This window comes from Sander lucioperca, chromosome 13 (assembly GCF_008315115.2).
Source record: "Sander lucioperca isolate FBNREF2018 chromosome 13, SLUC_FBN_1.2, whole genome shotgun sequence".
Taxonomy (NCBI): domain Eukaryota; kingdom Metazoa; phylum Chordata; class Actinopteri; order Perciformes; family Percidae; genus Sander; species Sander lucioperca.
This window is the reverse complement of record NC_050185.1, coordinates 9,063,931-9,136,019: the sequence shown is the minus strand read 5'-3', so window position 1 is coordinate 9,136,019 and position 72,089 is coordinate 9,063,931. Positions and strand designations below refer to the sequence as shown.

General features: G+C 38.7%; 2 protein-coding genes across 5 annotated transcripts; both read left to right on the top strand.

Annotated features, from left to right (window-relative positions):
• Positions 1-52,468: 52,468 nt before the first annotated feature.
• On the top strand, positions 52,469-57,972 carry LOC116064991 (protocadherin beta-15-like). Its single transcript, XM_031320425.2, has 4 exons — positions 52,469-55,003; positions 55,929-55,990; positions 56,108-56,220; positions 56,578-57,972. The coding sequence occupies exons 1-4, from the start codon at positions 52,469-52,471 to the stop codon at positions 56,850-56,852; spliced, it is 2,985 nt and encodes a 994-aa protein (XP_031176285.1). The 3' UTR covers positions 56,853-57,972.
• A 4,095-nt stretch (positions 57,973-62,067) lies between these two features.
• On the top strand, positions 62,068-70,869 carry LOC116064900 (protocadherin alpha-C2-like). Of its 4 annotated transcripts, none has more exons than XM_031320274.2 (3): positions 62,068-64,690; positions 67,149-67,185; positions 68,133-70,869. In XM_031320274.2, exons 1-2 carry the CDS (start codon positions 62,255-62,257, stop codon positions 67,158-67,160), a joined length of 2,448 nt encoding a protein of 815 aa, XP_031176134.1. In that variant the 5' UTR covers positions 62,068-62,254; the 3' UTR covers positions 67,161-67,185; positions 68,133-70,869. The 4 variants fall into 4 exon arrangements, with proteins under 4 accessions (XP_031176134.1, XP_031176131.1, XP_031176130.1 ...); XM_031320271.2 differs by having other exon boundaries at positions 68,130-70,869; XM_031320270.2 differs by lacking the exon at positions 67,149-67,185.
• The last annotated feature ends 1,220 nt before the right edge of the window (positions 70,870-72,089 follow it).

Sequence of the window (72,089 nt, the reverse complement as noted above, 5' to 3'; positions counted from 1 at the left end):
TATTTCAGTGTGAAATGCACTATAACCAGCATGCACAACATTTGCTTCATTCCTTCCTTAAATATGGGCCATTATTGACACCTGTTTCTTCACAGAATCAATCAACTCACTAATTGAATGCAACACTGCTATTATTTTGAACATGCCCCTTTCAATTACAGATTCAATAGAATCAGCAGCATGCATGTCATGACTGTTGGGTCTGTTGGTTTTCTATGACTCTACAACACTTACTAGTAAATTATTTGCCATGTAGAAATATCACTTCTACCAAAAAAATTGATTTATGAGGTTAGTGATGTTGGACTATTATTTTGAACACAACTGTATCTTTAGACCACCTCATTTTGTTAATTAAAATATCGATATTTGGTCCCAGCGTATCGATTCTCGTCTCTACTAAGGACAACCATGAATTGTTGTATCAATATTTTGTCCCTACCCCTAGTAATATAAATATATTATTAAGAAGAAACAGCTACTTTTGTATTTTCCAGAGAGGATAGAGAAAATTCTCACTTGTGTGAAGCTCAAAAGTAGTGCAAAGTTAGTAACTACTGTTCATTGCTTAAAATGTATTGCAGAGGAGTAAAGTACAGGTTTTGTACACAGTACCAGAGGGCTAGGGCTGTGTTCGGTGCTGCAAGACCCCTGTTCATTTTACAGTGCACAACAGGTCTGAACTGTGACCTGAGTTAGCTTCACTGCACAACTGTTCCTCTTACCAAGTCACTTTCTCACCCCTTTTAACCTCTCTAAAAGTAGCATTATACCACTAAACATGCTGTGATGTTGCAAGCATTGAATTACTGGGTCTATACTTGGCATATTGCCATCCTTTTTAAATGTGCTTTTACTCTCCAGTCCCCTTCTCATTAAAAGCAGAAAACACAACGGGCAAGCACAAGACACTTGACAAGTGCAAGTGGCAGGCCTTGGGCACACAGACTGTGTGGGCGTCTCCAATTGCACCTGTTATTTTGGTTAATGTAGATGCAGTATCGCAAAATGCAAAAGTGTTGGCTGAAAGGGGAGGGTGTGGTGATTAATAAATACACTCTCAGTCACATCACTGGTCTCGAAAGCTGTGCCAATCAGTGATGCATTGGCACAGATTAACAAATGGAAAGACACTTACTCAGGAAGTCATACTGTTGTCGGGATGGTGCAGAGTGGCACAATTTAAGCACACAACACCTCAAATTTGCAGCTAACAGCAGATAGTGTGTTTTTTTATTTGTACAATGATGATAAAATTAACTAATAAAAAAAAGGTTGATGAAGGTGATAACCACGTCATTTCAATGCTATGTTCAGATTTATTAACATGTCTGTTGCCTTTAGTTGGCTGTAGATATTTAATGAAGTGAAAGAAAAGCTTTTCATACAGTATAAAGCAGCTGTGGGCAACAGATACGTATAGATCAATGCAGACTGATTTACCAACATTTCTCCTTTAACCCCATTTGAAAAAAATGTATGCTGATTTAAAGACATCTACTGGTTGGAATGATTAATTAAAATAGTGTATGTACATTTTAAACATTATTCCGTTAATGCTGCATTTGCTTAAAGTATTTCATTTGCTGTTGTTGATAAAACCATCAGATTGCGCCAGACACGGATACGGTTCTGAAACTACTATTCTTACGGCAAGGTCTTAGATCCATTTTCCACCAACACACCAACAACTCGCTTTGTGCTGCCTGATTTGAATGAACCTCCCACCTGTTGAGCTGTTGTCCCTCACCTCTTACCTGTGCACACACACCAAAAATACCACACTGGCCACGAAAATAGGGCTCAATGTCTTTGTCATTCAAAACTTCCCGGAGAATTATTGAATGATAACATTTTCTGCAATAATCATGCAATAATAACTGTTGTGGGTTGGGTTTTGGAGAGATGATGAATTGTTTTCTCAGAGTAATGTTTTTCTTGATCTAGAGATTGCGTTGAGTTTAGACAGTAGTAGTAGTAGTCAGTGAAATGCCAGCTCTGCAAAATTAATGATTGCATGAAATTAGCTGTAATGCGAATATCTATGTCAAACATCTATGGAAATGATAAGGATAAAGATAAGGATAACACATTTTCCACTGTGAATAATGTGAAATCTTGTTTTCCTTTTTTTGGATATTTGCAGCCTGTAAAGAAATGAAAGAAATGTCTCAGGAAATGATGTCTTTTCCACCACTTAATCTCCCTGCTAGTACATGATGGCACAGAATGGATGACTCATGCAGATGACTAAATAGCTTAGGTACTGCGAAGGCAATATTGTACTTTATATTGAGACGCAGCCAATTCTATTCAAAATATCTAACTTCAGTCTTCCCAGCATATATTTTGTTCTGTAGTAACTAGGATTGTATCAAATAGTTTGAAACCTTTGTCATAACATTGACATTCACATTCTAAATTAACATTTGAATGCTGCACAGCTTTTGTCTTAATTTTGCATGTCTATTCATTCTGTTTAACCCAGCATTTCTGCACAGTTGCACATAAAGATTAGGCTACACTAATATTATTAGTATTATACTATTTGTAGAATTAGATTCCAGTGGCTGCGTATGATCTTTTCCGACTTGTGTGACCCAAACAGTGGTGGCATGGTGTGACTTTTCCACTAGGTGAGGCTACGGCCCTATAGGTAACTCTGAGAATTTTGGCCGTTTTTGTTTAGTATTTTTTAAAGTATTCCTCATGTCACAGAAACCACAGAATGAATCTTGTGTTTTGGATGTTATTTGCATACTGTCGGTAATGTCTGTTCTGCAGAGATCGGACGCCTGCCCTGCCATCCGCCTGCTCTCGTCCCTGGTCCTCTAAAGTTTTGTGAGGTGTCAGAGGCACTATATTTTACCAAAAGTCCTAACATATAAAACATACCACCATTGGGAGGAGAAATATATGGCCTTTGGCATACAGACAAAGATTGTAGGCAGCGCTTTTTCATTTGTCATTGCACTTTTCTGTAATAATGTATGATTTATTTGAGAGTTTCAAAAACAACATTTTCACTGCGGTCATAAAACTGTTTGCTCTCCGGCTTACCACACACTAAGGGAGGCACGCCCCTGTATTAAAGGGGCGGTCTAGGAGCAATTTAACAGCACCATATATTACATTTATATAACCACAATAACAAAAAAATCTATTTTTGGCTCTAACACTATTAGACATATAGTAAATTACTTAAGTCGTTACAAAAAAAGATCATACTATGTAGGCCTATCTGCATTCGCTTGTCGCTCATCCGATTTTTGTTTTAGGGTAATGACATCTTAAAGGCATACTATGTAACTTTTCCCTCTTCGGTCCCCCCTACAGGTTGTCTCATTGGAACTACAGCTCGCGCGTCTGTACTTCCAATGAGACAACCTTAAGGGGACTAAAGAGGGAAAAGTTACATTGTATGCCTTTAAAATATGATGACAGACATTCAAAGCTTCATTCAAAAACCTCAATAGAAGCTTTGAATGTAAGAAAAAATGACATCTGGTACAGCCTTATTAGTAACCCATATAGATGAAGTATGTCACACTGTGCATTACACATCATGCCAGATATAACAGTATACGATTAATAGCTTTACAATGTCGCAGCAGTCAATTTGGCATCTTACTAAATTGAAAGATTACCATGAGGCATTGAAACAGTGTTTTATGTGTGGTGTATTTTAAAAGCTTTAGGTTCATATGATGCTTATTTTATTAGAATTACCTATTCAGCTATATGTAAGAATGCGAAAAATAAAGAATTTTCCTGTTTAGAATCTGGCAATGAATATTCATAAGCTGGTACAGTAGTTAGTATACAAAAAGATACTTGCTTTAGAAGCTCAAAGTGCCATGATATACACATCCCCTAGCAACTGGGATCCCCTTGGCAGGCACTGAGGTGTCAACAAGCAGCTACTGATTGCTAGTTTGGTGCAAATATTGAAATAATCAGCCCAAAGCAAGACCACCATGTGCAATAAGTTCAGGCTCGGTCACACCAGACAGCTGTGACAAAGAAATTACTTTGTCAGGCAAAGTATGAATTGAAACATTATCTCAAATAACCACAATTGAAAACTGTTATTTATATACTGTGTTTCCTATCTTTCGTTGGCCCCATAGTAAGTCAAGGCAGCTTTATTTGTATAGCACATTTCAGCAACAGGGCAATTCAAAGTGCTTTACATAAAAATGATTAAAAAAAAATGTAAAGATAAAATAATAAAATACGAGAATAAGAGTTACAGAGCAGTATAAGAAAGTAAGAGCAGTTAAAAACAGTTAAACATTTTTAAACATTAAAACATTTTTTGTCATCATATCCACTATTGGTCCCCCTGGGACGTGTGTCTTACTCTGTTTGCCACCCATTCTGGCGTGGAAAAAGTACTTTTATTTAAAAAAAATAGTCATCACTATAAGTCTTTGTTTCTATATTTGGAAAGGAAAAACTTCGCAAAACCCTTTTGGTTGAATTCATACTTTTTGTAATTAGATTTTAATTAGTGATCTCATGTCAGCCAGCTGAAATTCACACTTTGTTGTAATTAGTGATCTTATTTCATTTCAACCTTAAACCCTTTACTATTCGTAAAAGGCTGGTTTCTTAGTAAAACCCACACAATGAAATCTGGAATAATGATGATAAAAAATTTAGTCGGACAGTAACCATAAAAGTAAAATAATACACAACCCCACATGAACAAAAACACTTCATTTCCTGTCTTCGTCTGCACAACAATTTGTTGACTTTTGAATTTTGGTCAGGAAAAAAAAAACAAAAAAAACTGCAACTTCAGTATAACATTTTAAGAAAGGCAACATCAAAAAGAAAGGTCTTCAGCCTTGATTTAAAAGAACTGAGAGTTGCGGCGGACCTGCAATTTTCTGGGAGTTTGTTCCAGATATGTGGAGCATAAAAACTGAACGCTGCTTCCCCCTGTTTAGTTCTGACTCTGGGGACAACAAGCAGACCTGTCCCAGACGATCTAAGAGGTCTGGGTGATTCATAATGTATTAGCAGATCAGAAATGTATTTTGGCCCTAAACCGTTTAGTGATTTATAAACCAGAAAAAGTATTTTGAAATCAATTCTTTGAGGCACTGGAAGCCAGCATAAAGACTTCAGAACTGGAGTGATGTGGTAGTACCACTATGGCCCTGAGGGAGAGGACCCACTATACGGAGGGATGCAAATGAAGATAGGTGAATGATCGATGAGGCTACCACAAAATGTTGACTTAGCATCTGATGCCACCCAAAGGTTGCTGGTGGGATGTTTTAAAGCCTAGATTTAGTACAGTCATCTTGGACCCAGAGATGAAAAAGAGAAGGCAGGAAATGGCTGAGGTAGAACCATAGACTGTATATAGAATGGACCAACAGATCCCGTTGCTCTGGACGGAGACCAGTGAAGGATATTAGAAGCACTTTTCCGGTGATGGCTGAGCGTTACTGAGCAGCCTCCAACTGAGAGAGACAACATAAATGTGCCGTGAGCAACGTGTCTGAAATTTGTAAGTCTTCTGGTAGCTGTGCCAAGAGAAATCTCAATCATTCCCAATATTGCAGAGACGGAGAGCGTAGGTATATGTAAGGAGATAACATGGGCACAGGCTAATTATTGCTAACTAAAATGCTAGTTAACATTAGTAATTACACTTAAACAGCTAATGTGAGGCGAAACTGTCTGCGAGCTTCTCCTGTACTATACGGTAATTCCTCTACTATGCGACAGTAAGTCGCGTGGTTATGACACAATCGTTAGCCTATTTTTACAAAAACGTCTGCTACGGAGCCATAACGTGAGGTACAAGGTAATGGAGCCTTTCATACATTGTCATGTTTCTTTAGAAATAAACAATGGACAAATAGAGTCTTTAAACGCTTCAGATAAAGTTATTCGCTGTCAAAGTGGCGCCAAAATGAATGGCAGTCAATGGAATGCTAACGGGAGGTGAAGGCTTATTAGCATCAAAATGGCGCCATAGGAGGTTTGCGGTCCAAGTAGAAGCTTACCCCCTTGGGTAGAACAAGAAAACTGCCATATGTCAATCAAGCAAACTTCCCACAACATACTTCTCTTTGTGCCTTGTTACCAAACAAACTCAAAATTGCCACAAAGACACGCATTAGTAGTATATCAAACAATTAAAGCTGAAACATGGATTGATAGGACCTGTGTGTTGGTGTGGGTGCAGTGCTTGGGACAACTGCGAAGTGGGCTAGGTTTAAAAACATGAGTTCACTTGGGAGGTATGGGGAAGCAGGACATGGTTAAAATGCTCAAACGGGATTTAATGACCCAAAATGTGTCCAGCTGCCAGTGGGGAGGAATGGTTGGCAGTAGTCTGAAAGAGGTATGAGAGTTAGGAGCCGCAGAAGTCATTTGGCTCAGAGGGATAGACTAAAGAGGAGAAGCTATGGATTTGGAAGAAATATTGCATGTGCTCAGTAAATGGTGCAACTTGCTAAAAATAAGGACAAAAACAAAATGGTATGAGATTTAGAGAGATTGGGAACAAATATGATTTTGATACAACGTGGCTTACGTAAAAGGTTGAGGAGCTGAAATAATGGCTAGTAAAAATGCAGTATCATTAGGGGAGAGCAAAGATTTAGCAAAGTTAAGAGGGTTGAGAACAAACCAGTGTTCATATGACAATAAATGCTACCCATGTAGTAATTAAAATTGTGGGATCAGAAAAACGGTGTCTGCTCTTTAGAATGTTATTCTTATTCAAGAAAGTCAATAGAGAATGTTCTCTACAACTGACAAAGCAAAGCATCTGACAAGAAGGCCCGGTTCATTTTTTAGGTCCCTATGGATTTATTTTTTAATCCCTTTTGGATTTTTCAGATTTGCTTGTTTTCTTTTCACTTCTAAGCAGTATTGACCTTTAAAAACTCAGTGACACAAACTCACAATTCAGCTTTTTTATTTAAACTGTTAATATATTTAACAAAGCACATTCAAAATTACCTAAATAAAAGCTTTGGATGCTCACCTGTAACAATGTTGAGGACACTGCGATCTCGGTTGTCAGAGGTTTCGTCGACAACAACGAAGATTTTCTTTCCACGGATCTCTTGCAGCACTTTTTGCATGTGCTGGTCAAAGACCCGCGGCAGGTGGGGCTGCTGGCGTTTTCTGGGAGTGCGCCTCCCTGCTTGCAATGTTTAACAAGAAACGGACGTATCCTCTTCATTTTCTCAAGCGGTGTGTCAGCTTCAGCACACTGCAACAAAATCTTCCACAAACTCACGCCTTGCATCTATTGAATTTGTCGTTGCCTCAATGGTAACCTGGAGGGATTTGTCCGCTGTGGATTTAGCTTTGTTCTTGAGATGAACTTTTGATTTCAAATGGTCGTTACATGTGTCTTTGCGGTTCCAGTCAACAGTATGTTGACAAAACTTGCAAAACAGTTGTCGACAAAACTTGCAAAACAGTTGTCCAGACTCATAGTAGTCGTTGGGGTATTGTTCAGCCCGGTATTTAGCAGTCAATTGAGAGTTTCTTAAATTTTTCGCCACCGTTGGCTTATCAGGAGCCACTCGCTTTGACAATACGCAACAAACTCACAACGTGAACGTGAGGACGTATGGCTACTAGGCAACATGTTTAACAGTGCCATTTGGCCACGGTTTAGGTAGAGACCTTTCTACGCTTGTTTGTTTAAACAGAAAAATGAGAAGGAAGTTAAAAAAAAAATTGTTTATTTAATATCAACAAAATATATGCAAATTCCGTGCGATTCCGCGTGTATAAGAGAATTCCGTTTAAATGTGTAGACTCCGTGATTCCATCCTCATTTTCCGCATCACAGAAATCATAGGGCCCTAATTTTTGTGGCACAGTAATTATAGATTTATAGCTCTGCTTTCTCCTATGCCGAGTAGCTCCAATGTGTTGCCTCGACTGTTGAGCAGAACACTTGCTTTCTGCTACCCTCGATCAACGAACAGGAAGAAATGATGCCAGAGTGAGAAAAGGGTCAGGAAGAGCTGTCACCATTCCTGTCTACCCTAGATAATATCTGTACTGAAAACTTCCCTCTGGGACTGAGGTCACACGTCACCTCAACAGTTTGTTCCCATGAGATGTCACACTTCCTAAAAATCACCCGTAAACCACCTTAGTCCCTTGCTTCCCTGAGTTCCATCCAACTCTGTCTAACTCTTCCATTATGTTTTTAGCTTTACTGTTTTACAGATTGTTGCCATACTATCTGCAATATAAATTCTTACCTGCACAAACTGTGAATATCAGTACCTTTACTCTATGACGTGACACCTAAAAAAAGATGGATTCAACACTGATGTTAATTTATGCCAGTCACCTCTGTCTATTCAGCATTAACTTTGTTGCACCACATTTAAATATCACTTCAAGTCAATATACTACTTGGCATCACAATACCCTTAGCTGCAACCTCATGTTAATTATTTATATTTTATTATATTCTAATATTTTGCATTGGGTAATTCATAATGTGTTTTCAGTGCTGGAGGTAATGCTACACACACTACACTTGTTAAGATTGTCTGAATTTAGTAAGTGAATAATTACATTTGTCATACCACACAATGTCTTCATATTTGTACCTAGCATAATGTAGGCAGACATGAATTGGATCCATCTACATCTCCCAGCACACTTTACTGTATACTTAAAACAACTTAAAGTTGTTGTCCGTAAGATTTGACTTAGGTTGTTTTGAGTGGCAGCTTTGGCATTAAGATGTAATTGCAGGCAGGCGTGGACTGTGTGTCGTCGGTAGATTGGCACACATGCCCCAGTCAACACTGATAACAGTTAAGTCTATGAGCTCGCTAAGAGCTACTACATCTATAAAAATACAGTTCGTGTGGGGACATGCGCAGCCGTGGAGATGACAGAGCCGGAGAGGCAGTTAACGTGGCTAACTGTGCTAACACGGTCAACAGTGCTAACGCCGCTAGTGGGATTACTCACCGAGGCTATCGGGGAGGTGCAATGTTTTCCACAGTGAAGCCAACGGTTAGCCACGTAGCGATAGCATTCAATCTAACCAATGTGACACAAACACCCTACTAGCCACTGAGGCAGAATGTGATATGAACCTTAGTTGATACAGTGGAGGCTGAGGCCCAAATCACAGAACCTGTATGCCCTAATTGCACGTCAAAAAAGAGTGGCGTCAAAAGGGATGGCGTTAACTCCTTATTATGGTGTTAATTTTGATAGCCTTTACCTATATCAAATTAAAGGTAGGGTTGTAGGGCTGTCAAAACTGGCCTACTAAGACTAAGACTTTTTTTTGGGGGCGGCCTCTAGCTCACCCAGTAAGAGCATGTTGGCTGAGTCCTGCAGCAGCGCGGGTTCGAATCCGACCTGCTGCCCTTTGCTGCGTGTCATCCCCCATCTCTCTCCCCCTTCCGTTTCTATCGACTGTTATTACCTAATAAAGGAAAAAGCCCCAAAAAAATAATATTAAAAAAAAAAAAAAAAACACTAACACAGAACGTTTAGGGAACGTTTAGGGAACATTTAGGGAACGTTTAGGGAACGTTGGGGAATGTTAGTTTCTGGTTCCCTAAAGGTTAGTTCGAACCAACCAACTGAAACGTTCTCCTGTGGTTGCACTGTACCTCCACACAACATTCCCGTTTGGTTGTTTTTGGTTGTTCTGAGTGCGGTTTTGAAAAGTTTATTTAAACCAGCTCCATTTATGTTTTTGAAGTAGCATATAAAAGGTTTGCAGTCACTTGATTTAGATTCACTCAAAAATGATTGGTCTTATAAAATCTAAGTAAGATAAACAGCATAGCAAGAGAATATATTTATTTTTAGGCTGATATCAATTTTGCTAAAAACAATACTTGTGTACTTGATTTTGTTTTTTAACTGTATTAAGTGAAAATACTTAAAACAAGAATCTATCAATAGAAATTTTATCACAACTAAGAAAATTCACTTCTTTCATTTCACTTCTAACAAGTGGCTCAGTTCAGTGTACAAATCCAACTGTTACACCCCCACGCCAGTAGGGGGAAAACAGTGCCTCTGCTCTCAGGTGACCGATTCAAGTCCTGTCCTGACTTCCGTGTTGGATACATGACCTACTTTCTTTAATTTTCTATGGAACTATACGCGGCTTCGTGATCTCACGAAAAAGTAAGTGAAATACGTTACAGTTTCATGATGTTGTGGTTGTAATGCAAGGGTTTGGGGTTTAACCTTAAGCCCTTTCCCTCGTAGGGGTTTGTTATATTCCGGTTTTGATCAGGTTGATCAAAAACAAAGGTTTTGAACAACTCACTTTAGCATTGTTTTCTCCCTCGTCGCCATCTTGCCAGTCAAGCAGTGAGTTGTTCAAAACCTTTCTTTTTAGTAAACTCTGTGTACACAAACAATGTTCTCAATGCTGAGTTCATGTGTAGAGCCCCTGGTGAGACTTCGAGCAAAGTTTCATGTTGTGCCGAGCCTTCTTAGTGTTTAAAAATGTATATATATTGTGCTTTGCATATATATTGTGCTTTGTTTAAGTCTTTGTTTGCTGTGCTGCTGTGCACGACGTGTGCTCGGCGGCCATCTTGCAACGCACTTTGGGCAGTTATCGGCAAGCTATTTTCCTATTTAAGTGAATGGGGAAGCATACAGGAAGGGACGGAATATGTGTAGGCTACACAGCTGCCTACTGGCTTTATAAACTAACCCCATGCATTTCTATGGTTGCTGTGTCTCCCCATTATAAAGTCTCTGGGCTACAATGAAAAAATCCTGAGAAATCCTGTCACATACAATGTTTACATACATTCAAATATTCTTTTTGCAATCAGTACAAATTGTATGGTCTATGCGAGTGGCAACCAATGACGTTCTAGAACCGTATAGCCTGCGGGGTAGAAAGGCAAAGAAGGCCTTCCAGGACCTGACAATCTGCAGGGTTATAACAGGCAGGTGTTATTTTATTGTTTACATCAGTATTATGCTTAGCTTGGCTGATAAGAGGTTTTAAATTTGACTTGTAACTTTGCTTCATTTTGACTTCTACTCCTCCCAGAAAAACTTCCCCGCGCTGACTGCAGCAGACATGGAGGACCCACAGTGCTCCCCCCATCACAATATCCAACAGCCCAGTGTCAAAGGTGGACTCATTCAAGTTTATGGGCTCCATTATTTCCCAGGACCTGAAGTGGGAGTCCAACATCAACGCCATCCTTAAAAAGGCTCAGCAGAGGATGTACTTCCTACGGCAACTGCAGAAGCATGGCCTACCACAAGAGCTATTGGCCATCTTCTACACTGCTGCCATCCTCCTGCCTCGTCCCCTCTGGCAGGCGCTACAGATCCCTGCACACAAAAACAACTAGACACAAGAACAGCTTCTTTCCCACTGCCATCACTATCCTGAACTGCTGATAAGTGGGGTCAGCCCCTCTTTGGCCATTCCACCTACACATTACATACTTTATCATTCCAGTATGCATCTTGCACACTACATTTGCACTATTACTTTGCACTCTACTCCATGTGTACTTGTATTGATATTATGTCTTATTTTTGTAGTTGTATTGTATTTTTTGTATATTGTGTTATGTGCCTATATGTATATTCTTGTCTCTATTGTACAGTATGTGTCTATATGGCCAATAAAACTGATTCTGATTATTATATATATTTTATTTGGTACCATGGTTGTTAAAGTTTTTTAAAGGTTACAACGTTAGGGGAACGTTCCATAAAGGTTACAATGTTAGGGGAACCAAAACCTAACCAAAACCATAACCTTCAGGGAACGTTCCCACAACCAAGGAACCATAAATTGTTAGCTGGGTTACCGTCGGAAGTTCCCGAATCGTCTTCTCGTCATCTCTCCAGAGACATTTTGTGGCTGTATTTGTGGGGTCTTGCTTCACCCTCATTGGTTGTTTACTTCTAGTATCGCAAGCCACATGATAACGCCTTCAACACGCCCACTCGCTTGCTGTGAATTGCTTTATCAGGCATTACATTGACAGGGAGCTGAACGTTAAGGGAGCAACGGCCTAGAACATGTGAGACAGATAGCCACGGTAGTGCAGTTTTTTTACAATCAAATACTAATTTTCATATTTGAATGTGCGATTTTGTTTTTAAATTCAAATATATATTCGAATTTAGAATATTCGTCGACAGCTCTATAGGGTTAAAAAAAAATGTAGGGTAAGACAACTTGTTTTTTTCTATTAATCACATGTGGGATTTGCAAATGAGCACATCATTGTAAGATATTTAGCTGTATTTTAATGCTTACTGGATGCTTGGAAGGTGTTTAGGGAATTTTATGTTAGAATCTGTTAGCACCACATGTTTGTCCCTGAAGGGTATGTATGATTGTGTGTGCATGCATTTGCTTTTCTCTTCACTCAAAAATAAAGCTGTAAGGGTCTGTTCTTAATAAAATCCCAGTATCTTATATTTTAACAATATGATATGAACATATGAATATGAACAATGGTGAAAGCCTCTCTTCTTTATTTCTACCTTGAGCAATCCATTCATCCATTGTTAAGAAATTCCTGATAGGTAACATATAAGCTACACTACTCAATAAAAAAAAGCATGACATTGTAAAACTATAATTTATAGCTGATCAAGCCCCATCTCAATGAACAACACTGTCAAGTAGTATCCTGTACAAAATGCAGCCAAAGAAAACACAAAGGTTGAGACATCACAGTCCTCCTGAAGCCCCCATGTAATATCTTGTTAAAGTGCCCCAGACCAACAGGCACACAAACAAAAAAACATCTACTGACTATAACAAGTAATATGAGGATCAAAATCATGGCTGGTGCATTTTACCAGCATTATTGGAGCCGCGTCTGTGTTCTTGCACTTGCTGGGAATTGCGCTACAAGGATGGCTTTAGAACACAGAAAACAGAAGCAAACAAGCATGATTGTAATCAACTTCAAAAATGGTAGTTGGTGCAAAGCAGCACACAGATTAAGTACAGTAGAGGCAATCAGTACAGCAATCAACCAGGCTTAAACAGAAACAAACCACTACAAAAGATGTTTGTTTTTGTTTTTTTTAGAAAACTGCATATTCTTGTCTTTCATTTGAGAAATTGCTATGCATGATGTGGTTATTTTAAGTGAGTCAAATATCTGAACATATGAAAACTAAACCATGTGATAAAGAAAGTATATAACACACTGGCAAATCCAGCTAAACAGAAGTACTTTGACCAAACAAGATCCAGATAATTTTTTTAACACAAATGTCATTCTCTACTTTATCTATTATTTTACCGCCTGCATACTTGGCATATAGTACCCATTACGTCACTGAATTGTAATTCATACACTCTTCCTCTTTACCTTTTTTTTCTAAACAAAAAAGTGATGACTTGTACAAAAACCCCAAAGTAGATGCAAATGGAAAATATATGTAAAGTCAAAATGGCATAAATCCAGTTTCATTAGAACCTGTGTAACGCCCTCTGATCTCCCTCCTTTTTGTCATCACTCTAATTGGGTTGCAGACATCCATGTGAACAAGATAATTCTCTTCTTAGGCACTCAAACCGAGAGAGACATCCCCAGAGACACAGAAAGTGTTTATTACCCCACACACTTCTCTTAGCCAGGAGCTGGGAGATGATATCATCAGTGCTTTTGCACTAAATTAAACAAATACACAGGAATAATTGTATATTTCTTGTTTTTCTCCTGCAGTAGGATGGTATAGGCCATATTGTTATAAGAATAAATCAAGCCTGTTCATATCCTAGGTAATTAAACAAATAAAGACATATACTTGTCACATTTTCGTGACAAGCCTTAAGTCAAAATATAATGATGTCTATAAGATAATGTTATAGACTCTAAGGTTTAAAATGTGAACACTTTTTCCTTCAAAAACACAGGTATAAGCTTCGGGCATGTCCACAGATATACTCTCCTTTCTCTCCGCATTGCAGATACTGTGTCTGTGGTTCTAAAACTCCTGTGTACCATCCCACATTTGATATTCTCATGGGCTGTAGTTATCACACCTAGGAAGTATACAATTTAGGGTAAACAGTTGTTCCACCAGCTGTCTCCGATTCATCCTCACTGGCAGCATACTTACAACTAAGCATAGGCATCGACAGAAATGTGATACTCACTGTAAAGCATTGCTGGTATAATGAGGAAGTCATGAATAATACAGTAACCAAGTAATAACGTAGTCATTATTAAGCCGTAGTCATTAATTAGGAGCTGCTCTTAGTTTTAGCATTGCGTAATGCAGCTAATACTGACCACAAAGGCTCACTAGCAGCAAGCAGACGTTGTCCTGACCTGCTTTCTTCCCTCATAACATTCCGCCTTATTATATCCAATTCTTTACTATTTTTGTAAAAAAAAAAAAAAAAAAAAAAAAAAAAAATGTTTTCAATCCGACCAAATGCAGTCAGTGCATATATTGTGTACAAATCGCCCCCCCCCCCCTCCCACACACACACACACACACTGCTACAAGACTACTGTACTTTCTAAAACGAAAAAAGCGAATTGTTTGACATGCTGATCCTTTGATATTTGACGTCCAGGAGACAGAATGAAAAGAAAAAAGAAGAAGAAAAGGTCTTTAACCATGCAGGAAAGAGGACTGGGTCTTGGTGTTTAACAAGGGCTGTGTGGGATTAGGAGTGACTACTGATGACAAATGTAGCTTCTGACCCTTTAAGATTAATATGCGACTTCACAGCATTCGGGCCTGCTGCCATGGATACTAGGTATCACATCTAACCAGAGATCAATATAGTTCAGTTCCCTGCACCCAGTCAGTTATTAATCTTAACATCAAACATGTCAGTTGCTATACAGCCTCAGAGTGAGATTATCCAATGAGGCATGTACTAATGAAGAGGGATATAATGGTAGACTGAAAGCAAGCGGACATATTCCTCACAACTTCAAATGCAAATGACAATTTACATTAAAGAGGCGTTGGTATGAATCACTTCCAGTAGAACATTTTTAGGTTTGATTTTACACCTTTATCCTTTTTTGCTCCCACTGTCATAGACTGCACACAGGCAAAATACATTCCTCAACCATATCATTTAGATTTAATTATAATAATTAATAAATAATAAGTAATGTGTAGGGCTGCAACTAACGATTATTTGCATTGTCGATTAATCTGTTGATTATTTTTTCGATTAATCGAAAAATAGTTGTTTGGTCTATAAAATGACAGAAAATTGGGATTTGTCCACAACTGAAAGAAATCCAGTTTACTGTCATTAGGATTAATGAAACTAGAAACTACTCACATTTAAGAAGCTGGAATCAGAGAATTTTCATAAAAAATAACTCCAACCGATATCAATCAATCAATTTTCAAAATAGTTGGCAATTAATAGAATAGTTGAGAGTTCTTTGCAGCTCTAGTCATGTCTGCTTTCATTCTTGGTGTGTTACATGTGTTATTTTCAGACTATGATTTACAAACCTAGTTGTTCCAGCAAATAAGTAGGTTTACTGGTGGACCATTCACAGACTCCTGTGATATAGTATATGCAAAACATATCTCCAAAGTTAAATGTGTTTTACATAATAATCAGTTAGGAAAGTTTTATATTCCCAGAATGCCATGCAGCTGATGTCTTGCTCTGACTGCAAGACTGCTAACTGCTTTGTAAGATACTGACCAATTAGACAAAACAATTACAGTAGTAGGCTATAACTTCTTTTTCCAAGTAATAAAGCATTTAAAATTGTTTCTGACAAACTATTAGTACTGACAAAAAAGCACAGTCATAAAAACAAACAGACATAGATATAATCCTAATCTATTTTGGTTGTACAGTACACATGAACTATCCTCTGGGAGTTTACAACTAGTTCTAAGCCTTTGTAGTGGAGGTTTGGTTTACAGCTCAGCTTAGCTTATACTAAGTACACATGCTCACATCTACAACATTTTAGAGATATTGAGACATGTAGCATAGTTAAATCTGATTATCATAGTTTATGGAAATGGCAAAGCCAAGGTTCTGTGTTAGAACAAATATATAACCACCGGGGATGACTTCATTTGTAAATTTTCTTCCAGTAAAAATGATTAATGTAAATTAGGGCTGGGCGATAAATCGATTTTATCGATTAACTCGAATGTGTAGTTAATGTCGATTTGTTTAAATGAAAATCGATTTTCTCCTTAACATCCGCCGACGCTCCCCTTTGGGCTCCCATAGCTCCGAACGGGCTCAGCCCTCGCCCCGCGCGTTTGCCATAGAGATACACAAACAACATGGCAGCGACAGGGACTAACATTAATTCTTTTCTTAACTAGTAGTTTCATTACTTATCCGTAATCTCCGCCGAAATGATCGGCAGCTCGCGGTGCTCTGTCCCCGGCTGAGAGTCACCTATTCTCGGATAACTGAACCACCAGCTACCGCTGACCTGAAGGACCTCCATGCGGGGCACCAGAGGCGGTGTTGAGGAACTCTTTTGCGGCTCAACACATCTACTAAATGCCGCTGATAGGACCGAGCTGTGATGGAGGTCTGTAGCGGCTTAAACAACTAGCAGTCGCCTCTCTGTAGCACGGAGCTCCTCTTCGACGTTTGTTTCTACCGCTAATTACTACGCAGGACAGGAGCTTGCTACAGGTATGCTACATTCAAGAGACCATGGGATGTTAATGTACGTTACTTAGCAACAGGTGAAAATAGGGGCAAGGTTGCGCAATAACGTTAAAATGATTTGAACTTTTAGCGAGGAACGAGAAGTGAATTACCTGTATGTGTGAAAACAGCTTTATCTCACGCATCAGTTTGTTTGTTGTTGAATATATAGCACCCCCCATCCAAAAAAAGGGAAAACACTCAAACCAATTTATATTTCCACAAAATTGGCATGAATAATCATAATAGTATACATGCCCCATGTGTGGGCGTGTGTGTGAGTCAAAACAAAATAAAGTTAAAACTTGTTTTGAACAATTTCTTTGTCATCTGCAGATTGATTTTAAGTAGGGGGAGAAAAAATCGATTTAAATCTTAAATCGGATTTTTTTGGAAAAAATCTGGGATTTTATTTTTAGGTCATATCGCCCAGCCCTAATGTAAATCAAGGCAAAATTCTGATCTTGAAGACGAATTTAAAACTTGAACAAGACAGACAGTTGATGACTCTCTCTACAACGCTAATAGTAGAGAGGATATTTTATTTCCCTATGCATATAAGAGCAAAATTACTCAATCACCAAAACCAAAACAAATTGTCCTTTCTTGTGCGGTCACAAAATATTTTTTTCTTTTATAGAAGTAAATATGTAGCCTGTGTTTTTCTACACTTACACTGTGCTCTCGGCATAGTTTTCTTCACAAAATGTAAACACCTGCATCACTGCTGTGCTCCCACTAATTAAAACTCTGTCTGTCTAATGAGAGCCGTGCCTGTCAGGCCCCTCCACACACTCAATAAATCACTGCTCTTTAGGCCTGCTTTATCCCACAGTATGGAGAGGGATGTGTGCGTCTCTCAGATATATGCAACTCAGATACTCTCTCCTGTACTCTTGTTTGTTCTCAACATTCTCCAGGAGAATTCATTGTCTTCTCCACTACATCTGCTAAGTCATAACATGGGCAATGTAGAGTGGCAGCTCAAACTAAATCTTCTGTTGGTGGCCGTGGTTACTAAGCACGATTTCCCTAGACCATAGACACAATGAGACAGCTCATATAACCAAACTATAACTGTCCACTTAAATGGTATACCATGTGAGATTTATTTAAAATAATACCCCTGCAGTTTCAGTGATCAGGATTGAATCTAAATCAAAACAAAACATAGTCTCCACTCTCTTTCCAAACAGCACTAGGTGCAACTACAAACAACTGCTGGCAGTGGCAGTAACCCATATGAAGACCCTCCATGCAATCAGTAAGCAGTCTTCGATCAATGCTACTTGGACACTGGCATTATAAAAAGGCTTGTCTACACCAGAGGTGTTTAACTTCCAAGTTTTCAGTCTTGCACATATATAGAACAAATATATTTTATTCTGAGTAATACAATTGTCTACATAGGCTGCATTATGCACAAAACTGCCACCTGAAGTGTGTTTTTACACTTCAAGTCTATTTTCTTTCGTTTAACGTGTAACTACTAGGGGTGCACGATTCAGAAAATGTCACGATTCGATTCCGATTTTTAGGCTCACGATTCGATTCAATATCGATTTTCAATTCAAAAACGATTCTCCATTAAAAAAACGATTCACAGTATGTAAATGTAGTTACTTTTCCCATGTATGTATATACACACATACATATATCTTATACATCCCTTTGTACATTCATGTGGATTTTTTATTTAGTTTATTCAGTATCTTTTATTGTCCATATTATTCATGTGGATTTGTTTGTCATTTGTTATTTTAACATCCTGTTATGATGTATGTGTATGTTGTGTGTGATGTCTGTAAGCTACTGGGACCTTGAATTTCGCCTTGGGGATCAATAAAGTATCTATCTATCTATCTATCTATCTATCTATCTATCATGTGATTGCAGTAGACATACAATAAAAAAAAAAAACATTTTTAAACATGAATAGATTTTTGGAATTCTATGAATCGATTTTGAATCGGTAGAGCTTGAATCGCGTTTTGAATACAAATAGATTTTTTTGCACACCCCTAGTAACTACGTTGATTGTATGTTGCAACCAGTGTTGGGGAAGTTACTTGTAAAAAGTAGTGTTTGCTCGTTACTTGATACTTCTTAAAAAAGTAATCTGTTACTTTACTTAGTTACCCCCTATGGAAAGTAACTTTTTACTTTCTCGTTACTTTTACGTTACTTTTAAAAGCAGGCGTCTCTGGCAGAGACTGAAGTTAATTATACAAAAACTATCTTTGACCATAAAGCCAATCTCTGGTTTATCAGTGAAGTGTCTGAACTACACTGGATTCGCTACTCACAGAGTGACGGCTGATTCATTATGAACGAGTCCAGCGCGGGTTGAATCAGCGTCACACGGTGTTTGTGTATACTATGTAATGTCTGTATCGACTTGTACCAGTCGCGCAGCCACGATGGTCCGTGCATTGTCGTAGACACATGCAGCCTCTTTTCTGGAAATCCTTGCGTGTAAAGAAACTACGTTTCATTACCAAATTTTCAGTAGTAGCGCGTTACACTACTTTTTACCCGAAAAAGTTCCGTTACTGTAACGCGTTACTTAGTGTTGGGTGTAACCCAACACTGGTTGCAACACATTCTTGGTCAGGACCCCTTGGCGTCAGTTTTTAACGCTCTGGGTACCCCTTGGCGTCATTTTTCGTTGCGCTTGGTCATGACCCCTTGGCGTCACTTTTTGATGCTCTGGGTTGGGACTATGGCTGAACGATTTTTGAAAATAATCAAATTGCGATTTTTTTCAAAGATATTGCGATTGCGATTATTTTTTAAGCTCTTTGTCTTCTGTATTATTCAACAAAGACAAGCAATAAATCATTGTATAGTATGAACAACACAAGATTAGATAGATTAAACAAACCAGGCCTGTATGTGATGATGAAATTAGGTGATGCATGAATTTATATGAATGATGTCTTTTATTTAACTACTTCAGTCACAGTAGTATATTGAGCACTGACCAAGCCTGGTGTAAACATTCATATGAAAGTCAGAAACAAATCACACAAACTAAAGTGCAGATTGCAGAAATATAAAAACAAATATGTGGCTTTACCACACTTAGTAGTATTTACACTTAATTATCATTTACTGAAATAAACATATGTAAACGTGGATTGCACTTTTTAAACACTGTCTTTGAGCTTTACTAGACAGTTAAATAAGTAAAAATATAGTATATACAGTATATACAATGGTGTATTTTTTTTTTGGGTGGGGTTTCAAAATGTACGTTTAAGTGACAGGTGGGCACAAACTCCAGACTCCTTGGTGAAAGTCTTGTGTTGTTTGACCCAACCTCCACCACAACCTGCCAACTTACACGGATTTTCAGTCTACTCGCTACCATTGTCACTCTTCATGCTATGTCATCTTACAGCGCCGCACGCTTAAGGGTGTATTGTGCGTCAGTATCTGACGCGAAGGGCCATTGACCAAAGGTCAGTATTTGGGCTCCGAGCACTGCCAAACTGCGTGTGGCCTAAACAGTACTGTGCCTAAATGCTAGGGCTGCACGATATGAGGAAGACATGCGATAACGTTGCTGAATATTGCGATAACGATATTTCAATGTATAATAAAGCACTCAGTTTTGCTTTTAGTATGCTGCTAAAATACAACCAATTACTTATGAATTAAAAAACAACTGAATAACTAACTAATTTCAACATTATTTTAACGAACAAATTGAACATTGAACTAAACAAAAAAGGCACCATTAAAAAAAAGGAATGATAGTTACATTTTAAAGTGCAGTTTTGTAGTGATTCTCCCTTTCTTTCGCGATGTGTTTATTGCACAAGATGAAAAGGAGGTCATTCCCCATAGATCAACCTATATTAAAATGCCCAACTTTACAGCAGAAATAAAAATGTTACACACTGGTAATAAAAACGGTTTTGGTCTCTACAGTTAATTAAAAAGATGCAGTAGAATTGACCCAATGTATTCTTTGACTCCTGGGGTCTGAATTTTTGTCAGTGACACTTGCTGTGCGAATCATGAATAAATTAGCATGTTTTCATTAAGTTTTCCCTGGTGCACATGTCATTTCAACCCTAACGAAGCACAGCTCCAACCAATATGAGTTAACCCTTGTGTTATGCAGCAAAGATGATCTACTAAACATGGTAAAGCCACAATTGATTGCAAAAATATCAGAAACCAGAAATTAGTTAATTCAATGGTAGCAACAGAGAAAACTTGCAAAGGCACACTCAGAGTCTGTCTCGGAACTAAAGTCTCATAATCTAAATCTCAAAGCCACATTACCCTTTACCAACCCACTATGACATCATGGCAAAGCTGGTAGGAGTGTGTAGTTTCCCCTTTTATGGATACCATCTGGCCCATAAAGCTTGAAGAATATCATCCAAACTGACCAAATGTAACAGCTTGTTAAGATGCTACAGATTCATACAGCTATTTGCCCTAATTCACCATAGCACAACAACATTAATGACAGATATGAAGGTTTGAAGTCACAGCCATTGTTGATGATATACATATCTGTTAAAATAGAGTATGACAAGAAAAAAACTTTGTACTATGCTACATTCCTGATCGCAAGAATTCAAACTTCACCTAGGAAAAGAGCATTATCTCCCTTATAGTCAGCTACTTTGACGTGTCCACACAGCTGATAAGCATAAAGCCAAGATTTCAACTATGAAAGACATGGAACACCCCAAAGACAGGGGTGTGCTCAAAACCATCCTGGGAATGGTACCCTAACCATCAAAGTTTGCATTTTGGCTCTCTGACGTAAATGCACCACAGCTTCAGTTTTTTTTAGAAAAGAAGTAAGTTCACCTGGGCTACACAGCACAAAGTATTTAGGAGAACGAAAGACCTCATAACTAAAGAGCCTGGACTGTATAATAATCAACCCCAGGAAAGAGCCAAGGCACCAAGCTGATACATCAAAACAGCTTAGACGCAGGCTTGCTGCACAGTGAGCAATTAGTTATGCATCCAAATCACCAACTGACAGTGAAGTCTACTTTGCACGAACTGAGAAAGAGCTTTATGCTTTTATGTTTTGTTTAGATTTTACACATTTTCACCATCTATGTTTATCTCTACCATATCCGTATGGTGAGAAATCAGTACACACAACACTTGACGCTATTGTGTAAAAACTACTCACAGCAGTATCTTCTAGGCTTAATTAGGTTAATTCTTCAGGTTTAAGGGTACAACTTAATGCTCCACAAACATGTACCATTAATGTAGTAACATAAAAAAAGCAGTCTTTGGTCTGTCAGGTTTGTGCTTCTTTCAATAACAAATAAAAAGCCAACAATATATTGAGACAGCAACTAACACTGCAGTGTCCTATTTAAAGTCAAAGGTACTTTTTCCCCCAAAGAAATGCAGTAAAGCAGACTGCCATACTGCCATCTTGACTAGTGTAGTAACATGTGTACAGAAAAGCAGTCTTTGGTCTGTGTCAGGTTTGTGCTTCTTTCAATAACAAATAAAAAGCCAACAATATATTGAGACAGCAACTAACACTGCAATGTCCTATTTAAAGTCAAAGGTACTTTTTTCCCCAAAGAAATGCAGTAAAGCAGACTGCCATACTGCCATCTTGACTAGATTGTCATCATCATTATAAACTACATGTGCATTATAGTTTTTGTACCATGACTTCATAACGCCATAATCATTGCAAGTGCAGTCATATCAAACAACCCCAGCTGACAGATGTGAAGATGAAGTGCTCATTATATGCATTTGCCTTCCACTCTTGGAAGTGGTAATTAAGAGGCAGTGCACTGTTATGGAAAAGGGAAAAGGGTCCTCAATAGAAATCAATAATTAGTTTTGTGATGAAGTCATGTGTGGAAAAAAACCTGAAGTACAGATGCTTTTGGACTTGATGTTCTGTTGCTCTACCATAGGGCAGAATGCACTGATACAACGCAAGTTCTAATTGTATGTGCTCGATTTACAGTGAGATGAGTCTTGGCACATGTTGTAAAGTCAGTCACTGGCTTAGCAAATGTTGTGATGGCTTAAGTTGCATGTATTTATATAATGTTATTGTTGCAGTGTTAAAAAAAAAAACATACAAAAATACATATACCTTCCTACTGTCTACCACACTCTGCAGAAAGCATTTATATACATATGCTTTACTTTTTATTAGTGCGGAAATGATTAGTACCCTAATCAGTTGACCGATTTCCGACCAATTCTGAAAATCCACTAGTCATTTAAGTAATTTATCAGCAATGATATAAAACATTTGCTGGTCTCAGTTTTTTAAATGTACTTTGTATGCCAACACATATTGTCAGCCTGTCTTCTACATGAATGTTCAACTAGGATGAGGGAGAAGGCCCTCTGGTGAGAACTCATTTGATCAATGAAATCAAAATCCATAATCAAAGGACTTTAACCTGAACCCAGCAAGCATCTAGCCATTGCCCACTGCAATTATAGACAACAAAAACCCCAGCATACAAGTCTTGCTGTGCCTCTGGAAGACAACAAAGGCCAGAGGGTCACAGCAATATGTCTGTCAATCACACAGCATGGTGTTCAGCCCAGATTGGGTTTAATAAAGCCCAATGACTCATGTACTGAATGGGATAAGACTGCAGTGGAGCATCTGTTATGGATTACCAGGCTTTGTTCCAAGAGTATATTCAGCAAGGGACTTTGCTGGATAAAACATTTTGGTGTTAGCATGCTTTAAAATCACCAAAACATCTCTGGACTATAGGTAAGAACAACAAACGAGTAGACGCATCTATAGACAGATGGGAGTTGCTTTTATTGTATTATAGTGTGTTAAGTAATTGATGTTTTTCTTCATTAAAAATGCATGTGCTAATCAATCGGTCACTGTGGTTTTAAAAAGACAGCGGCTTCAGGTCAATGATACTCAGATGTGACTGAAAAATAAATTAATAAAAACAATAATGAATAAACACAATATTGAAGGTTTCATCTGCAACTATGCTGCATTAGTAGTTATATTTAATGGCACAATTCAGTACTTAAGGAGAATATTCAATATAAAAGGTGTAAGGGTCAGGGTGATGATTGGATTTATAATAATTTTTCTTCAAAACTGACATCCAAGGTTTGTATCCCACTTATAGAGCATTTTTTACACCTATAGATTATTTGCTTTGGTCCAAATCAGTTGATGAGTTTGTAATTTTGGAGCGGTTTCCCCTTTGTTTGGTTTCGTTTCACACCTGAAAAAATCCAAGTGTACAAAAATGCATCATTACAAATCATGTAAGAACATTCAATCTGCTTATTGGTCAGATGTGTAAATACAAGAAGAAGGTCCTGTGTTCTGGACTAGTGAATATTTCTTGCAACTCCATGGTAAAACCAGCTCATTTCATTTAAATAATCACACTGTCACCGAGACATTGCTCTACTCTGCCGGTGTCTGTCTCCAACTTTAGCGGCGGCTGGTTTAACCACGGAAATGGGAGTGACGACGAGCTTGACCACAGTCTCTTTCTGTGAGAGAAAACACTGCAAACTGCTTCAGTTTGTATGTTATGCCGCATCACAGATTGCAAAGCACAACTGACTACAGGAGCCGTTTAGCTTAGACTTGTGGAGTACACATACAGTAGTTGGTGCGGTTCGAGGTCAGATCACGTTCTCACCACAAACAAACCGCTCCAGAGTTTGATTGAAAGCGTACGGAGACCACCTTATCAAGCAAGTCTCAGTACGCTTGTTTGGTCCGCTTCCGCATCCGAGTGTGATTGCTGCGTTCTCACCTTCCCAAACGTACCACACCAAGGGGAAAAACTAATTCTAGTGCTATTCAACCAAACTAAATGAGGCAGGTGTGAAAGCCCCCATTTAAGCTGTCGGTGGTTTTTCACTGTTTTTCTGACAAAATGCAGGTTCTGTGCAAGTGCATGCTCTGTCTCATTTAGAATTCGCAAGAGCATTACGGCCACTAAATGTGAGGATACACTTCCATCTGCTTCCAGAGCAGCTTCTCACAATGCAATGAACACAGGGAATCAAATATGAACATTAAAAAAGACGAGGGAGACTGGGATAAAAGTACAGAGATAGTGCCGATACACCTCTGTTCTAGGATATGTCTTCATTCTATAAGCACTTTTTCTTTGAGCCCATTTACCATAAAATGATTCAAACTAGGTTTGAACTATACACATTTGCATTTTCATAATAACCCTTTTAACACAGTGGCAACACCCTTAACTGAAGAGAAAGAGACACAGCAGAGTAGTGCATTGAGCCCTAAATCTAGCTACTTTACTATGAACAGCCATGTCTGACTTAATACTTTCACTAAGAAAATAATATGTTGTATATTGTATCGTATTGACAAACTGTTCCAGAAAGGAAGGGAAATGCTGCCCCAGGGGAGCAGGAAGCCGAACAGTGGTTACAAAATAATGATGATCTTACAATGAAGACATCTGACAACGGTGGTGCTGATGTTATCTGGAATAAATTTATATATATATATATATATCGATGAACCCCACAGACAATTCAATGATAGGCAAGTATACTGTATGCCCTTCTCTCCTACAACTTATCAATACTGAATTTAAAAATATTTGTCTCTGCTCTGCTTAACAAATGGTTCAGGGGGAAATAATGTGATGTTTTGTTCCACAATGGCTACCTTTTATCTGCTTTGTAAGACCTAAACAAACACTGAGGCAGAACTATTCCTAGTGTCCCAATTAGTGGCACTAGAGCAATCACTGAAAGCGCAGTCAAATATATAGATTTTCATATTCAATCTGAAAATGCTTTTTACTAAGTCACCTTCAAAACATAGCCCATGTTTTGTTTTGTTTTTTAAGTCACCATGGATAGTGAGGCTCTGCACAAAATACTGCACATAAAGGTTAAAAGCAAAAACATGCCCTGGAAAAATTAAAAAATAAAACTGACTTTTGTCACACTGTCCATGTGACAAGGACAGTGTATCAATTTATTAATGTATTCTTTATTTTTTCCAAGCTCAAACACCATCTTATTGATTTTCATCAGACCATTCAACAAAGTCATCCCAAATATTACTCAATTCTACTGCTTTTCATTTCTTGGACCTTAAAATCTCTGTCAATCGTTATGGACATCTGCACGAATCTACTGCATCTACAATAAATACTGTTTTCACCTTGGAGGTTGATTTCGATTTTTTGTTTTGGCCATGGCTCTGAAGGATTTAATACATACAGAGAAGAATTTTAAGATGCAGGCAATAGATGATGTATCAGTTCCAACTAAGGGGTTATAAAATAAAAGTGTCAAATCAAACTTACTGGAGGACCAAATCACTGAAAAGTAAAGATCTTAAAATAAAAACTTGTCTTCATAATCCAACCCGAACACAATGTTTTTTTCTTTACACAGTACAGCACTCAAGTGTATGACATCAGACTGATAAGGAAAAACCCCACCTTCACCTCCCTAAGTGTCCTGCCTACTGTTTTATAAGGACACAATAAAAACTGGAACGGAGCTATCTCTATTCCCCTGTACAGCCACATCCTTGTTTCCCCAAAATCTATGGGCAGCTAATTTGGCCATTTTCATAGCAAGACAAGTGACAGCACAAAAAATAATGAATTTGCTAATTGCAACCCGACATTTTTAGCATGCCAGAGTTGATTGTGGTCGCTTTTGCTGTATATTGGTCATACAAAACACAAACTCAAATACTCATGCACAAAATATGAATATGCAGTTTGATCTCAAAACACCTATCTAAAAGCACAAAACTTCAAAAATGCACGTCACAAGGAGTCAAACTGACCTAAACTTCAATTTATTAAAGTAATTCCAAAATAAGCCAGGGGTGGGGGAGTTTTAGAGCATCTCCTCCAGCTGGAAACCTATTTGATAGAAACCCTCAGGGCTGCTTTTTCTCAAGTTCAGAATGGGAGAGTTTGGTTTAGTTTTTTTCAGTTTGTACATTAAAATATGTGACAATCTGGGTATGTGACTTCTTTTAAAACCTCATTAAAAAAACATAATTTAGCTCCCATGTGGAGATATTTAGGGATACACAAACACAATAGGAATTAATACATAACTAGGTGGCATTACATTTCCCCACACAACATATTATGGTAATGGTAAAATACACACCATGTTGCCCTGTGAATATTTTTCTTGTTCTTGCTCTGGCACACCATTTCATAGGACTTTCAAATGTTATCAAAGATTTTCATAATGCAATGTCCCAGTCAAACTATCTCACCTTGTCATAAGTGTATAATGGAGACATTGTGATGCGACCTGAGGTTCAGCGTGTTTCAGAATCCCACAGCTTGTGCGACATGTGACAAAATAAATCCCACAGCACTTCTTTCAAGAAAGCCACATAAATAGATTTAGAGAGGAGAAAGAAGATTGCCTGATGATTGCCTGATGGGATGTTAACATCAGGTAGACAAGCAATTTATTGTACCATGGAGAATTCATTGTGGACCTCACAAGATAGGAGATAGACGGTTTGCTTTTGCTATCAGCTACAAAGCAAAGCTGCCAATGTCGTTTTCTCCAACTGTACTTTGGAAAGACACAATGAATCAGTCATCACTGTCCCTTAGCTCAAGCCAAGCTTTCAAAGTATATGAAAGAGTAAATGAGTTATGGGAACATAAGCAAGAGCAAGTATTGTGAAAGCAATCATCAGTGGCCAAAGAATCATCAGGGGCTATAGGAGGCAGTGATGTGTTGCTTTACAGGCTCAAATATATAGATTAAAAATAAACATTATAGACACGCCATACACTTATTGGTTCAATACATCTGCAAATCTGAAGGGAAGCATGGATAAAGCAAAATATCAACAGAATGTTACTTAAATGCATGGAATATGGAGCCACAAAATTACTTAATCAATATTTCTCTGTATAACCGTTGCAACATCAATAATAAAATGACATATTATCATAATGTAAGCTTATTTGTTTTTTATGATCCATTCTAAAACATTACTTTGGTTAAATGCATGTTTGTCAGTTAACAGTGAAATAACAAGGACTTCAGTGTGGAAGCTTTCACCTAATGAACTGAGTACATACTGCATGAACGTATATAGAAATTCACAGATTTGCTATGCATAGTAGGTGATACTGTAGGTAATTCATGTATGTTAGGTGTTGATTCAAACCCTCAACTGCATGTACCCCAACCTGCTGATCACAGGAATTATGGTTAAAGGAAAAAATGGGCGATGGGCCCCTTTGAAAAATCCTCACCCACTGGCAGTGCCCCATGGATACACCCCAAACGCTGTAAGGATTCAAACATATCAGGGATTATTAAGAGACCTGAGAACAAGGTCAAAGACTTGCAGAAGAACACAGAGCAAGTTAAACTTAACTTCCACTTCATCCCTGAGGCTCTGAAAATACTTAGGAGATAGTTGAGGCAGGCTCTGTTGAAAGCTCCCCCGCCGGCACGCAAAGCTTTACTTTTGATGTTAATTCCTTGAAAGCTGTTTCTTTAGCTGGGGATTAGTGCATGAAGAGCTAGGCTTACCATGCTCTGGCTAATAAAGATGAAACATCTAACACAGGTACTTGTACATACACTCGCCTGGGAACAGTGCCTATAAAGTTGCCTTAATTATAGGGAACTCACTTCGCTTCAGTAACTATAAGAATAGGATGACATTTGTACTTTAAAAATTCTGTGGTATTAAATGTTGAAAATCCTCTGTATTCTTTAGACACAAGTCTTGAGGTAAAATAATGAGTCTATAGGCACATCACTTTCTCAGCTCACGCGAACAAAGCTCCCTGCATTTCATAGTATGCTCTCAGCCTCACCAGCTTAGGTATCTTTACCATACCAAGAAAGACTGACAATTATTAAGTATGTCCATTACAGATGCTGATTAGCCTCCATGTCTGTTCTGGCTTGAGCAACTGTTGTAGCTAATGATTCTGTGGCAGCGTGCATAGAAAACCGACACCACAATTCATCTGCTCGGCCAAAATCTTCATGATTAATAGGTGATTCACAAGAACATTCGCCCCTTTGAATATTTGAAATGGTTCTTCCCATCACTGAGTCTCTGCTTTGACAGTTTAAGAAGTAAATTAATCAACCCAATCACTGCATTCATCCTGCTTTCAAGTACAATGAATGGCTTTCCTTTCATCACTTACTTGGCTATTTCTCAAAAACTAATACCAGGATGATAAATGCCAGTGACCTTTATTTAATAAAGGTATACCTATTATCACATCACAGTATGCATATTGACAGGGATACTATATCAGCAAATTATCTCAATAAGCTGCACAACCTGCACTGTGCCTTACATTTATAATGCTAAAGCAACATATAGACACCTCACAAATCCTATTTCACAATTCAGTTTAATGTAATTTCATTAGCTGTTAGACCACACGGTTCTTCTACAGTAAACGTGGCTCTGTTTGTTCATTCTCGGATCATCCTTGCCATTTGTGTCCTTTGAAAACTGTTTTTACAAGGTATATTGTGATTATGTATAACTATGTGACCCCGTTTGCCCTTATGGGAAATGCATTAATATACTGTCGTCATGGTTGTCAACTTGCATACAGTTATATCATAAGGCAGGAAGGCACAATTATGTTAAAGCCAATGAGGTCTGTAAAAGGGTGGTAAATCTTATCTATCTAATCTTTAATGATATGGCTGGAAAACACATTTGCCCCACTTGTCATCATGCATATTTTGTCTAGCTAAAAAAACACATTAAATGTCTGCATATAAGACTAGGGGAAAGGGTCTCTGAAATTCATGTCAAGTTGTAAATTTAAAAAGCATTTAATTAAACCATTCATGTCCTTGTTCCATGTGGCCAAATTGCCTCACTGGCAAACATTCCCTTAGAGTTTAATAGTCTATCTTGTAATTACTGACTGTCAACAATATTGTCCTTGCATAATTGTCCCAACTTTGTCTCTCTGGGTAACAAATCTAATATCAAGTATCGTTCACATTGTACTGGCATTTTAAATTATATGTTGGACTCTTTCTGAATGCACAAGCACAGTGAAGAAAAGGTGATTCACCTGTATATATATGCCATTAGAGTCAATTTCCCTTAGGGCTCCAAAGGAAAACATAAATCATCGCCATTCTGTCACAATAAATGGGCTCTTTGGTGCGGTTTCACCATGTAAGACAGGTACATTTAGCTGGTTCACATAGTGCCCAAAGCCAAATTTAAGATTTAACAACCCCACCCCATTCCCCGGCACACCTTTATCAGTCATTTCAAGTTAAAATCTTGACACAATAATTATCCTCAACACTTTAACATATTCAGTGTGTGACACACATACTGTACAGTCATGCATAAGAACCATGTAGTGGGTTGAATGGAGACAGGTCATTGTCTGTATTCTTACATACATTGTCTGGAGGGTGATGGTTTATATTATCTTTGAAAACCTCAGGACGTGGACTTAAATGTTACCCATTAGTGTATCAAGGCATACATCACTACACATAAACACAGACGCAAACAAAACACACTGAAATGGAAAAAATGCATAGAGCTGTAGATTTAATGCCAAGGGAAGTTAAGGCAGTTAAGGGTGGATAGTCCAAAATATAGCTAGGCAAGTTATGTGGTGCATGATGGGATACATGAAAACCTCAATCTATTTTGATTTAGCCTAAGGCCTGTCAAGTCCTAGTGATCTTTCTGGCCTTTTCAACAATACCAGTAGAACATTTTTCATTAAAGAAATATTGGTTATATTCTGAATTCCACAACTCAGAATAGAGCACTTGGTGTGGACTAAACAAACAATCCTTTCCTATTCTAAAGTACAACTGCCTCAACATGTTATGCAAGTATAGAATATTTTAGCAAAAAACAATGCATGACAGTAAAATCAAATTAGAAATCGTTCTATGTGTGATATTACAATGTAACCTAAACAAAAAATATGTTTCTTGCATTTAACTTGCATAGATGAAAAATCTGCCTGTGTTACCCATAATGTGCAGTTTATGAACTTTCCTACTGAATGTGTAAAATGAGAGGGAGAAAATACCAAACGGCTTCGACTTGCTTTCAAAGTGAATATAAATATAGTTTTATACTACAAAGTAGTGTACAACCAACATCAATTTTGGGTTTTTGTAATTATTTAATTTTTCAATGGTTTAAAATCCATTGCTATGAATTGCATCACAAGAGAATTCAATTCTTACACCCAGTCAAAACAAGGGATTGCATTACTCAGTGATGTCATCAGATAAGTCGGCATGGAGAGGCACTATAAAAACAGGGGGGATGAACTTAGCTTGTATTACTGAGACATGTCATCAGCACATAGGTAGCAGGGATTCTCAATGCATTTTTTACATCAGGTGCCTGAATACATTTTCTCCTCAGTGCAATTAATGTACAGTATAGTGTTAGTTTCGAAAAGGATAAATATAGCATTTCACATTATCCACTAGCTTAAAGAAAGCAGCAGTCACTTAAATGTTAAAGGCTGTGATTTAACATGGCCCAATCCTACATGGAATGTCTAAATGTGCACAATTATTCGCTATTCGCATTAATTTTTCCGTTCCTACTAGTAAAATGCTCTTCAGCAAAGCATCTAACCTCAAGTTCACCTGAAAATGAAATTAATGCATATGGCCATTAAAAATGCCAGTCATTCAGCTGCTGGAGTTCCATCCCAGCCATGTCCCAAACAAGTGTTATTAACTGGGTACAGGCCATCTTTTCCTACCATTAAATAATTCAATGAAAAATTCCCTGTTTGAAGTTTAAAGCTTTGTGTTGAATTGGTATGTGGGTATTTCAGCTAATTTACTAATGCTGATTTAAAGAAAGATGTATAGTTTTTTTGTTTTTCACTAATGTTATGTGATAATGTGTGTGTTTTATATCTGGTTCAATAAATTTGGAGTAGGGGAGTGAGTTAGATTACCTAGCTTAATTATCCTTGAATTACTGTAAGAGACTTTAATAACATTATCGGACAAACTGACCTGCAGCCATTAAAAATGCTTGTTGATTTTACTGGACAGCATCTTGTGTCACATCATGCATACATTAGCTGTTAAAAGGGCAGCTTCCACTTGCCAAAAATTGAGTATCGTTTATTGTTTGAGGACATCAAGTTAACAGCTCTGGGACTCATTAAGCTGTTGGTCTTTCAAAAAGATGCTAACCCTGGACCTGACATGGAACTGTGGTTGGTTTGCAGCTATAAAATGTCATTATAGCTACAGTACGTGCAGTATGCACCTGATAACCCTGATCAAAAAATTGTGAAGAATTGCCAATCCAATCCACTCCAATAGTTGAAGAATGCAGGTTCAGATGTGTTCAGACTGAAACTAATAGCTCAAGTAATTAACCATTCCTTCAGTCGTTACTAACGAAAATCTCATTTTTTAATGCAGGTATCACATAATTAGTTCTAGTGACAGTCTATACTTGAGCGTTACATTAAATGCACTTTGTTTTATGTGATAACTGTGGAATGACTGCAGAGGTGGCAGTTGATTAAGTACCTTGTCTGTTAATTGCAACTGTGTTTTTAAGCTGCACAACGGATTGACTTGTAGAGAATATCAATGCTTTCTTTTGTAACCCAGTCCCTGGGCTGTTGTGCTAGAACCAAGTTATTAATAGCATCACTATTGATGAACTGTCAAATGCTCAGCATTCGGCAGATGGACACTTGTACATATGATAACATGTTTGAGGCTAGGGGCCATGTTCCATTTACAAAGCTGAGAGGGATAGTAGTGCATGTATTATATCACACCTGACAGTTGCATTAACGCTAATTTAGAATTAGCACGTTGTTGATTACTGTGTGATGTGTGTTGTAGTATAAGATAAATACCCCAGAACCACATAACCATGCATGTTCAACCCTTTTAAAAATGTTTACTTCAGTGTGTGTGTGCGTGTGTGTGTGTGTGTGTGTGTGTGTGTGTGTGTGTGTGTGTGTGTGTGTGTGTGTGTGTGTGTCAATGTCTGAGTGTGCATAGAAGCATTTCTTTAACAGGGATCACTTCTTGTTTGAGAATTAAAGTGAGCTGACCACCTTACCAGCTTTAACACTGTTGTCCCTATAGTAGTGCCCAATTAGGATAAGTGCTTTATATCGATTCAGCAGTCTGTTTCAGCCACTGCTTTTGATTTCCCCTATTAGGTCAATAGAGGAGGTAAACCTATTATCAGCATGCTTCATCTTGATAACTACCATATGTGTTTTGCTTGTTGATAGTGGTTCATAGACTAGATTCATATGCATGTGTGTGTGTGTACAAGAAAAAGTGAAAATTAAATGTGCGCTTGATTTATGAGTTGTACTCATCTGTCTCTGATATTTAGTGTTAAGTCTGTAAATGCTAAAAACGAAAGGAAATAAGAGTGAGTAATTCTGAATGTGGACAGTTACGAAGAAGTTGAATTATAATCTCATCACAAGCCAGTAGATAATCCTCTATACGTCAGTTCAAGAAAAATCGAAGGCCCTGGATGTTGAGCTTCTGTCAAATCACAGTAGCTCCCTTTTTGTAATTATACTGAAAAAGTTTAACTTGGTTTTCTAGTACAAACTTCAGATATTTAATAGTTGCTGCATGTCTGCAAATATCTATATTGTCATGCCATACAAAAGTCATATTTTACTAAAATGTATAGATAGTAGCTCTTAGAGGGCACAGTCAGTGTCTGTACATGGACATAAATGCTCAGTAAAATGCATTGTAAATGCCATATTGCTTTTTCAGTAACTGGGATTAGCCCAAATCCTTATTGTGAAAAATGTGAACTTTCTAGTTTGGATACACTGATGTTAACCAGTATATTCTGGCATTTAATGCAAGATTAAAATCACTAAGCAGCATATACAATATTAAAGACATACAGCCTCACCTAAAATCCCATTTGAATAGGGTTTCAGACAAAGCTCATATTGTGAATACTAATTAGCAACACTTATGGCCATCATTGTGTGCTGAATAGGGGTGGCACGGTTCATGAAAAAACATCCAAACCGTTCGGTCCGCTTGTCTCGGTTCGGAGCGTGTGTGCGCCGCACGGTTCGACGCATGCGCAATGTAGCCTCGTGCCCGTCAGGTGCCCGTATGTGACCTCAGACAGAAGAGGTGTGGACAAGTTACTGACAAAACATACAGCGACAGACCATGCAAAACATTTTAGACCGTCCTGCCAACATGTAAACATTTCAACATCAATGTACGATGCGTTTTTCACTCTAAAGCTGCTGAAGCGGCTGCTGTTTCAATCCTGTCGGCTCTCTGCAGCGGGCAGGGCTGCTCAGTTCCCCCCGCGACTGACGCGCGCACACAAACACACACGGTGGATGCAGAAACGGAGATGAGACGTACAAGATGACCTAAATTGAGGACCGCTACGCTCGTTATTGTAAGTGCATAAGTGATAATTTAAAGTCCAATATGTACTTTATCAAACCGTATGAATGTGTGTCCCAGCCCAGGCCAGGATAGGAAATTAACTGACAATGTAAAGATCAACAAGCCACTGACAGACATTTGATTCATTCATAAATTATTATTTTTTGTCTTAAATCCACCAGCCATTTTCATATTATACCAACATTTGAAGCATCCTGAGCCTTTTTGGTAAGGTTACTAGGAAAACTCAGCCTAGAGTAATTTTGTTCTCCCCAAAACAAGTTTCCTTTTTATTTTTTAAAAGAACTATACAAAAGAAAATCGCAATTTTTTTTTATGTTTAACGTATTTTGACTTATTCAAAAGACGGAGCTTTAAGAGTTCCTCTCTTTTTCCTCTCTAAGCTAAATATCATATGCTGAAGTATATTTCTGGAGTGTTAAAGATTAAAAGAAAAAATAACAAGAACCGTACAGAACCGAAAACCGTGACCCTAAAACCGTGACACGAACCGAACCGTGGGTTTTGTGAACCGTGCCACCCCTAGTGCTGAAAACACATTTACAGTAGAAAAATGTCTGACTCTTGTACCCACATAGCCATGTTATGTTCAGTGAAAAGCCTCAAATATTTACTACTGAATATAGAATATAGAATACACTTTATTGTCCCCGAGGGGAAATTTGTCTTGGGCATAGTGTCACAATCTGTTGCTTTACAACACAAACATGTAACTGACCACTATCTCCAGCTTGCTCGAATAAAAAAGGCTGCAGATTTCTTAAAAAAAAAGAGTGGCACAAATGTCCTTTTCTGTGACAAATAAGGAGGATATAACATACACATACATATCACAACATATCCTGTCCAGGGATACAGATCGACAATCGGACTGTCATGATATCCTCTGCAGTCTGCCGCAGCTCCATTTCTTCTTGCTTCAGGGAAAAAACTGCAGTGTGTCATCCAGCTGAGAGGGTCATTGCTTGCCAGTTGCTCTCCACTGAGCAGTCACCTAATGCCAGAGCAAAGAGGAGGGCAGGGAGGATTGCCTCCGAAACTGCCCACCCAGGCAATCAACTGTTGGAGGATTTGTGGGAGGTGGAATTAGACCAACTCCACTGGCTCTGCCTGCTGCTTCTGCAGCCTCTTCCCCATACCTGTCCGCCTACTCAGCTAGCCCTCCAACCTGAACTACATCTCTCAACTGACTGCCTCAATACAAACCCTACATGCTGAATGATCATTTCTGTTTACCCACTCAAACTAGTTGTACTGCCACATTTTGCAGGACGGTCACCTTTCCAGAAAGTAAGGCTTCCCTGCTGACTGTTTAGAATGTCAGGGAGATTAAGGATCCAATCTAATTTACTCCATTTATTTATTTTTATCTAAAGTCTGCAGTATTAATTATGTCTGTCATATACATTTTTGTGAGGTCCTGTAGGTTTCTGCATCTTCTACTCAATCAATATGTCTTTATTAACAGGTTATGTACCACAGTCATTTAAAATAGCTGTGATAAAACCTCTTCTGAAAAAACCCACCCTCGATCCTGAAGTCTTAGCCAACTATAGACCTATATCTAACCTTCCCTTTCTTTCCAAAATCCTTGAGAAGGTAGTCGCTAATCAGTTATGTGATTTTCTACATAGTAATAGTTTGTGTGAGGACTTTCAGTCAGGATTTAGAAAGCATCATAGCACAGAGACGGCACTGGTGAAAATTACTAACGACCTTCTAACTGCTGCCGACAAAGGTCTTGTATCCATACTTGTCTTATTAGATCTTAGTGCTGCATTCGACACTATTGACCATCCTGTTACAGAGATCGGAACATTTAGTTGGCATTAAAGGAATCGCACTAAGCTGGTTTAAGTCCTATTTCTCTGATCGATCTCAATTTGTTAATATTAACGATAAATCCTCCAAGTACGCTAAAGTTAGCTATGGTGTTCCACAAGGCTCAGTGCTTGGACCAATTCTATTCTCCTTATATATGCTTCCTCTAGGCAATATTATTAGGAAACTTTCACTGTTATGCGGATGTCACCCAGTTATACTTGTCAATCAAGCCAGACGAAACCAGTCAGTTAGCTAAACTTCAAGCATGCATTAAAGATATAAAATACTGGATGACCTACAATTTTCTGATAAAAAAAACTGAAGTTATTGTGCTGGGCTCCAAACACCTCCGAACTTCATTATCTAAAGATATAGCTACCCTGGATGGTATTGCTCTGACCTCCAGCACTACTGTCAGAAATCTAGGAGTTATTTTTGATCAAAATATATCTTTTAACGCCCATCTAAAACAATGCTCAAGAACAGCCTTTTTTCATCTTCGTTACATTGCCAAAATTAGGAACATCCTGTCTCAAAACGATGTAGAAAAACTAGTCCACGCAATCGTTACTTCCAGGCTGGACTACTGTAATTCCTTACTATCAGGTTGCCCAAATAAGTCCCTTAAGACTCTCCAGCTAATCCAGAATGCTGCAGCGCGTGTTCTGATAAGAACTAAGAAAAGAGATCATATTTCTCCTGTATTAGCTTCTCTGCATTGGCTTCCTGTAAAATCCAGGATTGAATTTCAAATTCTTTTCCTGACCTACAAAGCTCTAAATGGTCTAGCATCATCATATCTAGAAGAGCTCTTAGTACCTTATTGTCCCACTAGAGCACTACGCTCGCAAAATTTAGAGCTACTTGTGGTTCCTAGAGTCTCTAAAAGTAGAATGGGAGCCAGAGCCTTCAGCTACCAGGCTCCTCTCCTGTGGAACCAGCTCCCAGTCTGGGTTCGGGGGGCAGACACTGTCACCACATTTAAGAATAAACTGAAAACCCTCCTCTTTGATAAAGCATATAGTTAGGGAGTGAGGAGATCCAGAAATGCGTGCTACTAACCTAGCTATGGGGAGTTTACTCCCCGGAGTCCTTATGTTTCTTTTTCCCAGCATATTTCGTTGGATTAGGATGGCACCAAGATCTTTGTTGCAGCTGTCGCCGTGGTCCTGCTTCACTACACCCTGCTACGCTCTACGGTGCCCTGCTGCGTCCTGCTATGACATGAACTACTACGACTAACTTTTTTTAGTCACTGTTCCATTATTTTTATTGTGACTATTTTTGCCACTGCTGATCACATCCCCAACCAGCACCGTCAGACACCGCCTACCAAGAGCCTGGGTCTGGCCGAGATTTCTTCCTAAAAGGAAGTACTTGATGAAATGCTTGCTCTTGGGGGAATTACTAGAATTGTTGGGACTTTATAAATTATAGAGTGTGGTCTAGACCTACTCTATCTGTAAAGTGTCTCGAGATAACTCTTGTTATGATTTGATACTATAAATAAAATTGAATTAAATTCTACTCCAGTGGTTCCCAACCTTTCTTTTTGTCTGACATACTCCCACAGCCCTGTCAGATTAGACTGAGTACGCCTTAATTGACAACACCCATTATGTTCCAACGTACGGTGGCCCTGAAGTGCAAACCATGGCAGCAAATCCCACAACGCGACAGTATATCCCACAACGCAACAGCAAATCCCACAACGCAACAGCATTTCGCTACAACACGACAGCATTTCGCCACAAAACAACAGCAATTCGCCACAACATGACAGCATTAGTAAGACTGAAATGGAAAGGGTAGGTACATATTGGACACTGATCCTCGTCCTCATTGGTTGCACTGTCTGTAATTTGGGTCCGTGTAGGTTTTGATAGTTTCTTTTTTCATTTGAACCAAGAAATTATCAAAAAGCATGAAATGCAGAGCCGTATTTCCGTTTTTGGTTCAAAAACGAAAAACGAGAAAATGACATTACGAGAGGATGTTACAGAATGGCCATTCTACACATTTGGCTTTTATTTTGAAATATTTTACTTCTGCGTCACCTCACCCTCCTCTCGTAATGTCATTCTTCAAATGAAGAAAAGAAAAAGGGAGTTTGCTAAAAACCCAAATAAGAGCGTTTTTTGAGTTTGGTCTTCTCATTTTTTGAAATCAGAAACCAAAAACGGAATACGGCTCTGCATTTTTATTTATTTGTTTTTTGAATTGAAACGAAAATCGAAAAAAAACATTTCTATTTCTGTTTGATTGTTTCTTGGTTCAAATGAAAAAACGACCTATCAAAACGTACAAGGACCCATTTGTAAATTACAGGCAGAGCAATCAATCAGGACGAGGATCAGTGTCTGATATGTACCTACCCTTTCCGTTTCAGTCTTACTAATGCCGTCGTGTTGTGCCATTTGCTGTCGCGTTGTGGGATTTGCGGTCGTTGTGCCATTTGCTGTCACATTGTGGGATTTGCTGCCGTGGTTTGCACTTCACAGGTACGTATGTGTTCATCTGAATCTATTTTTAACTGGATTAGGGTAATAATGTAGTCATACTAGACATAATGATCTTGGAATTGTCCATTTTCAGTAGGTACATTCATTTGTACTACTTTACTACCTCTTGGAGTGGCAGAAGCATCGCTTCAACCATTTATCTTAGATTGTTAGTATGTATTTTGCCATATCTGCTTGCTAGTAACTAGTTGTATTTGCTCTCAATCGCAGCTTGTAGCAATTGGTGTTGGCATTAATCTATCTTTGAATTTGCCTTTAAAGGGGGATTTATATATGTGTGTTAACTCAAGTTAGGGGTTATTAAAATCACAATAATATTGTATTGTGATAATATTGTATCGTGAGGCCTTTAGTGATTCCCACCCCTACTGTACATCAATGTAAAGCAGTGCTTTCATAAAAATTGGCATTCTTTCTCAGCAGAGTTTGTCAGAGTTCTGTGCAGTTGTTTGTACTAGGCTATATTATTCATTTAAAAATAATAAATAAAATTTTGTCAGCTTTTACTGGAAGTCCATGCAATACCTTTGTCCTTTATAACAGCGGTAAGGGAGTTTATCGTTTTATTCACCAACATATCAAAACCAATGTCCTGCTGACAACTGGCAATGCAAACTGGGTCAGCAGGTTGGCCCAGAGGTGGGGATGCTGTTTTGATTTCTGGTAGCAGCAACCTGTAGGTGTGCAATGCTGGAAACAAGAGGGTGACTGATATTGCATCTACAATACACAGAACTATTATGGAGTCCCTTTGAACATGGCACTGAAGCCCAAGATGCTCGAGCAGTGCTGCAGTAGAGGCAATCCTGCTCTCTGACCTTTCCAATTAAACATGTGTGTCAAATGGGCTATTTGTGTATGTATCTACAAGGGATGTTCCAAATACTCAGTAGATTAGCTGAAGTAATGTTCATCTAGGCTTACAACTGAAAAATATACTACTGGTCTGGCAATCAGCCATGAAAATGTGCCACTTTTTTAGTGCAAATGAATTTGCAAATGAAATTGCAAGGAGTGGTAATTAATTTATATGTTACAGAGTTTACCTGAGGCATTGAACATTTACAGATTTAGATATTAATCCATTTTGGCATGTTTTGACATTGATATATTTCAGCTAATTATAATTGGTCAGATGAGTCACTCCTATGACTGCTTCAAATACAGAAAAGTGAATAAAGACGTTTTGGGAGAACCAGGTTATACAGAATGGTACATCTTATAGATATACACTGTCCAGTGTTTCAAATATTTTATGACACATGTTAATGACTAATCAGGAATGTTATACTGAGAAATGTCAATTGCCAGAGGGCATTTTAGTTTTGATGAGTTCTGCCTAATAATTGTCAAGCCTTTGAATCACTATGTTGGAAAATGACACTGGCAAGAACTGACATATAACTCTTAAATATTTTGGAATGCAGCTACACAAAAACATATAATCCAACTTGCTTTTAAGATTTATGAATATTTACTCAAGCTGTTCACCTATCGAAGTGTTGTCTAAATAATCTATGTTAAGAGAGTAATCATATGTATGTATTCCAGCAAGTATATTCATTAAATAATAATCATTAGTCAGCATTATTTTATCCCAAAAAAACTATTTTTAATTGTTTTAAACAATAACCCAAAACAAGATTGTTGAATCATAAGCACAAATGTTTGATAACCTGCAACAGCATTATTTCCTGAACTGAGTATTATGTATCGAATCCTGCTGGGAAAACAGTGGAGTATTACAACCTTGTTGGATAGTTCATTTGAAAGCTTTAATTGCATTTTTCTTTCAATTTATGAAATCATGCATTGCAAGTGGAATCAACAATCTAGCATTGAGCTGAACAATACGTTGGAATTCAGAAACCAAAGAAGAGGGAATTGTCATTGTTATTGTTGTACATGCTACATTTGTGATTATGGTTGAGAAATGTTTTCCCAGTAAAAATACCGTTTTAAGCTAGGGAAAGACTGATAAAACTCTGTTCACATGATATCCATATTCCATTAGAAAAATATTAGAGAGATGCTGACCTCTACAGGTAAGATTTTGCCTTGCATTCTTGACAGATATCACTTCAAATTATGGAGTACATTAAGGGGCTTTTACCAAAATCAAAAACGGAAATGAACTGTCATTATTTACAACTCAGAAACAAGCACATCTTACTAAGCAATGTTTGTAGGTATGCATGTCTGTATGTGCTGTATAGATGTTTCAAGATAGGATGACACTAGTTCATTATAATTGAGCAAGACGAAGAGCATGAGGTACTGTAAGAAATGTGGTATTTCTGAGGCACTGATGGATAATGAAATGTCTCACTGGAGCCAGAATGTAGTGGCAGAGCAACAGGGAGGCAGACAGCTAAAGCAAATAACTGGGCTATCAACCTCTACTGACAAACAACCACAAGCCTGACTGAACTGGGAAAAATAGAGCAGTGGAGAAGACACGGTGGCAATGGAGCACAAAGTGGAGATGACAGCCTTTAGGACACAAGTGACAGCAATTGAGGGTAGACTGAGTACAAGTGAGTGTCAGGCAGAGGGAAATGCCATGCTGGTGCAACAAGCATTAATGGTGACTGGCACATGAGCTAAAGACAGACACAGGGGTCTCACTCACAAGTTCCTTTCAGGCTGCAACTTGCTGCTTAGTGGTCAACTGAGGAGCATATTATGATGTTTCACTCACTGTACAGATTTTTAAACTTTAGTTATTCAGAGAAAGTTGACAAAGTATTCTTATACTTTTTCACTACTGCCAGGCCACTACTCTACAGCAAGGTCCACATGAGCAGGTTGGGTAACATACCTTAGTCAAGGGAATCTTGCACAGCGAAATTGCCAGTGTATATTTAATTCTTACAGTGTAAAATTGACAATAACAGTGCTCACGCAACTCAAACCAAAACACTAGCAAAAACACTATTTGATATATATAACAGTTATTGCTGAGGGATAGAGTTGAATGATTATTTAAATTCAAACAGATAATGTTACAGAACGCAATTTTCAAACAGCACAAGCTGCAATTAAAAAATATATTTTTTTAACTTAAAAAAATGCATACTGAATCACAATCAAAATATTTGTCCAATTAGATTATTTTCCATTATCATTTAGCCCTACTGAGGGACTTTCTGGTGTTGGGCCTTCAGTCTGTGCACTACCACTCACCAAGTTTAATTTCAGAAGAGAACAACTAAAGAGTGAGTGACCCCATATTGGACGACATATGGGTCCCAGACCAGTTCACAGAAATAACCAACCTGTCACACTGACTTGACTTTGTAAATAAAAATGGATACACATTTCCCAACACGATGGGAAATGAGACAATAAATCAAGGGGATATCCAAAGGTGGAGGGTCTTCTGAGTGAAAGGAGCAATCACCCTTTATAAAACTATGGACTGCAGTATAACCCCTACATCCTAAGACGCACAGACAGTAATACATCATATCACTCATCTATTATACTAGTAAAAATGAATCACCTACAATACATGACTGATGTCTGATTCAATGTGAATGGTATCTAGGGCAAGTGTGCAGCTGTAGTGAGACTACATTTGACAGGAAAGACGCATTTACATTACATATATTATATTTTGAAAACATTACATGATCCCAGATTAAAAGCAGTAGTAAATACTTACTGTAACTATGTTTTATGTCGTGTTTTAGAGACACATTACATAATGGTATGCTCATAATATAAACCATGAAAGTCAAGCCAACAGAGAGTGAGAATTCAATAAACCTTACTAATTGGAGTGACATGGTGGATAACAACTAAATGCATGATTGGGATATAATCCTTAGTAGTGTTAAAATATAACGTACGCACAGAAAAGAGACGAAATAAGTAAGATTGTACAGATTTGATTCGCTGGACCATATACCAGACATGACTGATCTATATTTAAATAAAATATTAAATTACAGTTTCTTCTTCAAGATTGTTATGAAATTCAGTGTGTATGAGTTACTTCTATTCAGTCGAGGCATATCAAGGCTTTTGCTTTTCTCTTTATTTTTAAAGTGGATAGACACAAAAGGGGGAGAGAGATGGGGGATGACACGCAGCAAAGGGCAGCAGGTTGGATTCGAACCCTGCGCCGCTGAAGGACTCAGCCAACATGGGGAGAACATTCTTACTGGGTGAGCTAGAGGTCGCCCTATCAGAGCTACATTTTACTCATGATAGCGAAACAACAAGCTCAAGGTGGTAGGTATTAAGCACTCGGACTGTGTGGGCGTCTCCAAGCACACCTACTGTTATAGTTCATGTAGGTGCAGCAGGGCAAAATGCAAAATGGATAGGGGAAGCAGAATGTAGATTGGGGGGGGGGGGTGATTACTTAATATTCTCTTAGCCAGTCACATCACTGGTCTCAACAGTTGTGCAAATTAGTGATGCATGACGATAGCTCAACAAATGAAAAGACTAATCTTCTGTTCTTTTTGTAATGTTTTAAGATAGGGTTTATCAGCTTGTTGTTCTGAGGTATAGCATTTTTATCACAGTTAGGGCATCTCACTAAATGCAATTTTCTTCAAAGCCCACAGATTTTCCCCCTTAACACAATTGCTAATTGATTAATAGATGGGGTGGCTATTATTTTAGATTGGCTATCCAGGGCATTGCTTAACATAAAAGGACCAAGACAGAATACAATACAATACAGGGATTTATGTTTGTTTCATATAGTTTACCACGATAGGGGAGAGTGCAGCTTTAGGTCCTTTAGTACCCATGTAACATGATAACAGCATATATTATGAAGATGTGGTTAAGACTTCATAGTAGAGTGCTGTGACCCAATGTTGCCATTACACTAAATGTTTAACAATTATGACTTCCCTAGTGCCTTAGTTATCTAGTGAGAAATTGATTGTGGGATGTCTAAATCCAGAAAATTTATTTTGCTATAATATATTACCAGTTGCTGTAAAGTAACCATTATGCCAATTACATGCAGTTCATGACAGCTATTACAGTTGTTGCTCAGTGCACAGGAAGTAATTTGTGTCACAAATGTGAGTGTATGCGTTTGTGTGTGTTAGCAGTCCAAGCTAACTGTACCCTGTGTTGATCAAGGTCTTAGTTGGTTTACTTTTATAGCATTGGCATGAGCGAGTCAAAGGGGCAAGTCACACTTCAGAGACATGAAAGCTATGTCGCTGAGGGGATAAAGCTCAGCAGAACCAAAAGCAAGGGGGAAAAGACTTAACTTAGGTATGCTTGGTTAGAAATTGCCAGTTATTGATTGTCTGACATTAGGGAAGTGCACTCTGCAGAGGGTTGACATAGTAAAAGGTTTGGCTTGATAGAGAATGAGAGGAGGGATCAAAGGAGCCAGCAATGGAAAAAAAAGCATACTACTGTATTAAAATGTGAATGAAACCTTGACTTGCAAGTGAAATTTAAATACTGAGAACAAATCAGCATGTAAGAAGAACCAGGAAAGTATAAAAACCAACGAAGCAAAGCAGAGCCCATTTTAAAGGTTGCATTAATGGGCTAAAATACAGACATTTAGTACATAAGTACATTAAAAGTCACTAAAACATGGAGACGATTACATTTTTCAAATGTACTTGGCCTAAGTATTGAACATTCCACAACCAAGTTCAAAACAAACTTTCAAGACTTACAGTAAGGGACGCTCTTCACACTGTCTGAGCCAGAGCAAATGTCATGGGCAGGATTTAGATTTGCACTCAGTTGCTAGTTTATTAGATACACCTGGTTAAATCAGTTTAATAAACTGACTTAGCAATAAATCTGACCGTTATCAAAGTTATAATGTTCAATTATTGCTCAAACTGTTGAGGTGTTGATTAAACTGTGTGGTCACTTCATTTTTGTCCGTGGTGCTCTTGAACCATATTACGTTATACTGTGAAGCTCTTCTAATACATTGACCTTTATATCAATAAGGGTAGACAAAATAATTTTCGGTATAGTATTGTATAGGATAATATAGCAATAGTTTTAGCTAGGTGTACATAATTCATTTTAAAAATGTATTTCGCAGAGGGTCATACATAAAGGTTTCAAAAAGATTAATAAGCAAGTTTAGGGGTTGTTGAACTAGGAGGAATTACCAGACCTCTCTTCTATCAAGGGTATTGTGACTAAATTATAATAAACAACAACAAAGAGCACAAGCACACTGTGTACCCAACACATCACTGGCTGTGTTATTACATTCACATTTCAACACCATGGACAGCGACAATGTTGACAGCTCAACAGCACATCAGAAGAACAATAACGCAATTACATATATAGGCATAATAATAAAACGTTACTCACCATTTAAGTAACTGAAGGTGGGGCAGTGTCGCTGTGGGCAGTCTCGGGATAATATCTTAATATCCGTCCAGCCTTTAGTGCACCAGGGGGTAAGGTTTCTCTCAAGGTTCAGCAGCACAAAATGGGCCTTCCACGTGTAATACACGGCTCGCCTAGAATCAGTAAATAGTGGAAAAAGTATGGGAAAAGAAACATTCACACGGCAAAGTAGGCCATGAAAGCCAGAAAGCACTTTTAAATGAGTTACAGAGAAGGTTATTGCAGGTCAGCCACTGCTGCTCGAGCAGTGTTGAAAAGATGACAGTGAGAACAATATCTTGACGCAGGATACCTTCGCCAGTTTCTGTCCTCACGCCTTGCACTCAAACATGACGCTCGTTAGAGCATTAACTGACTGGCTGCTGGTGTATATAAACGTGGTTTGGTTTGTCAACTCAAAAATAACTAAGGGTCGTTAGTTGCAGTACGGTAGAGCAGCAGAAGCCGCCTGTAGAAACGTAGCAGGGGGGAGGGTTAACCTGTGTAACCTGACCTGGTTTATGATAGCCGCTGAGACCGCAACTTCGCTGGCATTGTTGAACTCTGAACTCGGCTGCTTTTCCTCACTTTGGCCCTCGTCCAGGGGTCTTCAGACGCTGCCCCGCATGTCGCCTCTAAAATGTATGGTGGTGTAAACTTATTTATTTAGTAAGATTATAGTAGTAATTTTAGTAATTGTTATTAGCAAGAAATGTTTTGCGCGCACTGTGGTATCAAACTGATTGTAAACCTAACCCGCACACGCAGAATAAGGCGTGGTTTATGGGCAGCGCATTGCCACTTGAGTAAAAGGCGCGTGCGCAGTTAGCCTAAACAAAATGTCACATTAGGCCTATAAATCTACAGCATGACAAACTGCAAAATATCTTCGATATGTTTTGACAGCACTGTATCTCAGTGGTGGAATGTAACTAAATAGCTAGATTTACACAAACTGCACTTGAGCTGCGTTTGCTAGCTTTATACTTTATGCTTACATTTTCAAGGCAAATATTGTACTTTTTCACCGTGTTTACCTAGTAGATAGGTAGTTAGGCCTGTTTACTAGTTATTTTGAAGATGGAGGTTTTACAAACAAAATATAATGCATTTCTATAAATTAAACTACCTACTGTAACCGTACATTTACTGACCAACTACAATAGTAAAATGCCACTTATAAATGCAACAGGGATATGATATATTTGATATACCATTCACATTTTTCTGCAAAACGAGTCCTTTTACATTTGATATTTTAAGTACATTTTAATATTTCCATACTTCCATACTTGTGAATGCAGGACTTTAACTTGTAATGGAGTACTGCTACATAGTTGTATAGGTATTCTAGAACAGACAATTTAAATTGTCATGGTGGGGGGAGCATGGCTCTAAGCCTTGACAGTGTGACAGCACAATAAAAATACCCTGAAACTGGAATTTAGCTATTATTAATTTTACATTACATTACATTTACAACTGTGCTTTTCCTTCTGTGACATGTCTTCTGTGAAAAAGGTCTATTGCTACTTTTACTTTAAAGTGCTCGTCATTTTCAGGTTCATAATTGTATTTAGAGGTTATGTCAGAATAGGTTTACATGGTTTAATTTTCAAAAAACATCATATTTTTGTTGTACTGCACATTGCTGCGGCTCCTTTTTTCACCCTGTGTGTTGAGCTCTCTGTTTTAGCTACAGAGTGAGGCATCACATTTCTCTTCCATCTTTGTTGGGAGTCACACATACGTAGTAGCTAGGTAAGGACTAAGCTACTACCCAGTCAGAAGCAGAGTATGAGGGAGTGCCATGCTAGCAGCTAGGCGAGCATTATAACGTGTGTTACAAAGTGATGAGCGTTCGTCACAGAAGTAAAGGCTGGACTACAATAGAGCTGTTTGGAGCAGTTTGTGAACAGTGTTTTCTGTTGGAGATGGTAAGTCCCTTTGGGGTGGACTTTGTAAACCTATAACATGCACAAAAAGATATATAACACAATAAACGAAAGGGGGAAACCCAAAAAGCACAATATGAGCACTTTAAACACCAGCACAGGTGTTTGCAATGACTCTGCTCAGGTTGAATGTGAGTGGAATTACTTGAGGTCACAGGACACTTTGTGTACTAAGGGTGATAAAGATGTAATTTGTCCCACACAAACAGGTGCCACAATACTAACAGGTGAGTGAAGGGGACTTGGAGCACTGTCTGCACAAGCACAGTCCTAATAAATAGTCTAATCAGCCAAAATAATTAAAATCAATTGTGTAGCTTTACCATGGTTGTACTGGGCAGAGCATTTAAGTAAAGGGTCTGAATACATCCGAGACCATTAGTGAATCTAGCGGTAAAACGGTTAGTCAACAAATTAAAAAAGTGAGTAAGTCATTTGTCAAGCAAAACGTCCAAAACTTTGTTGGTTTCAGCTTTTAAAATGTGAAGATTTGTGAAGGTTTTTCTATGTTTTTTTATGATTGTAAGTTGAATATGTATCCTTGGGTTTTGGACTGTTGATTGAACAAAACAGGCATAAGTGTCACCTTGGGCTCTAAGAAAATGTGATTTGCATTTCAATATATATTTTTTTATTATAAATGAATACACTGAATGACTAATCAAGCAATCTAAACAATTGGCATACTAATCCATTATGAAAACATTTGGTAGTTGCGGCCCAAGCTGGATCCAAGTGACTTAAGTGTCCTACAGTCTTTGCAAGCTGTCCAAACATGAAATTAAAGTTCTATTCAGTGGCCTGAATGACAGTTGCATGGATTGCAAACATACATATTGTATGTCATCACCTTTGATTTAAAGGCTGCAACTGTTACATCCCAGCAGTGTGCAAATGGCCTGTATTCCAGTTTCAGTCCGTGTAGCTGGCAGAACAATATACTAAAAAAATGTAGTAGGCTATATAATATCAGAATTTAAATAAAGCACAACACTGACTTAACAAGTGTAGCATATACTAGGCTTTCTTTTTATCACAGACTTTGTTACAATGTACATTTCTAAATAATTGTCTTGAAACCTACCATGTCATATTTTTGTTACGATAATAAAATTGTGGCGACTCAAATGTTAGAAATAGTATCGAAATAGGAAAGAGAAAATGATAACATGACATCTGTGATTTCTTTGATCAGGAAAATAATGATAGCTGAAAGCTTTAGAATATAAATGCCAAGCCTTTATGATAGGTCAACAAAGCAGGTCTAACTCAGACAAAAGCTGTCTCCACTGCTGTCTGCAGTCTTCCTCTCCTCCTGAAAAAGTAATGATCATAGCAACAGAGTAGAAGCTTCTCAAATTGGCTGTCTTAACAGTCTGTCCTTTTGGGAAAGAAGACCATGCTACACAGACTGAGCAGTCTCTTTATTGATGCATGGTGTGTTGTAGTGCAGAGACATCTGCTTGTTGGTAATTGTTTAGTCTCTCCATATCCAGCGGTGACCTAAATTGCTCTGTAATCTCGGAGTGTGTGTTTGAAGAACCACTTTCTTCCTAATGTGTGAAAGTGTCCTCATTTTCTGATGTTGTGTGCATGACACGTAGCCACTTCTTTGTTGGCTTCTTAGAAGAAACTACTAGTATTTGGAACAGATAAGGTCAGAATGGATGGGTGGGAGTAAGAAGTGTGTAGCTGCAGACATAATGACTTTTTAGAACGGGATAAACCAATGAGCACAAAGTTATAACTGTTGAAAAATCATTAATGAAGGGTAATGACTCTAACAGTTTAATATATAATCTATTCTGCAGTTAGAAACATTAATAAAATATTCAATCAAGGGTGACTTTTAGTTATCTGAAAAGAAAAAGTTTAACAAATAATTAAAAAAAAAAGGTTTGTTGCATTTCTCGCTTTCTTTTTTCCGTTTCCAGTCATCTCTCCACTGTTGCTATCTATTAATAACATAAAATGCCCTTAAAGGTGCCCTGCCACACAAAACCGTTTTTTCCTTGTATTTTTTGAAATATGTTAGGTGTTGTGTTTGTGTTATGTGGTGAATGTGAACATGAACTGCTACCTCCTCTGTCAGCTCTAGCCACCGACAAGAAATAAGTAGAGAAATCAGGCCAATTACAAAAGCTGGTCAGTCTGACGTGGTGTTGCCTGAGCTCATTACTATTCATGAGCTCGTCCAATTGCGCAGGGTAAAGGATGCTGACAGCCAGGCTCTCATTGGCTAGCTGTTAGCCAATCAGATTCAAACAGCTTAGCTTGTTGAATATTAATGAGAACTGGCTGAAATCGAGCTGAGTTTTCCTGCAGGCTTTCTATACCAAACTAGAATGGCTTGAAACAAGGTAACCAAGGCATTTTTTCCACGACAAATGTTACAGAGCCCATGGTAGAACTTCAGACATTATCAGAAAGTAATGAAATACGCGTGGCAGGGCACCTTTAAAGTAATTTTCAAAAATGATAATAACAATACTTTGATATTTGTCCAAATGTCCTGCAACCGATTTCCAGGTTGTAAACAGTCCATTTGATTTCCTGGTAAATAAAGAGCTAAAAAGACAAAACAAGGGTCATGTATAAAGCAAAGTCATTTACCATTAATAAAGCCATCAATTACATATTATAAACCAAAACCAACCTCTACATAGGGGCTCTTATTAGAAGATGGTATGGTAGTTTTTGAAGATGTTTTGAAAGAGGACATGAACTACGCCATAAGTTTAGAAAAGGGAAATCTAAAATGCTAAGCTAAAGCATGATATTCCCATATGGTACTGTCAGCTTCCTTCTGCAAACAGCATACATGACATGACTGTTTACAGCTGATGCCATGCCAACAACATGTCATAATGTCATTGTTCGATTTGGTGGTGGCTGCCTCATGCACACATGAATTTGTAAGTAGGAAAAAAAATTAAATAAATAAGAAGCAAGTTATTTTTTACTGGCTCATCCTTCCACTTTCCTGTGACTGTGGGTTGCCCAGACAAGAATTTAGTGATGATTCCAGAAGCTTTCTGAGCCAACTTTCAGTCTCAAGAGGTTCCCCTGTGACAACTCCAATAACAACTGTGCTCTCAGCTGTCCCTCTGTCCTCTGACATCCTAGTTTAATAACTCAGGTGATGACCTCATGAAATCCCATGTGCTGCTACATTTATAGGGGGCATGGAGAAGGGTAGATTCACATAAAACTGTAAAGCTATACTTTACATACCGAATCTGAGTTTAATGTTGGTGATAATACTTGTGTGTGCATATAATGCAACACATTGATATGATGGTAAATAAATGCAAAATACTGACTCCATAACAATTTCTGTAAAAATCGAATGAGGACAAAGGACTTTACGTTTTTCTTCCCCTCTAATTCCTTTCATTCACGGAATTTTCAGCACTCTGAGGGAAATGAGAACAACATGTTTCTGGTGCAACAAAGACTTTAATAATAAACACAATCAGCCATGCGCATGAGGTGACTATTGAATTGCTTAATTTATTAATGAAAATCTATGTTTACAGTTGGAACACCCAATTTGGAGCCGGAATCCTTTATTTCTGCTAATGTTATTTGCTCTAGTGAGTGTATTTGGAAAAACTCAAACTATCACTTTCTTTCTTGAACAACCCACATGTGAATGTATGCACATACTCTCACACTGGGGCAAGAATTTATTCACACATTCTCCAGACGGTTGAAATTCATACTGCGTGTAACCATTACAATAATATTTCATCTCTGATCTCTGATTTCATCGTCTCTGTTTAGCACCCCGTTCCCATAGCATGTCATTAGTATAACAGGAACATACAGTTGTATTTGTATGCTACAATTTCCCTCATTACCAGCAGTCAATCATGTGAGAAGTCATTGCTGTCAGTTTGCTGTTGGCTCTTTATACCAGGTGGTGCAGAGCATCTGTAATGGTTCACAAGAGGTTAAATAAAAAATAATTAGATGCACTCAGAACATCTTACAGGACAGACATGCTACCATTAGGATGGAATGCACAACACTGTTTCCAACTAAAACCGCTTAAGTGTTAAAAGCTGCAGAATATAGGCTAACCTATTCTAATCCTGCAGTTTTAAAACTGGAAAGTAGTTAAGGACAAAGGGATTGATATTCTACTTTTGCCCTTGAGTGAGAGAAAGAGGGAGGGAGAGAGAGGCAGAGTGAGAGAGATGCTCTATGTGTGTGCAAGAGAGAGGGGGGAGTGACAGAGAGATAATCTCTTTTGTATTTTGATCCCTAAATGTGGTGGTTGTGTCCCCTTATCCCAGCTACTTAGTTTCGGCAGTGCGTAAGTGATGCCGTGCACTTAGGCTGTGAAAAGCAGGTCAGTATGACCACTGAGAGAAAACCACATGTGCATCACATGGATAGCCTTGGGATTATTCCTCACAAAATGTCTTAATTCCTCTGTTCACTAATGATCCAGGGAAAATGCCCTCTAATCTCCATTCCATTAATTAAAAAGAGCATGAGCCCATGGAAAACCTCACCATCTGCTGCAGCTTCATTCCTGCAGACAGATTGTGTTTTCAGCTTTTAACCAGGGGAACTGGGTTTTTCAGAGCAAACGGGTCGGGCATGCGTTGAGGTGGATGGTAAATAGATACAACTGCTCTATTTGAGTATTAATATGCTGAAATATGCTGGGAAATCTGTTTTATTAAACAGGTGCAATCACTGCCAGAATACTGTGAAGATGTCTGGGAATTTGAATTTTCCTGAGGACAATTTACAACTTCAAACCTATACTGTACATAATATTCCTCTTTGGAGGCTTCATAGTCGTTTTATGGTACGTTTATAACTGTTTCTATGATAAATAGATGTACTTTTGTATTATTAATTGGAATGCTGTAATGCAGTACCTGTATTCTTCTAAAGGACATCTATCATTCTTTTTTTTTCATTTGGTAAGGGCATTGAAGTTTGGTAAGGTTCAACTGAAATGCTCACTTCCTCTAATAACAAAACAAAAATGAAAGGATTTTACTCTGATTTCTTCTCACAGTCCCAGTTTGTTTTGAAAATTAGTTTGTTGAAAAGTTTGTAATATAATCAATTCATTCTGCATCTCTAGAGAAACAATTTAATTACATTTTACTATCCTGTGCAGTTATAATAACACTGCATTAAGTGAAGCCGTTTAATTAAAGTAGTTTAACTGAGAATTTAAAAGTTTACAACTTTAACTTTTTACCGGTTTTGTGAGTTAGAGTGAATGTGATGCAGGATGGTTTGTTTATATCCGATTATTCTCAACTCTATCAGTTTCAAATGATGAAACTCTCTTATAAGAAATTGAATCAAATACGTTTGACCTGCGGTCAAAGCCTCGAGACTGCTACATGAATTTGATCGGGCTAGTAGGCAGGAAAGATTATCCGAGCAGATGTCGTTTCCCTCCTATTGGAACAGTAGGGCCAATAATAAACACACACACACACACACACACGCACACTAATCTGAGATAGGTCTAGTAGCCCTTGCACACCCCTTTCTCTCTCCTCTCTTTTCTCTCGGGCAGACAGTCGCTGTTCCAGTACCAATGTCAAGTTTTTTCCAGACTGTTATTTGCACAATTCTGGCTTAATTATCTTCTATGAGTACACTAGAGACGTAGTCTTGGTGTGAGTGTGCGGCACTGCTTTAGCCTACAGATGGACACACAAGGGGCGAAGAAAAGACTGTATGGGAAATGGCATGTAGTTTGCCGTTTTGCGCTGTTCACTTGTTTCTTGGATGCAGTCCGGGGACAGCTTCGCTACTCAATCCCTGAGGAACTGGAACATGGAGCGTTTGTTGGCAATATTGCAGAGGACCTGGGCTTGGATTTGGACAAGCTCTCTGCGCGCAGATTCCGGATAGTCTCAGGTGCCAAGAAGCAATATGTGGAGGTAAATTTAGAAAATGGAGTTTTATTTGTCAATGAAAGAATTGATCGTGAAGAACTATGCGAGCAGAGTTTGTCCTGTTATTTTCACTTGCAAGTGGTCATAGAAAACCCTCTGGAGCTGTACAGGGTGGAGATGGAAATTCTGGACGTGAACGATAACTCTCCTAGTTTCCCGTGGAGCGAGTTTAATCTGGACATATCGGAGTCCGCTGCGCCAGGATCCCGTTTCCCACTTGAGAGCGCACAGGACTTAGACGTCGGATCCAACTCACTCCGCACCTATTTGTTAAGTGTAAATGAGCATTTCCTTTTGGATATACAGACGCGCAGTGATGGCAGCAAATTTGCAGAACTAGTCCTACAAAACCAACTGGACAGAGAGCAGCAGAGTACACACCAAATGGTCCTAACGGCGGTGGATGGAGGCGCGCCGGAGAGATCCGGCACTGCGCAAATTGATATCACCGTTTTGGATGCAAATGATAACGCGCCTGTGTTTGATCAGTCGTTTTACAGAGTGAGGCTTGCTGAAAACGCACCTAAAGGAACAGTTGTCATAAAACTCAATGCGTCCGATTTAGATGAGGGTCCCAATGCTGACATCACCTACTCATTCAGTGGCCACGCTCCCATCAAAGTGCGCCAGCTCTTCAGCGTAGACTCGCGCACGGGGGAAATCAAAGTCAAAGGAGTGATAGACTATGAAAAAGCCAGGATGCATGAAATTTATGTTCAGGCTAAAGACAAAGGCCCCTCCGCTGTAGCAGTTCACTGTAAAGTGCTGGTGAACGTTTTGGATAAAAACGACAACATCCCAGAGGTGATCCTGACATCAGTGTCTACACCTGTGCAGGAGGACGCGCCCCCGGGAACGGTGATAGCCGTCATCAGCGTAATGGACAAAGACTCAGGTGAAAACGGGAATGTGGACTGTGAGATCCCCCATCACGTCCCATTCCAGCTCCACTCATCATTTAAGAACTACTATACATTAGTTACTTGTGATTTTCTGGACAGAGAGGCAGTCGCAGAATACAACATCACCCTTACCGCCCGAGACATGGGCTCCCCACCTTTATTCACTAGGAAAACTATTTTGGTCCAAGTGTCTGATGTGAATGATAACGCGCCTCACTTCAAACAGCCTTCCTATACTGTGTATTTGACTGAGAATAATGCGCCGGGAGCATCCATTTGCTCGGTTACTGCACTGGATCCAGATTCTGGTCAAAATGCATATCTCTCCTATTCATTACTGGACGGTGACATACAGGGAATGCCCGTGTCCACATACGTGTCCATAAACTCGGACAACGGGAACATTTACGCGCTGCGATCCTTTGACCACGAACAGCTTAAAAACTTTCAGATCACAGTTCAAGCTCAAGACGCCGGTTTCCCGCCTCTGAACAACAACGTTTCAGTGAACATATTCATTTTGGACCAAAACGACAATGCGCCTGTAATTGTGTCACCAGTTCCGCAAAACGGCACAGCACCTAGCGAACCAGTGCCCAGATCAGTGGATGCCGGCTACCTTGTCGCCAGAATCAGCGCGGTTGACGCAGACGCAGGTCAAAACTCGCGTCTTTTTTATCAGTTGCTCCAAGCAACAGACCCGAGCTTGTTCAGCATTGCCCTGTACACAGGCGAAATCAGGACAATACGCCACTTGGTGGAGAAAGACCCCACGAGGCACAGATTGGTCATTCTTGTGAAGGACAATGGTCAGCCACCCCTCTCGGCCACTGTTTCCATCATTCTGTCAGTGGTTGACAGCCTGCCAGATTCGCAGCCCGATTTGGGTGACCTGTCACTAAGCCCGCATCACAGCTCCAACTTCACCCTGTACTTAATCGTGTCTCTGGGCGCAATCTCCTTCACATTTCTTGTGGCTATTATTGTCCTGGTTGCAGTGCGGAGACTGAAGGGCAGAGCGTCCAGCGGAGAGTCCAACTTCCCCACCATTATCGGGTGTTGTTGTTGCTGCTGCTCCCGCTCAGAAGCCTCCAACAGCACAGAGGTGTTCAAAAAGTCCAACTTAAACGTGTGTATGTCCACAGGCGCGTCCGGCTGCGCAGAGGCAACAAACAGCAACGGCACACTTCCTCAGGTCTATTGCTACAAAATGTGTCTGACACCGGAATCGTCTAAAAGTGACTTCATGTTCCTAAAGCCTTGCAGTCCTGTAATGTCAGTTCAGCAGAATAACGCCAAGAGCACAGATTACCTCACTTCTGGCTGGAGCGCACTGGACCGTAACGAGCTGGCCAACAACAGAGCAGCAACCCCAAACGAGGTAATATACTATATATATATAGCTAACTGAGCTAAGATCCATATCAATGCAAATCAAACCAGCTATTAGGCTAACTGAAATAAAACCATGCCAATCTCTAGGTATGGTGAAGGGTATGTGATGATGTGGGGCTATTTTAATTACAAAGGCCAAGGGAACTTTATCAGGATGCATAGTATCCTGGATCCATGAAATAACTGGCCTTTAAAAATAAAACTCTGCCTTCCTCTATGGGAATTTAACATAGGGGTATGTATAATTATGGCCCCTGTATTTTAAGGAAGAACATTTATTTATTTACAATACATTATTCATTCACAAAAAAAATTGGTGTCTTTAAAAGGTCGGATTTTTCCTAATTTTTAAATTAAGGCATTAAGATCAATTTCCAAAAGATGATTTTTTTATTCCTCTTTTTAGTCAACTTGAGCATGGGTATGAATACTTATGAGCAGCACTGTATAAATGTGTATAAAACTGTATATATATATATATATATATATATATATATATATATATATATATATATATATATATATATATATATATCAGCATCACAGATTGGGTATTTCTCTTATTATCCACTTTTAGAATTACACTTATCCCAAAACTATATCCACTAACTAGTCGTCTGGCTGTCTCACTTCAATTAGAAATGACAGAAAGGTTGACTCACTGGAAATTGTTACAATTCATTTTACACACTAGGGGGCGCTCTCTCAAAATCTATCTACTTTTTTATTAATTCATGTTGTAAAAACGGTTTGTTTGAAGGGATGTAAAATGTATATGTAATTTATATATGATATGACAACTAATTTAACTCCGGTTTGTTATATATAGAGAATAAAAAACACCAAAAAGGTATGACTATTTCGTATGCCTTATTGCTGGTAACTAAGTTTTTTATGTTTCAAATGTGCAGCTTAAGTATTCAAACAAGGACTGGACCTGGACCAAGAACCAACGCAACTTAGCATACAAGAGGTGAATACATAATTGAGCCATTTACAGTACACACACACACACACACACACACACACACACACACACACACACCTAGACTTATAGACTTATACGTATACTGTCTCCTTATCTCCTCAGGTATAGCTCAGCAAATATGGAAGGCACTCTTACTCGTCAACAAAAATATGAAGCCCATGGGTTTTCCTGCTCTGTGGCACCACAGTACTGGACCTGGGGAAACCATATGAATGGTAGGTGGCAACTGTGCAATTTGGGGTCATTATTGTTCACATGAAAGAAGGTAGTGGGGTGGGAGTTCTCCCTGTGTCTCTGTGCCTAAGGATTTATTCTGGAATATAATGGTAAACTGAATAGCAGATAACACCAAGACCCAAAACTAGGGGGGTGGGGTGGGAGGGGTTTAATGCATCAACACGAGGATTACTTAAGTGCCTGCGAGAAGGGTTTTGCTTTTTTTGCGAAAAGCTGAAATTAAGAAGATGCCTTTAAAAACACCGTATTCAGATCAAGTATACTGTATGTAAATAGGAGCTCTTAGCAGACATAATCTTCCGGTACAAACTGTAATTTATGTGCATTTTTTACAGACTGCAAGATTTCTTTTCAAGAGGGAGAAGTTCCTCACTACTCATGGACTCCAAAGTACACTCAGCCTCATTCTAAGGCACCAGACTACCAGCACAATGTGTACATACCTGGCACCACGTCTGACTACAGCACTCTGAAGCTGGCACCCAGAGGAGAACTGGATGTGTACAACACTTTCTCTACGTTTGGGAAAAAAAAGAGATTCACGTCAAACTATGAACAATCGTTTGACAATGATGATGGTCTCATCGTAAGTAATGACATGTTCAAATGATACATCAACTATACTGTATATTTTGTGTATAATATATGCCATTAACTAGTTCCATTAAACACTATAATTTGCTTCTTGGAGGCTGACAGACTATATTTCCCCTTGTTTCCAGTGGGATTAAATAACACTCCGTACCATAAGTATATTTTTATTTTTTGTAAATACTGAAATGAAGTAAAGTATATTTTGAGTCATGGTAGAATCAAGTGATGACTTTCTCCATCATGAAGTTGTATTGTATAAAGGCAGTAAACTGGAGCACACAGAGAAGGCTTTTCGTTTGCAGCAGCAGTGAGCTCAGGTAAATGTGATTTGATCTGTTTGGAGGCTGCAGAGTTAATGTCTAACTTCAAAAAAGTGTTCACAATGTCAGCAGCTTACAGTCTATTACACAAGGGGTGTCCATGTACCTTGTACTTACTTTTATGTAGACACACATTTTTTTGTCTTATAGGGACACATGTTGTGTGTCAAAGTTGTGAACCAACTAACTGTACTAGCCAGAGAGTTTATACTTGCATTACTGCTACAACAATCTTTGTGGGCATCAGTTTTCACAAATGCTGTAAATCTTGGTTGGATAATGACGCAGTGCCACAGTTACAGTTTTAGTGTCTTAAGTTCAAAGTCTTTCATCCAATCCTGCCTGGTGCATTTAGTGACAGGACATTTGTTCACAAGTCTGAATGCAGTCCAGGCACAATGCACAAGCAATGCCAATAGATGGTAAAGGTAATACAACAGAAAAGAGACCCAATGGCAAATGCACCAGATTTCCAATTATGACATTGAAATGAATGTAACCATACAACACGTCCTTCAACCAGGGTTCATCAAGGAATTGTGTTACAAGGAATAGCATCACAGCTGTGATTTTACTCACTGGGCCTGTGCAGTAGACCGTTACACTGACACAACCACATCCAATTGCCTGTTGGACCACTCAGATTGTTTGATCACAAGCAACTGCGGACACAAAGCAGTCACTGGTTATATGCATTCCAAATTTGTATTTATCATTGAGTGTGATTACACAGGTATGCTTAGTTAGACTAATTACTCTGTATATAGTCTATATACAGTATATATATTAATATCAATAAATCTGTCCTCAACTCTGTTTTTGTTGCTTTTTGACAGCCATATTTATATTCCTGTCATTGGTGGATGTGCTGAACTATTGTGTTTATGTGGCTCTGAAATAATTGTACTATAACTTAATATAACTTATATATACTGTAAGTATAACTCCATAACTTCATTAATTTTATTGTTAATAAATAAATACATTAAAAACAGGAAAGCAGTAAAGGTAAATTTGTGATTGTGAAGGTTTTTGGTCACAATCAAAAGATGACATTGAGGATTTGACAATGTAAACTGTGTTAATTACAATACAGATGTGTGCAGATTGATACAATAAAATACAACCTCATGGCATTTAAAGCATGGAATAAAATGTGGCAGGAGCCTGATTAGCTAACTGGCTTCAAAAGTGCCTCTCAGAAAACAAGCTGGGTGTAGAACTAGCCAGGCTGCTGCTCATCCTGCCTGCCCTGGTCTTGTATGGTGCTCTGTAAAAGAATTCACAAATTCAGTCATTTTATGTCGAGATGCTGACTCTAAGTTTAGTCTCCAGAGAGGTGTGAACCATGGAGACATATTTTTGGGACACCAACTATCAACCCCACTGCACAATTTGAACCATTTCCCCCCAGCCAATCTCGCTGAATCTAAAAGTTGAAGACAAGAGCCCAGGCTTAGTCAGGAGGATCCTCACTCTATGACATGGACACCTGTGTATATGAAGCCTATGGAAGAATAAGCTGTTGTTGTGATTTATGGCTCTGAGTGTCATTTAACCTATTCTCTTGACGTGGTCAGTAAACCAGGGTTTAAACTACTACTCTGGAGATAATCTTCAAGATCCATCAGCTCAAAGTGAGCTATTGCAGACCAATGGGGTTGGGCATGGGCCTGACTGCCTCAGTGAACTGCTTCATGTTCAAAAAGCTGAGTGCCAAGGGCCAGTTTCAGATTCATTTTTAACTTTGAAGATCAAGTCGGAAGGATAAAACCTTGAGAAAAAAATGCATACGTGTTCCCATCATTAAAAGACTACCAGGGATAGAAAACACAAATCCAGATAGGCCCACAACTACATCCCGCCAAAAATTACAGATCATCAAGCCAAGATTTATCTTTGAGTGTATCACAACCAGAACCAAAATCAGCCAAGCTTAGCAGCTATAATTTGTCCCATGTGCAATAAGCAGAGACACATATGTCTTGGTGCCATGTAAAATCTGTTCAGAGCCCAAACTGTGTTGCCTTATTTCTCTTTATCTCCCTCTGATCTCTCCCAACAATCCACATCTTCCACCATTTGAGCAGTGGAGTTGCCCCTTTTTCCACTAGAGGGTGCCTTTTCCTCACAGATACCTCTTTTGAAAATAGTAACCATACCTAAAGTACAGTATGTCTGTGCATGGTATGCATGTTGGAATTCCCCATTTTATTTCCATATTGTCTCACATATGTTTCACGTTTATTACCCATCGTTTGATAACTTAGTGTGCATATATATATTACAACAAAATCACAATATTTTTCTTGTTTGAATTCATTTAAATGAGTTTGTAAAAAAAGGATTGTACTATGACTTGTGGACATTTAACATGCCGAAATTGCTACCTACACTTACAGTAGGCACAGTAAATGCAAGACCACACTAAATTGCTATTTTTATGCCTCATGTTTGCCAGGAGCTCAAACGTATCCTCTCTCTCCCACTCTAAACACAGGGTATTGGGTAGGTGGCATTTTTATATATTTATATTTATATCCTTTATAAACAGTATGTAGAGAGGTAACGAGGGGCCTGGTGAGGTGTTATTGTAAGTCTCTTGTTAAGTCGTTTTTACTGCATGTCTTCACAATTTGTTATTGTCACTTAAATCAATACAACAACATGTTGATTTAGCAGTAGATATGAATAATCATCTTGCTGCCATATGTGAACCATGTGCAATTGGCCACTGGGTCATTCTTCAACAAGAGAAACCTTCAAACTAGAGATTTACCTCTGACAAAGCTATGTGCCGACTTAATGTGACTTATTGTGTATCTTGTCCATGTACTGTTTAAGTTATTTAAGTTTTAAGTTATTAAGACCTAACATCATGTCAAAACATTTATTGTGTAGTAAAAAACCTTTTTCAGGGTTCTAAAATCTTATTGAATATAGGCTTCCCACTGACATATAGACACACATATTTCCTTTTGAATACAGACATGAAAGAGAGGCAAAGTAGATACTGCCAATAGGTAAATTAGTTTAAAAATAACCCTTTTGATGCAGTGGACACTGTAAAAGATAATGTAGCGTTCGGAGAGTGATTTATGTGAAGTCCAGATCCTTCTGTAATTCTGTAAATTGTCACCAGAGGGAGCTTAAGGAGAGGAAGGCTTAGCACCATCCTCCTCTTACTGCCCATCATTTCAGTATACAATCCCTTTAGTTTAGGAAACCAGACACATTAAAATATAACAGTCAGCACAAATAATAACAGGGAGTTATGGTTGCATTGGCTACAGCACTACCCATGCAAAATGATCTGTGTGCCCAATGTAAAGCTTTACTGCAGGTCACTCAGAAGAAACATGTAATATAATTACTCATTATTGCTGAGGATACATTTTGGTGCATTTTAAAAAGTTTTAAAACTCCATGCCTATTATCTGTTTGTTTGATAAGGTTAGACTGAGTGAGCGTAGTCTGCAAGACAGAGATGAGAGATCCAAACACAACTTTAAGTGTATGTAACATGTCTTGATATATTTCAATAAAGACCATATTTTAAATACAGAATGCAATACAACGTGATACTATTTTGCTCAGTTAAATCACCATCAGCCATAGAGCAGGAGCGTCTTGCATGATATTATAACATCATAATATTGACAATAGGCGAACCACCAAAGGGATAAATAAAGATATGAATGACACAGCATACCAACGAAAAAAAATCATAATATTCCTTTAACATTTCCCTATTATCACCATATAGTAATATTTTGGTTGTAACCTTCAAAGAAGATTCTGGAATTATCCTGGTTTGTTCATTCCGAGAATTTTCACAGAAGTAAAAACTTTTTTTTTCTAACACAGCTCCACACAACATCTGCAGAATGTGGACTAAAGGTCTTCATGCTTAACAAATAAATGAATAGTATACATTTCTTTGAACCACATCTGTATAGTGGGAGTCTCAAACGTGTTTCATCTCAAACATGTTTCATGGTTCTTGTGTTCAGTGGGGTCAGGGCAATGACTGGCTACAGAAGAATAGATGTCCTTCTTTGAGCCGCTCTGAATACTGCTCTAACTGCTTTGACCGCAATCAGTATAAACGACCAAACGGTTCACGGCAACCATACATGCCATCCGCAGCGCCCTGACTGTGCTAACTGCAAGAAGCATGAAACCTGTTTTACAGATGAGATAGATTAAAAATGAAACCTTTCCGAGGAATTATACGACAATATAATGTTGTAAAAAAAAAAAAAAAAAGTCAGGATGACTCACAACTAGCAGTTGTTGTATACGTGATACGCAGATTTACGCAGTATACCCACTAAGAAAGCTCCAGGATTTCCATATACCCACTTAAAAATGCCCAATGACATACTACAACATACTTTCTATTATATTTTTGATATATTTTGAATTGTCATATGTGTTTTTCTTCTTCGCATAGGCTAAATAAAGGTATTTCCACCGTAAATTGGTGCATAAAAGTGTATCCGAATGCAGGAAATGAAGTCTTTGATGCTCAAAATAACCCTGGGGGAGGACAACCAGACCCCCCACTATGATATGCCCCCCCCCAAAAGGCAGATTCTGGCCCATATATATAGGCCAATATATTTATATGCAGTACAGTATACCCACTACAACACATTAGACTACACCACTGATAGTTAGACAATATTTCCTTAAATAATATTACCTTTGAACTTAGTGTACTTGTTCATCATATCCAATCCACTAACTGTTCTTTTTTTATATATATATTTGTAGGTCAACATGAAATGTAAGCTGCCGAGCAAAATGTTTAATTACACTTTTTGGGAAATTCTGGTATTAAACTTTACATATAGGCTAGTTGTGCACCCTTTAATCTGGTCGAAAGAGCAGCCTACACAGATGCTGCTTACGCCCCTGCAGAGCATTGCTGTGAGAGCCCCGCTCCTCCAGCGGTACTGTACTCACTGTGTATGGCCTACTGCAGCTACAGCTACAACTGGTGGAGGCAAGAATGACACCGGCGCTCCCCTGCATCAAGACAACCTGATCGTAAGGACGGATCTGTTTCATTTCTAGATTCTAAAATACCACAATGATGGCGCGGATCATTGCACCGTTACGGACACGTTTTATCGCGACTGTTTTTACATTTATTGCACTATGGGGATGTGCGCTTTCCATCAATCGCTACTCTATTCCGGAGGAGATGGAAGAGGGCTCCTTTGTTGCCAACCTGGCCACAGATTTGGGTCTGGATGTTCGCAGTTTGGTGCAGCGCAGAGCAAAGCTCGATGTCATTCACAGCAAAAATTACCTTGACATCAACAAAGAAACAGGGGAGCTGGTAATACGCGAGAAGATTGACCGGGAAAGCATATGCATGACTAAAACAACCTCGTGCTTTTTGAAAATGGATGTCATACTTGAAAACCCCATTCGCATTTTTAACATCGAGTTGGAGATCATGGACATTAACGACAACGCGCCGGTGTTCCGCAGGAAGACAATGCACTTGGACATATCGGAGGCAACCCCTCCCGGTGAGAGGTTTTCATTGACAAACGCTGTGGATGCGGATGTGGGGGCGAACTCAATCAAAACCTACTATCTCAGCGAAAGCAAATACTTCAACATCGACATACAAACTGGCAGCGATGGCTCCAAATATGTCGATCTAGTTCTGAACGGTCATTTGGACCGAGAGGAGCATGCAGTCCATAATTTGATTTTAACCGCTGTGGATGGAGGGGTGCCTCCCCGCTCCGGCACAGCCAGCATCGTTATTAACGTCCTGGATATCAATGACAACGCCCCCCTGTTCAGCCAGCCGGTATTTGCAGTCAACGTTTCAGAGAGCGCAGCTGCAGGGACAGTGGTCATGACCTTAAACGCAACAGACTTGGATGAAGGCACAAACGCTCAGTTGATATATTCATACACACTGTACACCTCGGAGAAGACCCAAGAGCTCTTCTCACTTGATGCAAACTCAGGTGAGATCAAGGTGAAGGGGGTGATTGACTATGAAGAGAGTCAGAGTTTTGAGATGCACATACAGGCTCAGGACAGGGGGGCCAACCCCAAGTCAGGACACTGTAAAGTCATGGTGTCCGTCACAGATCTGAATGATAACTATCCCGAGGTGACCATCAAGTCTGTGAAAAGTGCACTGACCGAGGATGTCTCTGTGGGGACCCTGATTGCTGTGGTCAGTGTCAGCGACAGGGACTCTGGAGCAAATGGCCAAGTGGAGCTCACTTTGAGTGGGCAAGAATCTTTACCGTTCCTGCTGAACAAATCCTCAGAGGGTTACTTTGAGCTGCTGGTTTCAAAGCCACTGGACAGGGAGATAATAAGCAAATATGACATCTCACTGAGGGTGACAGACAAAGGCTCGCCGCCTTTAGCCGAAACCGAAACCATCACTTTAGAGATTCTGGATGTCAATGACAACGCACCCGCGTTCTCCCAGTCCTTCTACACAATCCATGTTGTGGAGAATAATCTACCAGGGGCGTTGTTGACATCTCTAAGTGCGTTTGACCCAGATCTCAATGAGAACCAGTACTTGGTTTATTTCATAATGGAGAAGGAGATTGTTAACACATCTATGTCAATGCTGTTCTCCATAAACCCGGAGAATGGTGATCTTTATGCCCTGAAGACCTTTGACTATGAGAGAGAGAGGGAGTTCCTTTTCCACATCGAAGCTAGAGACTCTGGTGTTCCCCCGCTGAGCAGCAATGTGACAGTTCACATCATCGTCCTAGACCAAAATGACAACACGCCTCTCATAGTGTCACCATGGCGGGCGCAGGGCTCTGTGGTAGAGGAGGTGATACCAAGGTCCACGGATAAGGGGCACTTAATAGCCAAAGTGATTGCCATCGATGCCGATTCTGAGCAGAACGCTAGGGTCACATATCAGCTCCTGCAGATCAGCGACGCAACCCTCTTCAGCCTGGACCAGTACAACGGTGAAATCCGGACAACAAGGATGTTCAGTTACAGAGACCCAAGACAACAGCGGCTAGTGATTGTCGCCAAAGACAACGGTCAGCCTGCACTCTCCGCCACTGTCACCATCAAGATATCAACAGTGGAACACGTCATGTCCTTTTCTGAGACCACAGAGTTGCCACTAGAGTATGACGTCTTCACAGACCTAAATCTGTACTTAGTAATCGGTTTAGGGGCTGTGTCATTTCTGCTACTGATAACCATATTGGTTATTATTGTGCTGAAGTGTCAAAAACCAAAGCCAAAGGCCATCAAGATCCCCCCAGCCAACAGAAACAGTGTGATCAGCAGGAACAGCATGATCAGCCAGAGGAGCTCCACCATCGCAGATTCCACCCTGATCTCCAGCGATGCCTACTGGTACAGTTTGTTCCTCGCAGAGACCAGGAAAGGCAAAGTGGTCGTGAGACAGCCGATAATTCCAAAAGGAGCTGGGTATTTTGTGTCCAGTATACCCAGAAGCATAGGGCCAAGTGAGACCACAGACTCCAGAGCATCCACACTGGAGGTATGTATAAACACAAAAGTAGCTGGGTGCTTACAGACAACACAGAGGGAACCAGAACATGTTGGTGAGAAAACTTATTGGTTGTTATTGGTGTTCGGGGACTTACTGTAGTATAAAAAGTTCTTACATGCTTTTTCCCCTGAAAGGGCTACAAATGTTTTGTCGTATTTACTTTGGCTTGCATCCACAGTAAATATGACAAAACATTTGTAGGCCTTTCAGGTAATAGTGGTTTAAAGAAGTGCCTTTAATATTGTATGATTCCTACAATAGCACACTTTTTTATAGCTATACATAGATTTGAAATGGGTCACACATGCAAAATTAGAAAGACAATTGTCTCATTAATCATTTTGCTTCATACACATGTGATTCATTATTTTAAACATAGAGACACTTTGGGGAAACTACTGGTAAAAAGATTATCTCCAAGTTGACCTCATTGTGGCTTGTGACCCCTTACAAAAAAAGCAGTTTTTATGTGAGGCCCCTTGACATGTTTCAGATGTGTATAAGTTGTAACATTTGCCTTCTAAACATGTCAGATGGTTTGTTTAAATAACTGTTTAAGGCTTGAAAAGGTCAAATTATCTTTTGATTTATCTTGTGACCATCTGGAGGGGTCCTCCAGTAGGTTGGAACACACAGACTAAGACAAATACTTCACTACCCAACTGTATATAAAGCTCTTAATACACTGTCTATGATATAATGTTGTTAAAACTAGCTCCACCACTAGCTCCACCACCCAAAACCAGCTACAAAATGAAATGCTACTGCACATTGATGCATCAGTATTCAATGCAATAATGTCATATACAGTTTAATAGTGTCAGTTACAGATGCCACGTTTTCTGCAGAACAAGTACTTTTATTGTTGATACGTTAAGTACATTTTGCTGCTAATACTTTTGTACTTTTTTGGGATTTGAATGCAGGACTTTGATTTGTACTGAAGTAAATTTTCACCGTACATTTACTAAAGGGATCAAGGATCTGAGTACATTTTCCACCACTGTAACTCTCACACGTACTTTGAAATACTTTGAAATATTTTAATTTATTTAATGTCTGGCCTATGAGTATGGAATGTCGACTGGCTGATATCACTCTGATGGCAATGAAAAGTTGTTTCTGTATAGTTCAACTGAAATATGATGCAAATGAAAACAAGTATAGGAAAAAATTTCATTGAGGTTGATGTTGTAAAAATACTGCATTAGGTCCAACATTTTTCCTTGACATTTTACTGCATATATATATATATATATATATATATATATATATATATATATATATATATATATATAATGGACTGCACCTATTTCCAAAGGCAACAGAAAAGAAATCTGGAATAAAAAGTTACAACTAAGAATATAGTCATGCCGATGTTCATTATCAGCGTATTTCTAGCACAAACCATATTACACTGTCATTGCATAATTAGGCCAAACAAATACCCCCCAAACTGAAAATGTGCCACTGTTCAACGTCTTATGTAGTATGTAGGTCATTTATTGCAGAAGCATAACACACAATCAGAGCATAACTAGTGGGTGTAAGTGGGGGAGTACTTCAAAGAAGCCCAGACATGGAGGGGTTCTCTACAAGGACAAGAGATATCGCTGTACTGAGATGCATCATGCTCGGGGGTCTGTAGAGTCTCCAGCAGGGCATCTGCACACAGTAGACTGTACTCAATGTAGAACCACTGAAACAGTTCCAGATGTTGTTTGCTTTTGTACAGCTGGACCCGCAGACTAAACTGAAACAAGTTATCCACTGAAAGATTAAACAACATGAATATGCATAAATGCACAGGTGCATGTGGAGTAGGGCTGCACAATATGATATGATCGTTTTTTTATTTATTTTATCGTCATCGCAATATGAACTACCGCAATATACATATCGCGTAAGGCTGCGACATATGGCAATAGACACTCAGAGATTTTTTGTGTTAGTTGAAAGAAAATATCAGCAGAGAACTACATTTTAAAATGTAACTGTCTTTCTTTTTAAGTGGTGCCTTTCAACTCAATCTTCAATTTGTTTAATAAAAGAATGTTGGTAATGATTTCATTTTATTTGTTTTAAATTCAACAAGCAATTTGTTGTATTTTAGCAGAATACTGAAAGCCGCAGAAATGCAGAACTGACTACATTTCAATTTCTGTTTATTTATCGCAAGTAATATTGTTATCGGGATATTCTACAACGTTATCACATATCCCATATTTCCCTCATATCGTGCAGCCCTAATGTGGAGAGAGAGAGAGAGAGAGAGAGAGAGAGAGAGAGAGAGAAAGAGAGAGAGAGAGAGAGAGAGAGAGAGAGAGAGAGAGAGAGAGAGAGAGAGAGAGAGAGAGAGATTTGTGTATGATGTGTATGTATTGCAAGTGTGACTGTCTGAGTTTCACATGTAGCACTGAACTTGTCTCTTTTTTCTGTTCTGAAGTACTCAAAATGAAAGGAAGTCCATTCTACAACTGGAGGTATGCTGGTTGCTAACTACAATCTGTAGAGCCACTATTATTGTTTAGACACTTTCAATCCTTCCCTATTTGGTATGCATTCTTGGTTTGGCTCAAAAATCTGGTTTGATAAACTGTCACAGTTCCCAATGCAAATTTTTGGTCCGTTGGTCAACATATTTTCCTGATTAAATAGAGCACAGTATATCAATTTGTCCCCAGTCAGACTCTGTCCCTCACAAATACAAACACTCTGTTCCAGTGCAATGCTATTGTGAGCAATTGGACAGTTTCTCAAGTGCGAAAAGAGCTTACTGAGAGCCGAGATTAGAATAAAATTGGCTGCTGGTCAGACCTGTGTTGTGCACATCTGGCTAGCTTGGCAGCGATTCAGGACAAACTGATGGCACAGATATAAAAAAAAAAGGATCAGGGAATGATTTGTCCCAAATAGTTTTTCAGCATGTAACATACCTGAGAGCACAGACTGTATCAACTATCTCCACATCCTTGCACATGAGCTATGTTAGGGCATGTTTCAAATTTATGGGAATTGTCCTATAATAATATGGAACCTATACTATTTCATTGTCCCTCTATAGTTGTAAAATTGGCCCACCAAATACCAAATAGCACATTGTGATGCCTGCTTGTGCATGCTTTAATTACACCCCTATTATAGTTAATTGCTTTGTCATATTTCATTTTAGCTGTGTATGTTAGTTTGATTTCTATGGATGATTTGGTGAAACTTCTAAATCCTCAACAACACTGATTTGAAGGAAAAAAATATAGAAACAAGTTATTGATTTACCCCTGATTTGAAATGTCCCTGAAACCCAATGACATGTCATTGATGGTGGCAGTAACCAGTCACAATCCACTGTTGCATGAGTGAGAACTTTCTATAAGTTTATATTGAGGTTGACTTTCTGTGTTTTCTAATTCTATGTTCTGTCTCTTAGCAGGAACCCAGAAGAGAACTGCCATGATATAATCATCTCTTCATGGGAGTCTCTGGCTGAAATTCCTCCCTGTGACTCACAAAGAAGATGTAAAACAACTGTCCTCCCTCAGTCCCTCTGCTCCAACTTGCTCTTTCTCTCTAGCTCCTCCAATCCCCCACACAAACATCAACCACGAATCACCTCAGCTTTCTACCTTCTCTTTTAAGCATGGATCTGCATGATTCTACAACATGTTTAAAATATTTGGAAATAGAATTGAAATCATTTATGGCAGGATATTTGGACATTTCTAGAGTTGCCTCATGTAGTAAATCATTCCCTCCTTAACGCTTTGAAACTCCTCAGTGGACACATTTGCCTTCTCTCCAGGGTTTACGCTGTGTGCTGTAGTTCTAGAAACCATAAGTAGCTCAACATACGTAAGTCGCCATCATGCAACCTTTTCTAAGCAAGAGTTTAAAAAAACGCCTATTCACAAATACACATATGAATCAGGGTGAATATGATTCTTCCGCAAATCTGGTAAGTACTGACCTGTAGCTGGTTATGTCACTGATTCAGCCTTTGCACTTGATGTTTATCTTTTTTGAATAATCATTTCTACTGTATTATGAGTCTTGCTGTTCAGCAAGGGTCACACTGTCAACTAGTAACTTGCCGATAAAATAATCAGTTATCTGATTTTAGATTTTTCTTTTTTTTTTTAACGTTTGTTGTACTCAACAGTGATGATTGTGTGAAAAGGCCAAAAAAGAATGAAAGAAAAGAAAACTGCAAAACGGAGAAAAATAACAGGAGATACATTGTTTCTCCTTTTATTTGATTGTAGATACTGTAGTTCAATAGAAATTATAATGAAGTCAGAGAAGCAAAAAGACTTTTAACACCGTCACTAACATCAGGTGTACAGTTTATATTTTACAGACATCTGTGCTGTTATATTTGATGGGGCACACCGTTATCTGGCTGTATTGAGGAGAATTACACTGCAATATTGGATTTCCTGAACCGTGTTCAAAATCTAGCATACACTGTTTCAGCCTGTCTGCTCTTGATGGGGTGAGTGAGCGAGGGTGCATGGGGGAGGTGTGTTCGCACATCCAATTTTCATATCACAAAATGGGGGTGGGGCCACAGTGGGCAGTATGTAAAACATTCACACATGATGAACAATATTTTTTAAAACAGGGTCAAATGTCAATTCCACTTTCTTCGCAACAAGATTTTGCTTTTCACAATTATAAGCTATTAATGTCCCAATCTAATTCCAATGATAAAGCTGTCAATACAAATATGAACTGCATTCATTCATTGCACAGTGGAAATCACATTAATCGATTAAAAAAAATACAATTACGGTGGAAATCTAAAAAAAAATATTTTACAAAAATAAAATGTAAAATGTATTAGTCTTTGCCATGGTACAAGGGAATATAAAGTCCAGGCAAGGTATTGTTTTATGAATATCCATGTTTTTATAGATATTTTATGTAACTTTTAATGCTGCTTTTGTGAGCTTCTTCAAGGGCATTTTGTGTTGCATATTTGTAGTTTGGTGCATATGATGTTTTAATAGTTATATATATAAGTTACAATTGAAACTAGAGTACTTTTCTTGACCTCAAAGGATGCGCTGTTGCACTACTGTAAAGCCCAGGACTTTCATCTCTCAGAAACAAGGAGCTCATAAGGACCACTTATTAGGGTGCTAAATGATAGAATCTAATTGGGCGAGGTTAGGATATGGGAATGGGGAAAAGGAGAACATAGTGTAGTGATTATAGTTTCAGTATTCTAGTGCTGGCTCTGCAAGTAAAAACAGCTGAACACATAGATGGTGCATAAGAAATATTTAGCAGATGACAGCACTTTGAAATATGCACCAGATCTAAATATGATCGCAGCACTCACTCAGTAATGCAGTAAAAATACAATATTTCTAGAAGTATCGAGCTACATATTCTGAGTCAGTGAAATCTAACCTCTATCTCTTCCTCTCCTACTGTTGCCTGGTGTTGGGGGTACATCAGGCTTTTCCAGACATACACGCAGCTGACTGTCACATAATGAGGGATCTCTTGCTGTGGAGTACATGTTATGTGTGCAATCAATGCCTGAACCGTTTGATTCCAACAGTGTTTAAAGAATCAATGAATTGCACATGTGATGAGCTCCTTGCGTGCCTTCTGCATTGTAAAAGATATATGTGACTGTTGATGAATGAAATAACGGCATGTCATACAGTATTACAAATTACAGTAACAGTACCCCAATGATAAAATACCTTGATAGCTAAGGCGTTGTTGGACAGGGGCTCAGTCTTTTGGTTTCAGAGCAAATGTTCAACTGAGAACCGGTAAATGCATTTACTATAAATCGAACTGCTTTATACTTTGTGTTTTTTATACAGTAGACTTTTTTGATATCTTCTGTATTCACTGTGATCAAATTGCACAGGAGGTGCTTGTGCTTGGTATAGTATTAGTGTGTTATTTCTCATGTGTGGACACAGCTCAGTTTTTCCTCTGCTAATTTGCCAGTCAGATTGTACAGTATGCTTCGAGAGTTGCATCAAACCTGATCTAGTTCCATCTCACTCAGCGGATCAAAGACAGAATGGGAGAGAATGGTATTGCTTTATTTACAAGTCTAGTTAATTGTCGAGTTTTGATGTTGCTTATTTGGCTTATATGTTCTGCCTGATCATGCTAGTTTGAATAAAGCTTTTTAATCTGTCTTTCTGTTGTGTCTGTGATGAAAAATGAAGCAGAGTTATCAAAAATGACTTCTGCAATGTGACACACTTGCTTAATTTCTCTGTATTTCTCTCTCGCTGTCTCTCTCCCCCCTCTACCTCTGCCCCCCCCTCTCTCTCTCTTTCTCTGTATTTCTCTCTCTTCTCCTGCTCCCTCTCTCTCTTTCTCTCCCTCTCTCTGAAATTCCCTTGCATACACACATTTTGACCCAGTTTCTCTGTATACCGCTTTGTACTAATTCTTGGAAATTAAAAACCAAATAAAGGAGATGTGCCTGCAGTTCAAATCGCAGAAGCAGAGAAATAATAGCTTTGTCAGGATTAGTAAAAGCCTAGAGACAAATTGCATAGTGTGTTCTTCACTGTGACCACACATGGCTTTCAGTCTGCAGTCCTACAGGACACTGATGTATGAGGGACCCATGAATGTGTTTGATCTGAAGCAATTCCCATTATAATTATGGGCATCAGGTCTGTCTACTTTGGCAATATTATTATTATAATTGCTACAAAGAATTGTACTGCTAAAGTGTCAATTAAATGTCCATCCGACTTTTTGCATTCAGTATTATATGTTTTCACACTCCACAACAGTCCAGATAGAATAACTAATAACTAAGAAATGGTATATAGATGTAAAAAAGCGGTAATCAGCTAAATTTGGAACATATAATTCAAAATCATATGTTGGATAGGGAGTGAACCAAAGGACAGCACTCATCTCACCAGCACTTTGCAACACTGGCACTACTATATTAAAGGCCTTAAGGTCTGCTGGTTACTTGTGCTTTAAATGATTAGAAGTAGGTCGAAAGAAATAAAGCAGTGCACCTGTGGCTACATCCATGTATGCTGAGTATCGCTGTTCTACTAGCCATCTCCCCAGTGGTCTACATTTTCAGCACTGGCTTTTTCACCATGGTGCTGAAAGTGTTGTGCAACCCAGCTGTGATAAACCAGGACACTGGGGTGAAAAATACTACTTTTCATTACAGTTTACTTGAAGGTAAATTTGGACTTATTTTCTTTTGCTTTTATTTCATTTCACACATTCATTTTAGTTATTTCTCGATACAGTATCATAAGTAAGAACAGTATGTAGGGCAGCTGTGAATAGACACCCACATATCTGATTTGTGCAGCAATTAATGTGACATTCAATTCAGTTTGGTTATGTAAGGTTGGCTCACACGCTGGATGTT

Coding starts and splice junctions, on each gene's coding strand:
- LOC116064991 (XM_031320425.2), top strand. CDS start 52,469: ATGGACACACAAGGGGCGAAGAAAAGACTGTATGGGAAATGGCATGTA. Junction 55,004..55,928: donor GAGCAGCAACCCCAAACGAG/GTAATATACTAT, acceptor TCAAATGTGCAG/CTTAAGTATTCAAACAAGGA. Junction 55,991..56,107: donor CGCAACTTAGCATACAAGAG/GTGAATACATAA, acceptor TTATCTCCTCAG/GTATAGCTCAGCAAATATGG.
- LOC116064900 (XM_031320269.2), top strand. CDS start 62,255: ATGATGGCGCGGATCATTGCACCGTTACGGACACGTTTTATCGCGACT. Junction 64,691..68,129: donor CCAGAGCATCCACACTGGAG/GTATGTATAAAC, acceptor TCTGTCTCTTAG/CAGGAACCCAGAAGAGAACT.